This window comes from Stenella coeruleoalba (genome assembly GCF_951394435.1).
Source record: "Stenella coeruleoalba genome assembly, chromosome: 1".
In the NCBI taxonomy this organism is placed as follows: Eukaryota; Metazoa; Chordata; class Mammalia; order Artiodactyla; family Delphinidae; genus Stenella; species Stenella coeruleoalba.
The window spans coordinates 115,776,791-115,848,879 of NC_137169.1; the positions used below are offsets into that span (position 1 = coordinate 115,776,791).

At 40.8% G+C, this 72,089-nt stretch overlaps 2 protein-coding genes and 1 pseudogene across 3 annotated transcripts in view; 2 read left to right on the forward strand and 1 right to left on the reverse strand.

Moving 5' to 3' along the window:
* Positions 1–13,678: 13,678 nt before the first annotated feature.
* CD48 (CD48 molecule) lies at positions 13,679–35,677 on the reverse strand. Its single transcript, XM_079935189.1, has 4 exons — positions 35,537–35,677; positions 19,837–20,130; positions 17,201–17,458; positions 13,679–14,516 (listed from the first exon to the last, which is right to left on the reverse strand). The coding sequence occupies exons 1-4, from the start codon at positions 35,616–35,618 to the stop codon at positions 14,422–14,424; spliced, it is 729 nt and encodes a 242-aa protein (XP_079791315.1). The 5' UTR covers positions 35,619–35,677; the 3' UTR covers positions 13,679–14,421.
* Positions 35,678–63,053: 27,376 nt separating this feature from the next.
* On the forward strand, positions 63,054–67,578 carry LOC307174730 (small ribosomal subunit protein eS1-like; annotated as a pseudogene). The gene is made up of 2 exons: positions 63,054–63,124; positions 66,768–67,578. The product of its transcript is annotated as a small ribosomal subunit protein eS1-like (transcript).
* Positions 67,579–69,123: 1,545 nt separating this feature from the next.
* The window catches only part of SLAMF7 (SLAM family member 7), a 15,488-nt gene continuing 12,522 nt past the window's right edge, over positions 69,124–72,089 (forward strand). The window contains exon 1 of the mRNA XM_079940792.1: positions 69,124–69,276. Coding sequence (XP_079796918.1) covers positions 69,222–69,276 — 55 coding nt within the window. The 5' untranslated portion in view covers positions 69,124–69,221. The remainder of the gene's footprint in view (positions 69,277–72,089) is intronic.

A 72,089-nucleotide genomic window follows, 5' to 3' on the forward strand; every position in this document is an offset into this window, starting at 1 on the left:
CACACCTGTGCCCCCTGCACTGGAAGTGTGGAGTCCCAACCTCTGGACCACCAGGGAAGTCCCAGAAAAATGAGACTTTTCTTATTGATCTGACCCTGACTTTTGTGAAATTAAAGTCCCAGAATTATTGTGCTAAGGAACATTTGATTCTTTGAGAACGGGTTTATTTTTCAAGAGCCACCGCCCAAGATAGCTCTCTATTTTCCACCTAGAAATGTGGCAATAGCTTATTTTAGATACTTTTAAATTCAGACCTCTCCAGCAGCCAGGTTAGTTTTTTCTTCCAGAGCATCGCTGCTTCATGCTCCTTTCCTCTTTCTTAAAGGCTCCTCCACACACCCGTCCCTGACCTATCTAATGTCTGCTCATTTTTCAGCCTCTGATTCCAAGGGGAAGCTCTCTCTGACCCTCAAAACCAGATCCAGTCATCCTGGTTTGCATATGCTCAGCTCTCACAAGCTCATCTGTCTAGCAGTTGTCATATCTGACACCTGTCACATTGTCATAATTGAAATTAAATTACCAATTTTCCTTTGTGCTGACTCAACACTTCCAGTGCAGGGGGTGCAGGTATGATCCCTGGTGGGGAACTAAGAGTAGAATGTAATCTGCATGAAGGCAAGAACTGTGTCTGTCTTTCTACATGCTATATCTAGAATGGTGTTTGAATCATAGCAGCTGCTCAATAAATACATATAACCACTTTTTAAAATAGTCTGAACTTGGTTGTTTGGACACTAACATCAAAGAATGTGCTTTTCCCCCCATTTACATCAGGACTATGTCAAACTGCCTTCTGTCACTTAAGGATGTTTTGGGAAAATCCCTCAGTTTCATTTTCATCACTTCTAGTAACTTAACAGTACAGTTCAATGTAAAACTCCCCTTTAACCTCTTCCTGTCACTGCAGCTCAGGCTTGCCTCATGGTCCAAAAAGTCTATAATAGGGAGGGGGATATGGTTTAAACTCCCCCACACCCCTCCTATTTTACCTCGCCCATTTCCAGCTTCTCAAGTGGTTTTAGGTCAGGGAGGAAAGGGTCAAACTCTTTCTTAGTTACTTGGCTTCTGTTGGTTATCTCTGTTTCTCCGGATAATACTAATCCACTGTAGATGCCTTCTCTGACAGATACCTGAATATTGGCTCTTTGGTGGAGCATGGGTTTGAAAGTCTTGGCAGTGGTGGGGGTGAGGAGTTCTCCACAGAAGAGTGCTGATGTGGGAGATGTTCTCTGGCTTCGCCTCTTCCTGCCCTCCCCCGACTCAACTCCCACTGATGATGTACCATACAACCTCCTGCTTCTGAGACCTGCCTTCCTGGTGGCCAAGACAACTGAAACCTGGTACTGTCTGCAGAGTCCACTGTGGAAGCTCATACATGTCAAGGAGTAAGTGTACAGGCTGCTTCTTCATCTAGCTCCAATGTCGTGTTTCTACCTCAGGGAAGATCAATGGACCTACTGCCCAACTAGAGAGTAAGATGTTAATCTACACTTCCTTTGCACATCTTAAATCTCTCATGTAGTACTTTCAGGGCCCCCTTCATCTGGCATTGTGGAAAGGGGACCACACTCCTGAGGAGGGGAGGAGAAAGTCACAGGTCTCTCCAAACTCCAACCATCTTGATCCTGATGATTTTCTCTTCTCTCCCTAGTCTTCTGCTTATATAGAAGGGGGATGAAGAGTGCTGGGGTGATTGCTGGGGTAGCAAAGTCAGTTCAGTCACCCATGACTAAACCTAGACATTGTGCTATCCATGATTTATTTGCAGCTCTATTTAGAATGTGAGGTCTCTTTCTTGTAGCTCTAAATGAGAGGCATTTGGAAAAGTCCTGCCAGGAACTCCATTACAAATATCTGTTGATCCAGCCTCCAAGGAGGGCAGAGGGGCAGGGGATTGAGCTGTTACCGATGGACAAGAATTTAATCAGTAGTGCCTAATGGAAGCTCCATAAAAACCCTAAATGAAGGGGTTCCAAGAACTTCTGGGTTGGGGAACCCGTCCACAATTTGGGAGAGTGGTGGACCCTAAACTCCACGGTGACAGAAGCTCCTGGACTCTGGACCCTCCCAGACCTCGCCCTCCACCTCTTTCTCTGGCTGTTCATCCCTTTATCATAAATGGAAAGACCTTCAAGATGGCGGAAGAGTAAGGCGTGGAGATCACCTTCATCCCCACAAATACATCAGAAATACACCTGCATGTGGAGCAACTCCTGCAAAACACCTACTGAACACTGGCAGAAGACCTCAGACCTCCCAAAAGGCAAGAAACTCCCCACGTTCCTGGGTAGGGGAAAAGAAAAAAGAAAAAACAGGGACAAAAGAATAGGGATGGGACCTGCGCCTCTGGGAGGGAGCTGTGAAGGAGAAAAGGTTTCCACACACTAGGAAGGCCCTTCACTGGCGGAGACGGGGGTGGGGATGGCAGGGGTGAAGCTTCGGAGCCACAGAGGAGAGCGCAGCAACAAGGGTGCAGAGAGCAAAGCGGAGAGATTCCCGCACAGAGGATCGGTGCCGACCAGCACTTACCAGCCCGAGAGGCTTGTCTGCTCACCCGCCAGGGCGGGCGGGGGCTGGGAGCTGAGGCTCTGGCTTCGGAGGTCGGATTCCAGGGAGAGGACTGGGGTTGGCGGCGTGAACACAGCCTGAAGGGGGCTAGTGCTCCACAGCTAGCCAGGAGGGAGTTCGGGAATAGGTCTTGACCTACCGAAGAGGCAAGAGACCATTGTTTCAGGGTGCGCGAGGGGAGGGGATTCATTGTTTCAGGGTGCACCGCTTAAACGAGCTCTAGAGACGGGCGCAAGCCACGGCTATCAGTGCGGGCATAAAACGCTAACGCTGCTGCTGCAGCCACCAAGAAGCCTGTGTGTAAGCAGAAGTCACTATCCACACCTCCCCTCCTGGGACCCTGTGCAGCCCACCATTGCCAGGGTCCCATGATCCAGGGACATCTTCCCCGGGAGAACACACGGCACACGTCAGGCTGTTGCAACATCACGCTGGCCTCTGCCACCACAGGCTCGCCCCACACTACGTACCCCTCCCTCCCCCCGGCCTGAATGAGCCAGAGTCCCCTAAACACCTGCTACTTTAACCCCGTCCTGTCTGGGCGGGAATAGACGTCCTCAGGTGACCTACACTCAGAGGTGGGGCCAAATCCAAAGCTGAACCCCAGGAGCTGTGCAAAGAAGAGAAATGGAAATTACTCCCAGCAGCCCCAGGAGCAGCGGATTAAACCTCCACAGGAACTTGATGTACCCTGAATCTGTGGAATACCTGAATAGACAACAGATCATCCCAAAATTGAGGTGGTGACTTTGGAAGAAGCAATATATATATTTTTCTTTTTTCTCCTTTTGTGACCGTGTATGTGTAGGCTTCTTTGTGTGATTTTGTCTGTATAGTTTTCCTTTTACCATTTGTCCTAGGGTTCTGTCTGTCAGTTTTTTTGTTATTGTTTGTGTTTTGTTTTTGTTTTTTGGATAGTTTTTAGCACTTGTTATCATTGGTGGATTTGTTTTTTTGGTTTGGTTGCTCTCCTCTTTCGTTCCTTTTTTATTTCTTTTTTTATTACTTTTTAATTTTTTATATTTTTAATAATTATTTTTTATTTTAATAAATTTTAAATTTTATTTTCTTTCTTTCTTTCTTTTTCTCCCTTATCTGCTGAGCCATGTGGCTGACAGGATCTTGGTGCTCTGGGCAGGTAAGTCCTGTGCCTCTGAGGTGGGAGAGCTGAGTTCAGGACTTCGATCCACCAGAGATCTGGCTCCACATAACATCAAACGGTGAAAGCTCTCCCAGAGATCTCCATCCCTATGCTGAGACCCAGTTCCACTCAACGACAAGCAAACTACAGTGCTGGACACCTTATGCCAAACAACTAGCAAGACAGGACCACAACCCCACCCATTAGCGGAGAAGCTGCCTAAAATCATAATAAGGTCACAGACACCCCAAAACACACCACCAGACGTGATTGTGCCCACCAGAAAGACAAGATCCAGCCTCATCCACCAGAACACAGGCACTAGTACCCTCCACCAGTAAGCCTACATAACCCACTGAACCAACCTTAGCCACTTGGGGCAGACACCAAAAACAATGGGAACTACGAACCTGCAGCCTACGAAAAGGGGACCCCAAACATAATAAGTTAAGCAAAATGAGAAGACAGAGAAACACACAGCAGAAGAAAGAGCAAGGTAAAAACCCACCACACCAAATAAATGAAGAAGAAAGAGGCAGTCTACCTGAAAAAGAATTCAGAGTAATGATAGTAAAGATGATCCAAAATCTTGGAAATAGAATGAAGAAAATACAAGAAACATTTAACAAGGACCTAGGAGAACTAAAGAGCAAACAAACAATGATAAACAACAAAATAAATGAAATTGAAAAAATTCTCTAGAAGGAATAAATAGCAGAATAATTGAGGCAGAAGAATGGATAAGTGATCTGGAAGATAAAATAGTGGAAATAACCACTGCAGAGCAGAATAAAGAATGAAAAGAATTGAGGACAGTCTCAGAGACTTCTGGGACAAAATTAAACGCACCTACATTTAAATTATAGGGGTCCCAGAATAAGAAGAAAAAAAGAAATGGACTGAGAAAATATTTGAAGAGATTATAGTTGAAAACTTCCCTAATATGGGAAAAGAAATAGTTAATCAAGTCCAGGAAGCACACAGAGTCCCATACGGGATAAATCCAAGGAGAAACACGCCAAGACACAAATTAATCAAACTATCAAAAATTAAATACAGAGAAAAAATATTAAAAGCAGCAAGGGAAAAACAACAAATAACATACAAGGGAATACCCATAAGGTTAAGAGCTGATCTTTCAGCAGAAACTCTGCAAGCCAGAAGGGAATGGCAGGACATATTTAAAGTGATGAAAGGGAAATAACTGCAACCAAGATTACTCTACCCAGCAAGGATCTCATTCAGATTCCATGGAGAAATTAAAACCTTTACAGACAAGCAAAAGCTAAGAGAATTCAGCACCACTAAACCAGCTTTCCAAACAATTGCTAAAGGAACTTCTCTAGGCAGGAAACACAAGAGAAGGAAAAGACCGAAAATAACAAACCCAAAACAATTAAGAAAATGGTAATAGGAACATACATATTGATAATTACCTTAAATGTAAATGGACCAAATGCTCCAACCAAAAGACATAGACTGGCTGAATGGTACAAAAACAAGACCCAGGGACTTTCCTTGTGGTGCAGTGGTTAAGAATCCACCTGCCAATGCAGAGGACAGGGGTTAGAGCCCTGGTCTGGGAAGATCCCACATGCTGCGGAGCAGCTAAACCCATGTGCCACAACTACTGAGCCTGCATGCTGCAACTACTGGAGCCTGTGCACCTAGAGCCCATGCTCCGCAACAAGAGAAGCCACCAAAATGAGAAGCCCGTGCACTGCAACGAAGAGTAGCTGCTCCTCACCGCAACTAGAGAAAGCCCATGTGCAGCAATGAAGAACGAACACAGCCAAAATAAATAATTTTATTTTAAAAAAATGTTTAAAAATAAAAAACAAGACCCATATTTATGCTGTCTACAAGAGACCCACTTCAGACCTAGGGATACATACACACTGAAAGTGAGGCGATGGAAAAGATATTCCATGTAAATGGAAATCAAAAGAAAGCTGGAGTAGCAATTCTCACTTCAGAAAATGTATACTTTAAAATAAAGACTATTACAAGAGACAAAAAAGGACACTACATAATGATCAAGGGATCAATCCAAGAAGAAGATATAATTGTAAATATTTATGCAACCAACATAGGAGCACCTCAATACATAAGGCAAATGCTAACAGCCATAAAAGGGGAAATTGACAGTACCACAATCATAGTAGGGGACATTAACACCCCACTTTCACCAATGGACAGATCATCCAAAATGAAAATAAATAAGGAAACACAAGCTTTAAATGATACATTAAACAAGGTGGACTTAATTGATATTTATAGGACATTCCATCCAAAAACAACAGAATATACTTTCTTCTCAAATGCTCATGGAACATTCTCCAGGATAGATCATATCTCTTGGGTAACAAATCAAGCCTTGGTAAATTTAAGAAAATTGAAATCATATCAAGTATCTTTTCCAACCACAATGCTAGGAAACTAGATATCAATTACAGGAAAAAAATCTGTAAAAAATACAAACACATGGAGGCTAAACAATAGACTACTTAATAACCAAGAGATCACTGAAGAAATCAAAAAATACCTAGAAACAAATGACAATGAAAACACGATGACCTAAAACTATGGGATGCAGCAAAAGTAGTTCTAAGAGGGAAGATTATAGCAGTACAATCCTACCTCAAGAAACAAGAAATATCTCAAATAAACAACCTAACGTTACACCTAAAGCAATTAGATAAAGAAGTATAAAAAAACCCCCAAAGTTAGCAGAAGGAAGAAAATCATAAAGATCTGATAAGAAATAAATGAAAAAGAAATGAATGAAACAATAACAAAGATCAATAAAACTGAAAGCTGGTTCTTTGAGAAGATAAACAAAATTCATAAACCATTAGCTAGACTCTCATCAAGAATAAAAAGGGAGAAGATTCAAATCAATAGAACTAGAAATGAAAAAGGAGAAGTAACAAATGACACTGCAGAAATACAAAGGATCATGAGAGATTCCTACAAGCAACTCTATACCAAAAAAATGGACAACCTGGAAGAAATGGACAAATTCTTAGAAATGCACAAACTGCCAAGACTGAACCAGGAAGAAATAGAAAATATGAACAGACCAATCACAAGCACTGAAATTGAGACTGTGATTAAAAATCTTCCAACAGGGCTTCCCTGGTGGCGCAGTGGTTGAGAGTCCACCTGTCAATGCAGGGGACGCGGGTTCGTGCCCCGGTCCGGGAAGATCTCACATGCCGCAGAGCGGCTGGGCCCTTGAGCCATGGCCGCTGAGCCTGTGCGTCCGGAGCCTGTGCTCCACAACGGGAAAGGCCACAACAGTGAGAGGCCTGTTTACCGCAAAAAAAAAATCTTCCAACAAACAGAAGCCCAGGACCAGACGTCCTCACAGGCGAATTCTATCAAACATTTAGAGAAGAGCTAACACCTATCCTTCTCAAATTCTTCCAAAATATAACAGAGGGAGGAACACTCCCAAACTCATTCTACGAGGCCACCAGCACCCTGATACCAAAACCAGACAAGGATGTCACAAAGAAAGAAAACTACAGGCCAATATCACTGATGAACATAGATGCAAAAATCCACAAGAAAATACTAGCAAACAGAATCCAACAGCACATTAAAAGGATCATACACCATGATCAAGTGGGGTTTATCCCAGGAATGTAAGGATCCTTCAATATAGGCAAATTAATCAATGTGATACACCACATTAACAAATTGATCACAAGATGATCATATGATCATCTCAATAGATGCAGAAAAAGCTTTCGACAAAATACAACACCCACTTATGATAAAAACCCTCCAGAAAGCAGGCACAGAGGGAACTTTCCTCAACATAATAAAGGCCATGTATGACAAACCCACAGCCAACATCGTTCTCAATGGTGAAAAACTAAAACCATTTCCACTAAGATCAGGAACAGGACAAGGTTGCCCACTCTCATCACTATTATTCAACATAGTTTTGGAAGTTTTAACCACAGCAATCAGAGAAGAAAAAGAAATAAAAGGAATCCAATTGTAAAGCAATTATACTCCAATAAAGGTGTTTAAAAAACAAACAAACAAACAAATATTTGTTGAGGGAATGAGCCAATGGGTTTGTTGTGCTGTCTGCTCCATAGGGAGCCTCTGCCCAAGCTGGGCTCCCAGGCACAGAGGTTACTGTCCTGGGAGGCATTCATTCAGGAGATCACTTTTCTCATTTCACTTAGGAAGGAAAGAAACCATCCAAGGTAGTGCCTATCAGGAACTGTGCAGACCCTCATTGGCAGATGGTACATCAGGGGCAGAAATGTCTGGGTAAAAAGCAGGAGAAGTGAAAGAAATAATCAGTACTGTGAGGTGGAACAGAGGAATGAAAAATTAAGAGATGGGAAGATAGTGGAATAGAAAATGAGGGTGAGAGAAATTTGGAAAGAGAGAAGAAGGAGGAGAGAGGAGAGAAGACTAAGAGGTGGGCGTGATCGGGAGGGGACTGGGCAAAGGAACTGTGCTATAGCTTGCCCAGCTGGAGCATGGGGGGATGGGTAGTGCAGCTGGTGAAACAGGGAAAGGTCCTGTGGTTACCACTTTCCAGCTGGTACAGGTGTCTCTGGGCTAAATCTGTCCCCTCCCCCACCATGCAATCTTCTGAGAAGGTTGGGGGAGTGCGGGAGAATAGCAGGAGGTTGGGAGGAGAGGAAACCACACCTCTCCAGGTGCAGGGGCTGACACTTTAACAAATGTGCTTAAATATAACCCAAAGGCACTGGAGGAGGTTGATCCTGTTATTCCTGGACAAGAAGTAAGGATAAAGGATGGAACATTTCTACGACTGCTTTGCTCTCAGCAAGAGTTGTGTAAATACACATGGTCAAAGAAGCCATCTAAAACCCAATGAAGAATTTTGGAAAGACTTCTGCCAACACCCAACATTGTTTCCTTAAGAAGAGTGTTCAGGAAAAGAGCTTGACACAGAGCCAGGCACATAGAAAACCTCCATCAGTGTTAGTTCTTATTAAGCAGCTCCCAACACAGAGCCTCAGTATGCAGCATGGCCAGGCACTTGCTAAATATGGGCAGGGAATGAATGAACGCATTGGTCCAAGGGTCCAGGTTTAATTTGTCTTGTCCCACCTCCAGGGCCAATCCAAGCTGTTTGTGCAGTCAGATATGAAAGCTGCATTCTCTCAGTTCACAGGAGCTCCTGGCCTTGCAAAGCTTCCATGTGTCACCTTGTGCTGCCTGTTGGAACAAGCTGGTCCCTGGTGGCTTATCCGATGCACCAGAGAACCATGGGGACCTGGGAGTGACCAATGGAAAATTTAACTTGAGAGGGGAAGGAGTGTGGTATACAGGAGCAGAGTAGGGCAGGCAGTGGAGGAGCGAACCAAGTCCCATGGACAGGCCTAGAATCATGAAGCTAAGTTCAGAACAAGGAAGCTTAGAGACCTTTTCTTGTACCTTGAGGCTCAGAAAGCGGTCCATGGACAGCAGCGTTAGCATCCTGTGGGGGTCCTTCTAGAAATGCAGAGTCTTGGTCTCCACCCCAGACCTACTGATTCAGAGCTTGCATTTTAACAAGATCTCAAGGTGATTTGCTACTGTTAAAGTGAAGGTTAGAGAAGCACTGGACTAATCCAAGACTTTTTTTTTTTAACATCTTTATTGGAGTATAATTGCTTTACAATGGTGTGTTAGTTTCTGCTTCATAACAAAGTGAATCAGTTATACATATACATATGCTCCCATATCTCTTCCCTCTTGCGTCTCCCTCGCTCCCTCCCTCCCTATCCCACCTCTCTAGGTGGTCACAAAGCACCGAGCTGATCTCCCTGTGCTATGCGGCTGCTTCCCACAAGCTATCTACCTTACGTTTGGTAGTGTATATATGTCCATGCCACTCTCTCACTTTGTCACAGCTTACCCTTCCCCCTCCCCATATCTTCAAGTCCATGCTTTAGTAGGTCTGTGTCTTTATTCCCGTCTTACCTCTAGGTACTTCATGACTTTTTTTTTTTCCTTAGATTCCATATATATGTGTTAGCATATGGTATTTGTTTTTCTCTTTCTGACTTCCTTTACTCTGTATGACAGACTCTAGGTCCATCCACCTCACTACAAATAACTCTATTCTGTTTCTTTTTATGGCTGAGTAATATTCCATTGTATATATGTGCCACATCTTCTTTATCCATTCATCTGATGATGGACACTTAGGTTGCTTCCATGTCCTGGCTATTGTAAATAGAGCTGCAATGAACATTGTCGTACATGACTCTTTTTGAATTATGGTTTTCTCAGGGTATATGCCCAGTAGTGGGATTGCTGGGTCATATGGTAGTTCTATTTGTAGTTTTTTAAGGAACCTCCATACTGTTCTCCATAGTGGCTGTATCAATTTACATTCCCACCAACAATGCGAGAGTTCCCTTTCCTCCACACCCTCTCCAGCATTTATTGTTTCTAGATTTTTTGATGATGGCCATTCTGACCGGTGTGAGATGATACCTCATTGTAGTTTTGATTTGCATATCTCTAATGATTAATGATGTTGAGGATTCTTTCATGTGTTTGTTGGCAATCTGTATATCTTCTTTGGAGAAATATCTACTTAGGTCTTCTGCCCATTTTTGGATTGGGTTGTTTGTGTTTTTGACATTGAGCTGCATGAGCTGCTTGTAAATTTTGGAGATTAATCTTTTGTCAGTTGCTTCATTTGCAAATATTTTCTCCCATTCCAAGACTTTTTAAACTTAAACTTGCTGCCATGGAGCCATCAGAGGGCAGTGCTGCAGAGCTCCCCAGAGCTGACTGAAGGATGACAGGAAACTTGTCTTCAGACTTCAGTTCACATGAGGCTGTTCATGGTAAGAACTTTAGGCCAATGCTGGAATATCTTCTTTGCACAAAGACAAAGGCTTGAGTTCACTGATAATCATCCCACTAACTTTTGAAATATATGAGGGTCTGAGGAACACATGAGAATCAGGTTTGATCCCTGTACTAGAACTCTCAGAGAAGCAATTGTCTTGGCCATAGGGTATGAGGCATCCTCGAGGCAAGCCTGGCTTCATGGGCATGTGACCTAAGCAAGCAAACAGGGCCCTATGCTCAGAAGGGTGCTACACTTGGTTTAGTACTCTGCTGTCACCATCTTGAAATTCTTTTTTTTCCCCTTTTTTGTAATTTAATTTTTATTTTATATTGGGGTATAGTTGATTTAGAGTGTTGTTTTAGTTTCAGGTGTACTGCAAAGTGAATCAGTTATACATATAAGTATATCCATTCTTTTTCAGATTCTTTTCCCGTATAGGTTATTACAGAATATTGAGTAGAGTTCCCTGTGCTATACAGTAGATCACTGTTGATTATCTATTTTATATATAGTCGTGAGTATATGTTACTATATGTAACATAGTGAGTATATGTTATTCCCAAACTCCTAAATTATCTCTCTTCCCCACTTCCCCACCCCCTCCCCGGCAACCACAAGTCTGCTCTTAAAGTCTGTGAGTCTATCTGTTTTGCAAGTAAGTTCATTTGTATCAGTTTTTTTTTTTAGATTCCACATATAAGTAATAACGTATGATATTTGGAGTTGAAATTCTTAATAATTTTATCTTTCAAGTTGTGTTTTAAGTGAAGTCCGTTGAGACAAGGGAGCCACACACATGAGCAGGAGATGCGTGCACTATGCATGTCAGTCACTGTTCCTTGTGGCCTCGTTCATGGTACCGCATGAGTGCAGAATCCAGTGGAGGCACAACGCACAGGAGTTCAGTGAGACTCAAAACAAGTACAAAGGAGTTGTGTTACGGAAGCCACTGGCTTCCATAGAGTGCTGGTAGAATGTGTGTGGACGTATGAGCTATGAAATATGAACTGAGTGATTTCAATGATTCTACATACAAAGTAAATATTCTTGTATTTCTTTCAAAACTGACATTGCACAATATAAACAGTAAAATTCATAGTAATAGTTTAAGATTTTAATTTTCCTTTCCTTAGAACATCTTTAAATAGCAAGTTAAAAAATACCATCCCAAGTAGAGAGAGTCTGTGGAAGAAAGGAAAAAGCTTCATTTTGGTACATTTAATGGCACTCTTTTCCTGCTTTTTGAACAAGCGGTCCTTCATTTTCATTTTGTACGGAGCCGCACATATTTTGTATCTGGCAATGCCTCAAGGGATGGGAGAGGCAGAGAAGAGTTGCTGCTGGTGACCTAAGCTAACTAAGGTGGGATTTGCCGCAAGTTTTTAAGTAACTAGAACCAATAGCAACGTGATGCCTGGAGAGGTGTGCCTGTTCTTTAGCAGCCCAGGAATATGCTGATTTGTGATATAAAGTGACATTTCTTTCCTCTTACTACTTTCCCCAGAAATGCTCTTTTATTCCATTCATGTGTATGTGTGCATGCATGCCCGTGTGTGTGTGTGTGTATGTGTGTGTGTGTGTGTGTGTGTGTGTGTGTTTCTCCCAACAAAACCTCCTCCTCTCCCAAAATAAAGTGAAGGAAGAGGGGAGGACACTGCATACAGAAAAGAGATCTAGACAGCCTGATTGGAGGATGCAAGCTGATCAGAGGTCAGTTTGGGATTGGACTGCAGGCTGGGCTGAGAGAGAAGAGAGAGGGTGTCTTAGGGAGCCCAGGTTATCTTGTTGTAACAGACAAACACAAACTTGCTTGTCACGCATGTCCAATGCAGATCAGACAGCCGGCTTCCAAGCAACGGCTTGAACCGAGGCTCCTTGCATTATGTGGTTCCAATTCTGAGTCCCTCACTTTCTGTTACATCAATTCTACCCACATGCTATTGGCTAAAACCCGGTACAGGGCCCAATTAGATGAAATGGGAGCTGGGAAAAAGAGTTTTTCTATTGGCTGATGTATTAGTCAGGGTTTTCCAGAGAACCAGAACCAGTAGCACACTACACACACACATTTAAAGAGATTTATTATGAGGAATTGGCTCATGCAATTAGGGAAGTTTACAAGTCCCAAGATCTGAGTTAGCAAGCTGGAGACCCAGGAGAGCTGATGGCGTAGTTCCCGTCCAAGTCCGAAGGCAGGAAAAACCAAATGTCCCAGCTTGAAGGCAGTCAGCTAGGAGGCGTTCTCACCTACTTGTGGGAGCCTAAGCCTTTTTGTTCTTTTCAAGCCTTCAACTGATTGGATAAGGCCCACCCACACTGGAGAGGATAATCTGCTTTACTCAGTGTACTGATTCAAATGTTACCCTCACCCAGAAACACCCTCAGAGACACACCCAGAATAAGGTTTGACACATAAAATTATTAACCATCAAAGTCCAGAAAGAAAATGAAAGGGTTTGTTGAACACACAGTATTATCTCTGCTACAGAGGTGATGAGGGGAAGGGGAGGTAAGGCTGATTTGGTGGAAAGAGAAAGTGGTCTGTGGTGGAACAGTTCATTGAAAGGGAAGCACATCTTTTGGTGACCCTCTCAGCTCCAGACCCATGCAGAACCTTAGAGGAGGAGAACATACGGCAAAAAATCCAGGTGTTATGTCGATGGTGGGCCTGGTAGCTCTTACCTTCCTATAATGAAAGTCCCTGGTGACAGCATTTAGTCGATTTGATGGTTTTTTGGATCTCAGGACACAACGAGGACATGAAGAGCTGCCCATACAGCGACAATGGTGAAAAGAGGAGGAGAGGAAACTCAGCTCCCAATAAGATGTTTGGGAAGGACCCTTTTTATGTGGTAAAGCTGCATACTCAATATATATGGAATCTAGAAAAATGGTACTGATGAATGTAGTGGCAGGGCTGAAATAGAGACTCAGACATAGAGAATGGACTTGTGGACACAGGAGAGGAAGGGGAGGCTGGGATGAAGTGAGAGTGTAGCACTGGCAGATATCACTGCCCTGTGTAAAATAGATAGCTAGAGAGAAGCTGCTGCATAGAACAGGGAGATCAGCTCGGTGCTTTGTGACGACCTAGAGGGGTGGGATAGGGAGGGTGGGAGGGACGCTCAAGAGGGAGGGGATATATGTATACGTAGAGCTGATTCACTTTGTTATACAGCAGAAACTAACACAACATGGTAAAGCAATTATACTCCAATAAAGATGTAAAAAAATCAGGGCAAAAAAAAAAAAATAAGCTGCATACTCAGTTCTGGGGGAGTAAGCCTGACCCCACATTCCCAGGAAACCTAATAAGTATGTTCCTCACAGAGGCTAGAACAGGCAAAACACTGAGAAGGAGACCAGAACTTGGTGGGGGAGGAGTTTGAGAGCTGGAACCCCAGGAGGTTTGGCAAGGATGTGGAAGCGAGAGTTAGAGACAGCACAAATTACCTCCCAGCCACGTAGGCACACAGGAGGCAGTGGTCCCAGGTGTTGCCCTTTGTATCTCCATGTTCCAGTTTGTCTAGGCTAATGGAGCAGGCATTGTCCGACAAATTTGGGGCAACTTTAGGAATCCACTTTGGCAATCATATCAAATATTTATTCCAACAAGAAAACATTTCATAATACATTTTGCCCATTTTTTGATGGGAAGAATGCATGTGTATATGTATGTTAAAAAACAACTAGAGGATATAAAATAAAATATTATTGTTGTTTAAAAAAGTTAATTTGAAAATCCTTGTAAACATCTCAATACTTTCACTCATCCTATATAACCAGAACTTCTGTCCTGGTTAATATTTTGGTTACTGACGAGGATCATTTCTTGTATTCTTGAGGTTCCACTCTTGAGTTAGAAGAGTTCATCTCCGATCCATAGGAGACCAAGAACAGTGGTTACCGTGATCACTAGCCAAGTGTCAGTCCGAGCTACTCCAGAGGATGGGGCTGAAAGAACAAGAAAACACAAAACATTTAGGTGTCTTGATTAATGTGTTGAGAAGGGGCAGGGGTACTGGACATTGGCATGAGAGCTTATAGAGCAGGGGAATTGTTTCCTCCCTCAATCTAGACCCAATGTGCCTGGGACATCCTTTTCCCAGATTGAGCAAAGCTCAAAGTCCCAGATGTAAAGTATAAAGAGTACAGAAATCCCTTAAATATCACTGGCTTAGCTGAGTCCTGTACTTGAAGGTTACCTTGGCACCTCTGTGGACCTGGGAAAGAATCACTCTCCTACACTGGGCAGCAATTAAGTAGGGCAGAGCTTCAGGTGCAGTTGATAATATGATGCTATGCGTTAACTTTAGGGAAGGAAGTATTAGTTCCCTTCCCTGTTTCTCTACACTACTAACCATCAGTACCAAATAGGAGGAAAAAAGGGGTAGGAAAAAAAAAAAAGAAAGGGAAATAAAGAGATACAGAAGGGGAAGGCAGGATACTGATAAATTAGGGATACTTTTCTAGGATAATTTGGATAGCTAAAAAGTGACAAGATGGGACTTCCCTGGTGGTGCAGTGGTTGAGAGTCTGCCTGCCAATGCAGGGGACATGGGTTCGTGCCCCGGTCCGGGAAGATCCCACATGTCGCGGAGCGGCTGGGCGCGTGAGCCATGGCCACTGAGCCTGCGCGCCCAGAGCCTGTGCTCCGCAATGGGAGAGGCCACAACAGTGAGAGGTCCACATAACACAAAAAAAAAAAAAAAAAAAAAGTGACAAGATGGGCTTAGCCCTTCAAAAAATAGATGTATTATTGCTTTCATCCTCTCTGTGAATGAGCAGCCACTTTCATTCTATAAAGGACAGGGATTGTTTCTCTTCCTTTTTCTGGATCTCAGGATATGGTGGTGATATAAAGGTGGTGTTAGGACCACCCAGCCAACTGGTGGTCTTATGGTCAGACAGCAAAGTGTCATACTGGGTCTATGGTGGCAGAAAAGCAGGGCATATCAGTAAAGACTAGAAGAGACATGACCAGTTAGTTGGGAAGAATACTGAACATACAGTTTCCATAGCTCATGTGTGGGAGCAGAGGTAAAGAAATCAGCACAGGTGGGCAGAGTAGATTGGGTCCGAGAAGACCATGAAAGAGCCATGTCTCCAGGGGCCATGATCCCTGATGATTGGGTATGACAGGAATCTCAGGTAAATGTTGGTACCACAGGTATGAGTTATTCTGGAGGGATTTGTACACCAGGGCTTGGGGATATGATTTCAGGCCTGTGGAGAGCACAGGGCCTGAAATGCTGAAGATGGTGATCCGAATTTATTAAGTGGTTGCCAAATCCCTAGTGTCTCTAGAATTAAAAGGATTGGGCCTAAGTTAACTACCATTCATTGAGGACTTGTTAGATACTGTGCTAGGTAGTTATCTGTATTGCCTCATTTAATCCTTATAACAGTATGAGATAAGAACTATTGTTTTGTCTTATTTAAGAAGGACATGACTTCATACAGAGTGAAGTAAGTCAGAAAGAGAAAAACAAACCCCCTAGGCTAATGCATATATACGGAATCTAGATAAATGGTACTGATGAACCTACTGGCAGGGCAGGAATAGAGATGCAGACGTAGAGAAAGGACTTGAGGACACAGTGGGGGAAGGGGAGGCTGGGATGAAGTGAGATAGTAGCATTGACAGGTATACACTACCAAATGTAAAATAGATAGCTAGTGGGAAGATGATGCGTAGCACAGGGAGATCAGCTCGGTGCTCTGTGACCACCTAGAGGGGTGGGATACGGAGGGTGGGAGGGAGGCTCAAGAAGGAGGGGATATGGGAATACATGTATACATACAGTGATTCACTTTGTTGTACAGTAGAAACTAACACAACATCATAAAGCAATTATACTCCAATAAATATGAAAAAAAAAGAGAAGGACATGATTTGGAGAAGCTAAGTAACTTGTTTAGCTAGTAAGTGACAGTCCCAGGATTAATCCCAGGTGTAACTGACTCCAAAACCTATACTCATAGCTACCCCACTATGGGACCTGTGTAGGCTTGAGAGAGAACGAGGAGTGATGCTCTAATGAGTGGATCCTCCCAGGAGACAGAGAAATCTGAAACACGAAACCCAGAGTTTGCTTTTCCAGCTTCATCAAGGAGCATACACCTGGGGAAGAACAGAAAGTCTCTACCTTAGGATCAGGTTCTCCTGTTCACCACTTGTTCTCACTCATGCTCATCCAGTTGGCCCTTTTTTCCTTCGCTGCCCACCAGAAATGCCTCTGTGTTGCGGCCCAACAGTGTCTGGACTGTTCCCCTACTTGCCCTTTTTCTCCCTGCTCACCCTGAAATCTCAGATTATCCTGCAAGGACACTGGCCTCAGATTCCAGGATGATGCACTGTTAGAGCACGGCAGGAGAAGGGGAAATCAGAGCCCCTGTGCCAACTGCCCTTTGCAGATGAGGACCCTGAGCTCCACAAAGCCGAGGTGAGCTGCTGAGAGGCGGTGAACCCTCTCAGCAAGGCAGTGAAACCTTAGAGAACCCAAGTCTTCCATGCCTTTAGGATTCTCCACTAATTTCTGTGCCAGGAGGCTGAATAAGTTCTCCACGCTTTTCTTCCTTCAAGAGAAAACTAGTTACCCTGTGCCCACCTCAGCTCCCTTGGCAGTATCTCTTACCCAGTACACAGGGTGAAGTGAAGTTGACTGTGTAATTTTGGCTGCTCACAGGATTGCTGACTTGGCAGGTATAAGAACTGGAGTAGTTTTGTGGTGTATGAGTCACTTCAAGCACACTGCTCTGGAACTCTTTTGGAAGGGACTCTGCATACCAGGTGTAGTTTACAGACTGGTCCTGGATCACACAGGACAAGGTCAGGTTACACTTGTTCCCTTCCAGTGTCTTCTTGACTTCTATGACAGGCTTTGGTACAGGGTCTAAAAATGAATATGTTAAGATGAGACAATGGGTTTATGCATTTATGAAGCATTTATGCTGGGAGGGTTTCGCCAACAAAGTACAAAGGGAGCCCCAGAGGGCTGCAGGAGCAGTCATGGAGAAGAGGCCCCTGCAGAGGGAGCCAGTGAGCAGTTTTGACCTCTGGAGGCTTCAGACTGAAAGAGCTACTCCTTGGAGTGAAGCTAAGCTGGATCCAGAAGGGGGAGCCATGCACCCAGAAACAAAAATGGGGTTATGACAATCTGTGGGCCAGAAAGAACAACAGAGGTTTAGCATAGATATCAGCGGGGTTGGACTTGATATCCCAACTGTCTGAGCTGCTCAGGGCCCCTTCTCTAACAATGGTCCACACTTGGCACCTTGGTCTATCAGTCCTTCAAGAGTTCTTGGGCTCAGATTCAGCAAGAGTCCTGGGGTAAGGGGTACCACCCTATACCTTTCCTGGATGCTGGCAGAACTACAGAGAAGAACCTCATGGAATTCCCAGCAAAAGTCAGTAGTGATGAACAGCACTGCGTCAGTTAACTTTGGTATCTCAGTGCCAGCCACAGAGCAGGTATTCTATAAGTATCTGATGAAAGGGATAGGTGGATGGATGGATGGATGGATGGATGAATCAGTTATGCAATAGAAAAGACAAAACACTTGCTTTACAGTGAGACCAGCCTGGGTCCTGGACTTGGTCCTGGTAGAGTGACATTAGGCAAGATAATTGATCCCTTGAACTTCTTTCTTGCATGTAGGATGACTCATGTTAGTAATATACAATGCCATCATCCATGAGAAAGTGCTTTTGCAGGGTGTAAGCGTTACATGCATGTTGGAGGTCACAGCATCTTCACTGATGTCATCCTGCAGCCAGATTTGTTGAGAGGTAATCCCATCATCTGCTCCTTCCTTGACTAGGACTGCTTTACCTGAAATCCTCTGGGGTCTTTTCCTTCTGGTCAAGCGTAAAACACAGAATCAATACAGCTCAGATGTCATAGGATTAAAATGTGGCAGAGAATTGACCCAATCAGTGCTGGCCTCTGGATCATATGTCTGTGAGGGGCAGTGGAGGCTCTGCCACCTGACCTCCTGAACTCTGGATCCATCTCCTCCGTGAAACCCTATCAGATTGCTGGACTCCTCCTGCATACTTTACATGAGCAATCTTCATACTGTCTTCCATCATTTCCTGTGGTCTGGACTCAAGTCTTGCATACCTTCCTCATTTCCCATGGTGAGCAGCACAACCCTGAGCACATTGTGGACGGAGCGAGCTAGGGCAGACTGGCTCCAAGATGCCCCCTTTGAGCTGTCAGAAATTCCTGGGCTGGACTGAAGGATAATTCTTCTGCTAATCGCACCCTCAGGGTCTTATCCCTAGGCAAGTGTGCTAAAGCCAAGCCAGCTTGTGGATTTTAAGATATTCAGAAATTTTGCAAGCTGGTTGTGAAACCATTAGCAGTTTGGAGGTGGCTGTGGTGGGAGTATTTACCACAGAATTTGGTAAATGATACAAATTTGGGATTTCTTTTAAAACCACTGTAAGAGCCTTTGAATCTTTCCTGTTCCCAGTACGTCTTGAACTTTCAGGCCGTATGACATGGAGGAAGTGAGTGAGAAGGGGATTTTAGCCTCTTAGACCATTCTTCCTTCCCTTCAGCCCTTCTTGACTCTTCTAAACTCCTTGCATTGCTTTAAATAGTCCTAGTTTTCTTTTTTTTAAGAAATTCTTTTTTGCTAAAGGTACATCAAATTGGTCTCCATCGCTTGCCATCAACAGAATCTTACCTAATGGGGCAGAGATGGCAAGATCTTTCTCCAAGTTCACACAACTAGTAAGTTACTGACCAGGGTTTTAAACCCAGGTCTGTCTAACTCCAAGTATAATGTTCTAGCCCTTACTTCACTTATACTCGTTAGGCTGGCACTAGGAGTGGAAATTTTTTTCCCACCCATTCAGTAAGGTAAAAACACTCTTGAATGGCTCTTGCCCAATCCTTTATCTCTTCTATCTTTTTCCTTATGTTTGATGAAGTCTTTGTTCAGTTATGTTATTAAGAAGAGCTCAGAACTGATTTGGGTTGATCACAGGAGAGCATGAAGAGAATAGAGAGGAAACCATCCTTACTGTTTTCTTTATCTTCAAATCTTAGACTCCTTAATGTCAGAAGAGGTTTTAAATGTCCCAGAGTAATCTACTTCGAGTCTGGCTGGCCCAGCCTCACTTCCAAGTGGAACTGGCTCCAGGAGAAATGAATTAAGCCTATCCTGAGGTTTTTCCCTCCCCCTCCCAGGGAGAGTCCCCTCCCAGTGGTCTGTCCAGGGCTCTGGAGTGGGGACTTGCCCTTTGGTTCCCCTAACTCACCAAGCACCTCCAGTGGGATCTTCCATTCGTCCTCGTACCCAGAGTCCTTCAGCACCCTCAGGAGGTAAGTGCTGCTGTCCTCCTTCTGGACGTTATAGATGTGCAGTGTGCCACTTTGACAATCAAGCATGACCCTGTCCTTAAATTTAGTATTGAAGTATTTAAGCTGAACGGGATCACATTCTACAATCTTCTGGTCAGTAGTATAAAGCCAGGTGAGTGATTTGTTTTTCGTCGGCAAACTGGAGATTGACAGACTCACGTTGCTGCCGGAGATGGCATATTTTGAATAATCTGTCAATGAGAGGCAGAGTGAGTGAGACCCATTTTAAAAAAGGTAGAGCTGCCCAGTGGCCCAGGCTTTGGCCTGGGCTGGTGGAACAAAGAAGAAGGAAGAGCCTTTTGCTTGGGAGCAGTGAGTATGATCTTTATCAGAGGGCCTGACCCCTGATCAGGAACTCAATGATAGTCAGAGCTTGAGAAGTGGGCATGAGAACAGGAGATGTGCTCATAATCCGTCTAATTCTGCCCTAGAGGATAAAGAAAAAGGACACTGAGCCAGCCCTTGCTCTCTCCCTTACTCTCCTAATAGGACATTTTCAAAGAAAATGATGACGAGTCACGTCTCCTCTCTGTGCTTGTGTTCCTTGTGTTTCAATTTAGTTCTCCAGCAGTAGGTAAGAAGTGAAGGAGAAACAAGGTTAGAAAGGAAAGGGAACCAGAGTTAGTCAGTGGCAAAGTATTATAGGAGAGTGAACGCATTTTATTAATAAAAATATTGTGCTATTTTTCTGGCTTTCGTGATTTTTGTATTTGTCAGCTTTTAAAAAAACTTGTGATACACTGGGCTTTCTTTTCTCATCCTAACTACATTCATTTTTGTTCCTATTTGTATTTACAGTTCTGTTCTCTTTCTCATGAGGGCACTCCAAATTGTATAAGCCTCAGTTCTAAAAACCCTGGTTTCTTGAATGCAAGGAGAAAGAAAAGGTGATAGCCAGAAGACATAAGATGAAGGAAGGTCTGCTAACTCTCTCTGTGGAGGGAGGAAAACTAAGTGTAAATGTATAGGCTGAGAAAGAGCAGTAGAAAAAAGCTAATGGTAGAGGAAAGAAGAAATATGATCTATATCGCTCTTACCTCATATACTGTCACAAAAAACTTCATATTGTTTAACATCGTGTCTATACCTATTTACTTTCCACATGTCTATCGTTCCCGAAAACATTCTTTTCAATAAAGATTCAAAACGCCTGTGTCCCCAGGTCTTTCAAGTTCCTAGTCACTAATCCTTCCAACCATCCATCTATCCATTCAACAACCAGTTATGGAGCATTTAATTTTTGCCTGGCGCGTTCACAAACACACACAGGCATTTATTTCCAGAGTGTTTCTGATTGATCCATTCCGTACTTTATAATCTCTGACAGCCTAGGTCAGTGTTTTTCAACCTTGGCATTATTGACTTTTTGGACCAGAGAATTCCTTGTTGTGAAGGGCTGTCCTTGTGCATTGTATGATATCTAGCAGCCTCCCTGGCCTCTGCCCACTAGATGCCAGTAGCATCATTCCAGTTGTGACCATCAAAAATATCTCCAGACAATGCCAAATGCCCCCTGGGAGGAAAAAATCTTCCTGCCTTCATTCTGGTTAAGAACTGCTGGCCTAGGTCATCCTTGGTAGACTCTCCAACAAGTCTCAGACATATGCTTAGGAAGATAGCACAAGCCACAATTAACCGCTTTATTTCTCAGTAAGAAGTCACAGCCAGCCACCAGGATGGCTTTTTTTGAATCATTACACATAGGTGGTGAAGGAAGGAGGACGGAAAGCTACAATATCCTGTGCATGTCTATATCTTAGAACTCATATCATATTAAAGTGATCCATTTAATATCTATTACTTGCCTTTATCACCAGATCACATGCTTCCTAAGGACAAAAAATGAGTCTTATGAGTTTAACTCATTTTCCATTGTAGTATGATGGTTAAGATCATGGGCTCTGGGGACTTCCCTGGTGGTGCAATGGTTAGGAATCTGCCTGTCAATGCAGGGGTTCGAGCCCTGGTCCAGGAAGATCCCACATGCCGTGGAACAACTAAGCCCATGAGCCGCAACTACGGAGCCTGTGCTCTAGAGCCCATGAGCCACAACTACTGAGCCTGCGTGCCACAACTACTGAAGCCCACGTGCCTAGAGCCCGTGCTCCACAACAAGAGAAGCCACTGAAATGAGAAGCCTGTACACTGCAACAAAGAGTAGCCCCAGCTCGCCACAACTAGAGAAAGCCTGCGTGAAGCAACAAAGACCCAATACAGCCAAAACTAAATAAAGAAAGAAAAGAAAAAAAAAAGATCATGGGTTCTGGAATTAGATTATGCAAATCCTGGCCCACTTATTAGCTGTATAACCTTGAGCATTTTACCTAACATCTCTGCATTTGTTTTAGTATTTATCTTACAGAGTTTGTGAAGGTGAAGTTCATGTGTCAAGTTTACTGAGTTAAAGGATGCCCAGACAGCTGGTAAAACACTATTTCTGGATCATCTATAAGGGTTTTTCTGGAAGAGATTAGCATTTGAATCAGTAGACGGAGTAAGAAGATCACCCTTACCAATGTGTGTGAGCATCATCCAATCTACTGAGGGCCAGAATAGGACAAAAAGGCAGGAAAAAAAGGCAAATTTGCTTTCTACTTTGAGCTGGGATATCCATCTTCTCCTACCCTTGGACATCAGTGCTCCTGGTCCTTGGACCTTAGGACTTGAACTAGGAATTAGACCATTGGCTCCCCTGAAGACTCTCTGTGGAAGGATGAATGAAGATGAGTCCACTGAGAATGAAGAACACAGAACATATAGACTCAAATCATGAGTCTATATATTCTAAGGCCTGTGGATTTGTACTGGAACTACACCTGTAGCTTTCCTGGCCTCCATCTTGCAGGTGGCAGATCATGGGACTTCTCCAAAGAAGTACATAATATGGGTTATACTTCCATAACTGCATGGGCCTCATAATAAATCTCTTTCTATATATTTATATATATCCCATTGGTTCTTTTTACTCTAAAGAACCCTGACCCAGAGTTACACAAATAAATGCTTAGAATACAATTAAATTAATACAAATAATCAATACACATAAAGTACTTAGACTAATACTTGGAAGATTAGTAAGTATTCAATAAATGTCATGTATTGTTTTATTATTATTACCTACATTAATTTTGTATCCATAACATCTAGTACTATGCATTAAGTACTGAGATGTTTAACAACTGCCTGCTGAACTTACTTTATTGTACCAAAACAGTGGTAAAATAAGGACTAGACTAATGATATATTTTTAAGGAATGAATGCCTATGTGTGAATCTGGAACAGTGAAGAATGTTGAAGTAGGGGCCAAAAATCCAAAAACCTGTAGCAGCTCCTGAAGAAGCTTTCACTTGTAGGCTAGGTCTAAAAGTAAAAGACATCAGCATGCACAAAAGAAAAACAGAACCAGGTCTTTGGCTAGGACATGTGATGATAAGAAAGAGGCCCCAGCACCAGGGTAGGACCAGAAAACTTACCTGAAGCTCCCTTGGGGAAGGAGGAATGAAGATGAACACAATGAGGAATGAAGAATGGAGCATATAGACTCAAGTCATGATCCAGACCCAGGTATAATACACATCATTTCTTCTTGTGAGAATGGAGTCTGCTTTATAACACTGAGATCTTGTTTGTCCAGGGTATCCCCAACATGCTCAAAAAAACTTCAAACTACAGTGTAAGGGGGAGGGAGAAACTATAACAGACACATAGTCACTAAGATTGTGAGCTTCTCAAAGGCAAAGACCATGTCTTACTCAATCCCCACAATATTTGGCTCACATTTGTTGTTTAGTATAGAATGAAAGAATGAATGAATGAATGGCAGGGACAAAAATGCATACATAAGTGTTCCCAGTTGTCTCCTCATGACCTCCTACTAGTCACATTTTTCTTACTTTTACTCTCCCTTAGCTTTTTTTTTTTTTTTTTTTTTTTTTTTTCTTACTTCTTAAGATTGGTTTGGACTGAAAAGGCAGAGAGGAAAGGAGAAGAAAAACAGGGGCCACTCAGGTTGGTTTAGGAAATAGGGGTGCTATAGTACTAAGGCTCAAAGGAGTGAGAATCTCTGGGCAGCAGATGAATGGGATGGTTTGAGAAGACTGAAGAGGACAGGAGAGGATATGATAGGAAGTATCACTATAACTTATAAATTGGATTCCCTTTAACATCCTTTGAGAGACTTCAAGTAGAAATTTGAGTTACTATTTAATTACTTATGACCAATGAACTGTGTTTCTTAAGTATCATACTGTGCCCAAACTGGGCCAGTGAAGCAGCCCTGTCTTATGGTTGGGTCCTGAATAAAGGAATAAAAGATGACAATTATGACATAGACAGCAGAGGAGCAATGGAAAAGCTGCCCAGAAACTCTCAAAAGAAACAACATAAAAGAGTGTTGAGGAGACAAGAGAAGATGGGCGGAAGAATAGGATGCGGAGATCACCTTCCTCCCCACACATACATCAGAAATACATCTACACGTGGAACTGCTCCTATAGAACACCCACTGATCGCTGGCAGAAGACCTCAGACGTCCCAAAAGACAAGACACTCCCCACGTACCTGGGTAGGACAAAAGAAAAAACAGAGACAAAAGAATAGGGACGGGACCTGCACCAGTGGGAGGGAGCTGTGAAGGAGGAAATGTTTCCACACACTAGGAGCCCCTTTGCGGGCGGAGACTGCGGGTGGCGGAGACGGGGAGCTTCGGAGCCGCGGAGGAGAGCGCAGCAACAGGGGTGCGGAGGGCAAAGCGGAGAGATTCCCGCATAGAGGATCGGTGCCAACCAGCGCTCACCACCCCGAGAGGCTTGTCTGCTCACCGCCGGGGCGGGCGGGGCTGGGAGCTGAGGCTCGGGCTTCGGTCGGATCCCAGGGAGAGGACTGGGGTTGGCAGCGTGAACACAGCCTGAAGGGGATAGTGCACCACGGCTAGCCGGGAGGGAGTCCGGGGAAAAGTCTGCACCTGCCGAAGAGGCAAGAGACTTTTTCCTGCCTCTTTGTTTCCTGGTGCGCGAGGAGAGGGGATTAAGAGCGCTGCTTAAAGGAGCTCCAGAGACGGGCGCGAGCTGCGGCTAAAAGCGCGGACCCCAGAGACGGGCATGAGACGCTAAGGCTGCTGCTGCCGCCATCAAGACGCCTGTGTGCGAGCACAGGTCACTATCCACACCCCCCTTCCGGGGAGCCTGTGCAGCCCGCCACTGCCAGGGTCCCGGGATCCAGGGACAGCTCCCCCGGGAGAGCGCACAGCACGCCTCAGGCTGCTGCAACGTCACGCTGACCTCTGCCGCCGCAGGCCTGCCCCGCACTCCGTGACCCTCCCTACCTCCCGGCCTGAGTGAGCCAGAGCTTCCGAATCAGCGGCTCCTTTAACCCCGTCCTGTCTGAGCAAAGAACAGACGCCCTCCGGCGACCTACATGCACAGGCGGGGCCAAATCCAAAACTGAGCCCCTGGGAGCTGTGAGAACAAAGAAGAGAAAGGGAAATCTCTCTCAGCAGCCTCAGAAGCAGCGGATTAAAGCTCCACAATCAACTTGATGTACCCTGCATCTGTGGAATACATGAATAGACAACGAATCATCCCAAATTAAGGAGCCGTGTGGATGAAAGGCTCTTGGTGCTGCAGCCAGGAGTTAGTGCTGTGCCTCTGAGGTGGGAGAGGCAACTTCAGGACACTGGTCCACAAGAGGCCTCCCAGCTGCACATAGTATCAAACGGCGAAAATCTCCCAGAGATCTCCATCTCAACGCCAGCACCCAGCTTCACTCAACGACCAGCAAGCTACAGTGCTGGACATCCTATGCCAAACACCTAGCAAGACAGGAACACAACCCCACCCAATAGCAGACAGGCTGCCCCAAATCATAATAAGTCTACAGACACCCCAAAACACACACCAAACGTGGACCTGCCCACCAGAAAGACAAGATCCAGCCTCATCCACCAGAACACAGGCACTAGTACCCTCCATCAGGAAGCCTACACAACCCACTGAACCAACCTTAGCCACTGGGGACAGACACTAAAAACAACAGGAACTACAAACCTTCAGCCTGCAAAAAGGAGACCCCAAACACAGTAAGATAAGCAAAATGAAAAGACAGAAAAACACACAGCAGATGAAGGAGCAAGATAAAAACCCACCAGACCTAACAAATGAAGAGGAAATAGGCAGTCTACCTGAAAAAGAATTCAGAATAATGATAGTAAAGATGATCCAAAATCTTGGAAATAGAATGAAGAAAATACAAGAAAGTTAACAAGGACCTAGAAGAACTAAAGATGAAACAAACAATGATGAACAACACAATAAATGAAATGAAAAATACTCTAGATGGGATCAATAGCAGAATAACTGAGGCAGAAGAACTGATAAGTGACCTGGAAGATAAAATAGTGGAAATAACTACTGCAGAGCAGAATAAAGAAAAAAGAATGAAAGGACCTGAGGACAGTCTCAGAGACCTCTGGGACAACATTAAACGCACCAACATTCGAATTATAGGGGTTCCAGAAGAAGAAGAGAAAAAGAAAGGGACTGAGAAAATATTTGAAGAGATTATAGTTGAAAACTTCCCTAATATGGGAAAGGAAAGAGTTAATCAAGTCCAGGAAGCACAGAGAGTCCCATATGGGATAAATCCAAGAAGAAACATGCCAAGACACATATTAATCAAACTGTCAAAAATTAAATACAAAGAAAGCATATTAAAAGCAGCAAGGGAAAAACAACAAATAACACACAAGGGAATCCCCATAAGGTTAACAGCTGATCTTTCAGCAGAAACTCTGCAAGCCAGAAGGGAGTGGCAGGACATATTGAAAGTGTTGAAGGAGAAAACCTAGCAACCAAGATTACTCTACCCAGCAAGGATCTCATTCAGATTTTATGGAGAAATTAAAACCTTTACAGACAAGCAAAAGCTGAGAGAGTTCAGCACCACCAAACCAGCTTTACAACAAATGCTAAAGGAACTTCTCTAGGCAAGAAACAAAAAAGAAGGAAAAGACCTACAATAACGAACCTAAAACAGTTAAGAAAATGGGAATGGGAACATACATATCCATAATTACCTTAAATGTAAATGGATTAAATCCTCCCACCAAAAGACGCAGACTGGCTGAATGGATACAAGAACAAGACTAATATATAGGCTGTCTACAAGAGACCCACTTCAGACCTAGGGACACATACAGGCTGAACCTGAGGGGATGGAAAAAGATATTCCATGCAAATGGAAACCAAATGAAAGCTGGAGTAGCAATTCTCATATCAGACAAAATAGACTTTCAAATAAAGACTATTAGAAGAGACAAAGAAGGACACTACATAATGATCAAGGGATCAATCCAAGAAGATATAACAATTATAAATATTTATGCACCCAACATAGGAGCACCTCAATACATAAGGCAAATACTAACAGCCATAAAAGGGGAAATCAACAGTAACACATTCATAGTAGGGGACTTTAACATCCCTCTTTCACCAATGGACAGATCATCCAAAATGAAACTAAATAAGGAAACACAAGCTTTAAATGATACATTAAACACGATGGACTTAATTGAATTTTATAGGACATTCCATCCAAAAACAACAGAATACACATTTTTCTCAAGTGCTCATGGAACACTCTCCAGGATAGATCATATCTTGGGTCACAAATCAAGCCTTGGTAAATTTAAGAAAATTGAAATTGTATCAAGTATCTTTTCTGACCACAACGCTTTGAGACTAGATATCAATTACAGGAAAAGATCTGTAAAACATACAAACACACGGAGGCTAAACAATACACTACTTAATAACAAAGTGATCACTGAAGAAATCAAAGAGGAAATCAAAAAATACCTAGAAACAAATGACAATGGAGACACGACGACTCAAAATCTATGGGATGCAGCAAAAGTAGTTCTAAGAGGGAAGTTTATAGCAATACAATCCTACCTTAAGAAACAGGAAACATCTCGAATAAACAACCTAACCTTGCACCTAAAGCAATTAGAGAAAGAAGAACAAAAAAACCCCTAAGTTAGCAGAAGGAAAGAAATCATAAAAATCAGATCAGAAATAAATGAAAAAGAAATGAAGGAAACGATAGCAAAGATCAATAAAACTAAAAGCTGGTTCTTTGAAAGGATAAACAAAATTGATAAACCATTAGCCAGACTCATCAAGAAAAAAAGGGAGAAGACTCAAATCAATAGAATTAGAAATGAAAAAGGAGAAGTAACAACTGACACTGCAGAGATAAAAAAGATCATAAGAGATTACTACAAGCAACTCTATGCCAATAAAATGGACAATCTGGAAGAAATGGACAAATTCTTAGAAATGCACAACCTGCCAAGACTGAATCAGGAAGAAATAGAAAATATGAACAGACCAATCACAAGCACTGAAATTGAAACTCTGATTAAAAATCTTCCAACAAGCAAAAGCCCAGGACCAGATGGCTTCACAGGCGAATTCTATCAAACATTTAGAGAAGAGCTAACACCTATCCTTCTCAAATTCTTCCAAAATATAGCAGAGGGAGGAACACTCCCAAATTCCTTCTACGAGGCCACCATCACCTTGATACCAAAACCAGACAAGGATGTCACAAAGAAAGAAAACTACAGGCCAATATCACTGATGAACATAGATGCAAAAATCCTCAACAAAATACTAGCAAACAGAATCCAACAGCACATTAAAAGGATCATACATCTTGATCAAGTGGGGTTTATTCCAGGAATGCAAGGATTCTTCAATATACGCAAATCAATCAATGTGATACACCATATTAACAAATTGAAGGAGAAAAACCATATGATCATCTCAACAGATGCAGAGAAAGCTTCAACACCCATTTATGATAAAAACCCTGCAGGAAGTAGACATAGAGGGAACTTTCCTCAACATAATAAAGGCCATATATGACAAGCCAACAGCAAACATCATCCTCAATGGTGAAAAACTGAAAGCATTTCCACTAAGATCAGGAACAAGACAAGGTTGCCCACTCTCACCACTTTTATTCAACATAGTTTTGAAAGTTTTAGCCACAGCAATAAGAGAAGAAAAGGAAATAAAAGGAATCCAAATCGGAAAAGATGAAGTAAAGCTGTCACTGTTTGCAGATGACATGATACTATACATAGAGAATCCTAAAGATGCTACTAGAAAACTACTAGAGCTAATCAATGAATTTGGTAAAGTAGCAGGGTACAAAATTAATGCACAGAAATCTCTGGCATTCCTATATACTAATGATGAAAAATCTGAAGTGAAATCAAGAAAACACTCCCATTACCATTGCAACAAAAAGAATAAAATATCTAGGAATAAACCTACCTAAGGAGACAAAAGACCTGTATGCAGAAAATGATAAGAAACTGATGAAAGAAATTAAAGATGATACCAATAGGTGGAGAGATATACCATGTTCTTGGATTGGAAGAATCAACATTGTGAAAATGACTCTACTACCCAAAGCAATCTATAGATTCAATGCAATCCCTATCAAACTACCACTGGCATTTTTCACAGAACTAGAACAAAAAATTTCACAATTTGTATGGAAACACAAAAGACCCCGAATAGCCAAAGCAATCTTGAGAACGAAAAAAGGAGCTGGAGGAATCAGGCTCCCTGACTTCAGACTATACTACAAAGCTACAGTAATCAAGACAGTATGGTACTGGCACAAAAACAGAAAGATAGATCAATGGAACAGGATAGAAAGCCCAAAGATAAACCCACACACATATGGACACCTTATCTTTGATAAAGGTGGCAGGAATGTACAGTGGAGAAAGGACAGCCTCTTCAATAAGTGGTGCTGGGAAAACTGGACAAGTACATGTAAAAGTATGAGATTAGATCATTCCCTAACACCATACACAAAAATAAGCTCAAAATGGATTAAAGACCTAAATGTAAGGCCAGAAACTATCAAACTCTTAGAGGAAAAGAGAGGCAGAACACTCTGTGACATAAATCACAGCAAGATCCTTTCTCACCCACCTCCTAGAGAAATGGAAATAAAAACAAAAATAAACTAATGGGATGTAATGAAACTTCAAAACTTTTGCACAGCAAAGGAAACCATAAACAAGACGAAAAGACACCCCTCAGAATGGGAGAAAATGTTTGTAAATGAAGCAACTGACAAAGGGTTAATCTCCAAAATTTACAAGCTGCTCATGCAGCTCAATAACAAAAAAACAAACAACCCAATCCAAAAATGGGCAGAAGACCTAAATAGACATTTCTCCAAAGAAGATATACAGACTGCCAACAAACACATGAAAGAATGCTCAACATCATTAATCATTAGAGAAATGCAAATCAAAACTACAATGAGATATCATCTCACACCAGTCAGAATGGCCATCATCAAAAAATCTAGAAACAATAAATGCTGGAAAGGGTGTGGAGAATAGGGAACACTCTTGCACTGCTGGTGGGAATGTGAATTGGTTCAGCCACTGTGGAGAACAGTATGGAGGTTCCTTAAAAAACTACAAATAGAACTACCATATGACCCAGCAATCCCACTACTGGGCATATACCCTGAGAAAACCATAATTCAAAAAGAGTCATGTACCAAAATGTTCATTGCAGCTCTATTTACAATAGCCCAGAGATGGAAACAACCTAAGTGCCCATCATCAGATGAATGGATAAAGAAGATGTGGCACATATATACAATGGAATATTACTCAGCCATAAAAAGAAACGAAATTGAGCTATTTGTAATGAGGTGGATAGACCTAGAGTCTGTCATACAGAGTGAAGTAAGTCAGAAAGAAAAAGACAAATACCGTAAGCTAACACATATATATGGAATTTAAGAAAAAAAATGTTATGAAAAACCTAGGGGTAAGACAGGAATAAAGACGCAGACCTACTGGAGAACGGACTTGAGGATATGGGGGGGGAAGGGTGAGCTGTGACAGGGCGAGAGAGAGTCATGGACATATACACACTAACAAACGTAGTAAGGTAGATAGCTAGTGGGAAGCAGCCGCATGGCACAGGGATATTGGCTCGGTGCTTTGTGACCGCCTGGAGGGGTGAGATAGGGAGGGTGGGAGGGAGGAAGATGCAAGAGGGAAGACATATGGGAACATATGTATATGTATAACTGATTCACTTTGTTACAAAGCAGAAACTAACACACCATTGTAAAGCGATTATACCCCAATAAAGATGTTAAAAAAAAAAAAAAGATGTGGCACATATATACAATGGAATATTACTCAGCCATAAAAAGAAACAAAATTAAGTTATTTGTAGTGAAGTGGTTGGAACTAGAGTCTGTCATACAGAGTGAAGTAAGTCAGAAAGAGAAAAACAAATACCATATGCTAACACATATATATGGAATCTAAGAAGAAAAAAAAGTGTCATGAAGAACCTAGGGGTAAGACAGGAATAAAGACACAGACCTACTAGAGAATGGACTTGAGGATATGGGGAGGGGGAAGGGTAAGCTGTGACAAAGTGAGAGAGTGGCATGGACATATATACATGTATAATAGATATATAAACGTAAAATAGATAGCTAGTGGGAAGTAGCCGCATAACACAGGGAGATCAGGTAGGTGGTTTGTGACCACCTAGAGGGGTGGGATAGGGAGGGTGGGGAGGAGGGAGATGCAAGAGGGAAGACATATGGGAACATATGTATATGTATAACTGATTCACTTTGCTATAAAGCAGAAACTAACATACCATTGTAAAGCAATTATACTCCAATAAAGATATTAAAAAAAAAGTGTTGAGTAGAGCATTCATGGTTTCAGTATCAAGAAATCAATAAAAAGCAGCTAAGGGAAACCTTGAAATATAAACCCAGCAGCCTCTCATGGGCTGAGACTAATGCTTTAGAATAGCAATGGAAAAGTGAGTTTGGGGAAAAGAATCTGAAAAAGAATGAATATATGTTTACGTATAAAACTAACACAATATTGTAAATCTACTACACTCCAATATAAAATAAAAATTAATTTAATAAAAGAAAAGTGAGTTTTGCTATGAAATATCTAATGAAAGTGTGGGCTTAAAAAGCAACATGAACCTAAAGATAGAAACAGTAGAAAGAATGCTTGATTAACCATAAAAAAAGGGAAAAAAATATTCTAGTCTTCTGGAAGGATTCTTTAATCCAATCACAAGTTGAAGAAAGATGCATTAATATTACTAATATAGATTGCAAAAATTAATGTACAGCCATTATATAATTTGGGATAACAAGGTGGTGGTTTAGTCTGTTACAGAGGATTGTCTAATAAATTCAGAAAGATAGATTCACTTATAGTTTTCTTATATATAATATATTTATGTATTTTTTCAAATTTTAAAGTAAATTGAAAAAAATCTTGATTTGCCTTCCTAACAATTCCATGTTTTAGAAGTAGAAAACTACCTTAAGAAAAGTACTATTTTGATTTAATTCTATCGAGAAGAAGTAGTTGGTTATGTGTGTGGATGCTTAGGATAAAGTAACTGTGTTTTCCTGTAGTTTATAACAGAAAATGAAGCAGATCTTTCCTGTGCTTACCCATGTTTCTTGTCTGTAGAGAAGAAAAACTAAAATGGGGTGGGGGGAATTCAGATCAAAGGAAGTTGTAATTTCATAGAAAAAGTGTCTACCCAGGAAGGAGAAAGAGGTCCTAAAGGGGAAATTCTGATTACTCTAAAAACAAGTCATGTGATTTCTAGTAAAACTTTGAAGAACTGAAAGAGGTGAGTTTTAAAGATATTGATATAGAGTTACCTGGAGCTCTCTAATGAGATCAACTATTTAACAAACCTGTACAAACCTTTCAAGGAAGTAATTTGTCAATAGATATCAAGACTCCAGATGTGTGTCATGGGGGACAAGATGAACAGAGAGAGTTCCATTTCCTGAGATGGGAAGTCTAATGAGTTTAATCGGCCAGATTGCAATGACTAACTGGAAGGTGAGGAAGTCCCAGTGTTGTGGTGGCTTGTTATGCAGCAGTAGATAGCTGGAACAAAGATGGAGAGTTAGATTTTGGAAATGTGTTTGGAGAGTCTGGAGATGTTTAAAAAGCAGTTAGAAATTCAGGTCTGTGGCTCAGGAGAGAGTGCGGGGCTTTAGAGTTTCCTTATGTTCTTCTCAGCTCTTATCTACCTCAAATTGTATGTGGTCACAATCACAGAGCAATTTCACATTCTTTATTTCTTTTGATCTTAACAATAACCCCTTGAAAAAATGGTGAGCATATTGTTATATCCATAACAGAGTGGAGAAAATTGAGGCTCAGGAAGCTTTCACAATTTATAGAAAGTCCCATGGCATGGAACTCAGAACATAGATCTTCTGATTCCCAGTTCAAGCTGTTTCCACCACACTCTGTTGTACTGAAGGGAGACAGGGAAGATGCCTACTAGTGATGAGGGGGCCCTGAGGTCAGAGAGCTGAGAAACTCAAGTCTGAGGAGGAATTAAGGAGAAGATTTAAAATTACTTCTTAAATTTCTTCACAAGAGCATCCCTTACTGGGGAGGAGAGAATTACTATACCCCTAGGAAGATCTGGACAGATAACCTGAAAGGAAGTTCTTTGATGTCATTCATTCATAGGATTAACAATTATTTATTGAGCCCATGCCATGTTCTAGGCACTGTGCCATGTTCAGCACTGGACAAGGTCCCTGTCCTCACGGGGCTCAAGGAAACAGACAGTCAAGCAGTTCACCAACCATAACTTGGAGTCTGAGGTTTCCAGGAGGAAGTCACATGAAAATGGAATGCTAAGGGAGGAGCTGAAGAGAAGAGAGTGAAGGAAATTTTAGGCAGGAGGAAAGGCATTTGTATAGACCTAGAGGTAAGAGAGACAGAACCTCCTTCAAGGCAAACAGCAAAGTTAAATTTAGATGAAATGTGGTTATGGGGTGAGGGAGTCATAAATTGGGGTTAAAAGGACCATCTGTAGGCATAATCGAGGCATAAAAAGATTTAGACACATTGACCTAAGTCTAGAAAAGTCCTGAAATATTCCAGTTCTCTTGGCATCTCTATCTTTCCCAACAATTGGATGAATAATTCATGCCAGCCCCCACTCCCAAGGTCATATCAGTGCCCTATGAGTAAACTCAGTCCCATGGAGCCCACACAGCCATGAGTACCCTGAATATATCATGTATCTAGGCTTACACAGCCTAAAGGAGCAGAATTTGCCACCCTAATATATGTTTCTTTGGCATATTAATTGTTTTAAGCTGGTTATTTTCTAAAGAAAGAGAAACATTCTGAAAATCATGTAGGAGTTACCCTTTTGTAAGAAACATTTATATTTGTAAGGGAAATTTTCATTTGTAAGAGTGTCTCCCTCTCTGTACCGGAAGAGGACAGAGAGGGAGACCAAGTCTCTAGAGACTCTTATCAACGGAGAAGGCATTAACTTAAGTCTGCCTAACAACCTTACCCTTGTTTACTGTGCTTTTCCTGATAACCTCCCAGAACTGCCACCCCTAACATCCTCTTGTCTTTAGCTGAGGATGGTATTTAAAGTGAGGGCTTCAGCCATTATGGCAAGTTATTCAGGTTTTCTGGGTTTCTCCCATGTATGCAATATTAAACTCTGATTTTCTCTTGTTAATATGTCTCATGTCAATTTAATTCTTAGACCAGTCAGAAGAATCTAGAAGGGTAGAGAAAAATTTCTTCCTCTCCTAAACTTGTCATAAACCAGATCCAATGTATTACCACCCTGAGAGGCCTTGCATGAGTGGCCAACAGGGTTTCCTTCAAGCATTGCTATCTCATCTCCCTAAAAGTTACATACTGTCATAATTCTATGATGTTATATTTGTTTCCCATACGAACATTCACTTTTACTCATTTTTTTCCGTTGTGGTGAGCATTAAAGCCCCTTAAATGAAAAAGACCTGAGTATTTATTAGGAGGAATAGTGAGAAAGACAATAGCTTAGCTCTCAATTCTCAGACAGGTACTGGAGGGCTGGGCAGCTGTAACAGGGAAAGGAAAGTTAGCACAGGAGGGGACCAGAACAAACCCATGGCAGAAGAATGAACCTGAACTCTTAATCAGATGTTTGGGGGTTCCTCTGGTACTGAGTCCTCTGCTCAGACTCTCACTCAGAGACCCTAGGCAAGTTTCCTTTCCCACAGTTTTGATCTCTCTCTGGGACAATGACAACATCATTTACCTTTGCTCATGACACAATTCCCTGCATAGACAAAGGTCTCAAAGAATGCCTCAAGGGGCACAACACACCTGAGCATAAAATGTGGCAGCTATCAGAGTAGCTTCCTGTTATTCACAATGCAAGGAGATTTTACAGAGGACAAACCACAGCACTAAATATGAGGGGCCTACTTTCTCATCTCACCAAGGTCCTAATTTTGTCACATCCCCTTGGGGAAATAGATGGAGTCTGATTCTCCAGGCTAAGGAAGGCTCCCCAACTCACCACAGCCCTGTTACTAGGATGAAAATACCTGCTGCCTGGAGCCCCTACTCCACTTCCAGGTTGAGCCACACCCCATATTCCCTTTTCCGTCTGACAGGGCTTTCAGCGCACAATTAGAGGCAGACAATTTGTGGAAATTACCTTGTATGCTGGTTGCCAAGAACAAATGAGGCAGCAGTAGAAGTTGCAGAGCCAGACGCAGTTCCCACCTTCTGGAGCACATGCTACTCTCCAGAACTTCCCAGGAACTCTAGAGACAGGCCAGAACCAAAGGGCTCTCTTGAATTCGTGTCTTAAGGTTAGAGAAAAATAGCACTGAGCTCTTCTCTTCATTCAGCAACTCGTGGGTGGGGCCTAGGCACCAGAAACAGGAAGTCCCATTGCTTTTTTTTAATTTTTTTTTAATGCGAGCACAACAGGAACGAACCATTTTGTTTGAATGTGTGTTAGTTTTTTTTCTGGTGAGAGGATCCATAGCTTCTACTTGTTTTCAGAGGTGTCAGTGCTCAGAAAAGATTAAAGACCCCTGATAGAGAATATCTGCTTTTGGTTTCCCAGTTAGGAATCACCCTGATTAATCCAGAAGCTAAAATTTGCAGGTACCCACCCAAGGGGATTTCTGACCTGAGCCAACTTTAAATCATGTGAGGAGTAGATCATGTGTGGGTAGGTTGAGAGCACAAAGTGTGGGAACTCAGACCTACATAGTTTGAATACTGGTCTCCCACCCCCAGGCTCTTCCTCCCTTATGACAAATTCACTGTATGAACCTTTACATTGGCCTATCCACTGAACATTAGTAGAAAAGCAAGGTTATTTGAACCAAATGAATGGATTCCACACCCTTGTGGTCTAAGAAATTTCAGGTCCATCCCTCTTGTATCTAAATGAATTATTTCCCCACCCAGGACAATTTGGAGACCCATAAAGTAGCCACAGTCCCTGATACAGCATATTAGTAGCTATTTCCAATTGGGGACATTTCTGATTCTCAACATGGAGATGACAATAAAAACACTGCTCTCCTCAATCTCTGAACTCTTGTCTTGGAAGTAGTTACCCTCCCCAAAGGATCAGCATGGGGAAATGGAGTCAGCTAAATACCAGAAATTGTATATGACACTTGATCATATTGGAGCCCTGTGAGCCCTGTTTATTTTACTACCTGCATTTCCGAACTGAAACTCAGGGTCAGACTTGCCTGAGGTCATGCTTCAGCTCCAGTCAACCCCAGTTTTCACTCAGCTCTTCCCCCAATGTGGACTACAGTAAATACTTGGACTAGAAGATAAGATGAGACAGGAGTAGAATGAGCAAGGTTGAAGTGGAGTTAACTAAGAAAAACTTTAAAGTGAACCATGAAAAAGAAGCTGAGGAGGAGTAGGCGGAGTCAAATGACAGAACAGGGCAAGGGATGGAAGTCGAGGTCATGGGATTTGCTCAGACTGATTCCTCTGAGGATTTTTCAAAAAGGTTGTTGCCCAGTGGGTTTTGTTTTTGTTTTTTCTCTTGATCTTTTTTTATTTTAATTTTTGAATTTTATATTACTTATTTTTTTATACAGCAGGTTCTAATTAGTTATCCATTTTATATATATTAGTGTATACATGTCTATCCCAATCTCCCAATTCATCACACGACCACCACCACCACCCCACCGCTTTCCCCCCTTGGTGTCCATAGGTTTGTTGTCTACATCTCTGTCTCAATTTCTGCCCTGCAAGCCATTTCATCTGTACCATTTTTGTAGGTTCCACATATATGTGTTAATATACAATATTTGTTTTTCTCTTTCTGACTAACTTCACTCTGTATGACAGTCTCTAGATCTAGCCACGTCTCTACAAATGACTGAATTTTGTTCCTTTTTATGGCTGAGTAATATTCCATTGTATATATGTACCACATCTTCTTTATCCATTTGTCCGTCAATGGGCATTTAAGTTGTTTCCATGACCTGGCTATTGTAAATAGTGCTGCTATGAACATAGGGGTGCTTGTGTCTTTCTGAATTATGGTTTTTTCTGGGTATATGCCCAGTACTGGGATTGCTGGGTCATATGGTAATTCTATTTTTATTTTTAGTTTTTTAAGGAACTTCCATACTGTTCTCCCTAGTGGCTGTATCAGTTTACATTCCCACCAACAGTGCAAGAGGGCTAACTTTTCTCTACACCCTCTCCAGTATTTTTAGTTTGTAGATTTTCTGATGATACCCATTCTAAATGGTGTGAGGTGGTACCTCATTATACTTTTGATTTGCATTTCTCTAATAATTAGTGATGTTGAGCAGCTTTTCATGTGCTTCTTGGCCATCTGTATGTCTCCTTTGGAGAACTGTCTACTTATGTCTTCTGCCCATTTTTGGATTGGGTTGTTTGGTTTTTTAATATTGAGCTGCATGAGCTGTTTATATATTTGGGAGATTAATCCTTTGTCAGTTACTTCATTTGCAAATATTTTCTCTCATTCTCAGGGTTGTCTTTTCGTCTTGTTTATGGTTTCCTTTGTTGTGCAAAAGCTTTGAAGTTTCATTACATCCCATTTGTTTATTTTTGTTTTTATTTCCATTTCTCTAGCAGGTGTGTCAAAAAGAATCTTGCTGTGATGTATGTCATAGAGTGTTCTGCCTATGTTTTCCCCTAAGAGTTTGATAGTGTCTGGCCTTACATTTAGGTCTTTAATCCATTTTGAGTTTATCTTTGTGTATGGTGTTAGGGAGTGTTCTAATTTCATTCTTTTACATGTAGTTGTCCAGTTTTCCTAACACCACTTATTGAAGAGACTATATTTTCTCCATTGAATATCCTTGGCTCCTTTGTCATAGATTACTTGACATAAGTACATGGGTTCATCTCTGGGCTTTCTATCCTGTTCCATTGATCTACATTTCTCTTTTTGTGCCACTACCATATTGTCTTGACTACTGTATCTTTGTAATATAGTCTGAAGTCAGAAAGTCTGATTCCTCCAGCTCCGTTTTTTTCCCTCATGACTGCTTTGGCTATTCGGGGTCTTTTGTGTCTCCATACAAATTTTAAGATTTTTTGTTCTAGTTCCATAAAAACTGCCATCGATAATTTGATAGGGATTGCAGTGAACCTGCAGATTGCTTTGGGTAGTAGACTCATTTTCACAATATTGATCCTTCCAATCCAAGAACATGGTATATTTCTCCATCTGCTGGTATGATTTTTAATTTCTTTCATCACTGTCTTATACTTTTCTGCATACAGGTCTTTTGTCTCCTTAAGTAGGTTTATTCCTAGATATTTTATTCTTTTTGTTGCAATGGTAAATGGGAGTGTTTCCTTAATTTCTCTTTCTGATCTTTCATTGTTAGTGTAGAGGAATGCAAGAGATTTCTGTGCATTAATTTTGTATCCTGCTAATTTACCAAATTCATTGATTATCTCTAGTAATTTTCTGGTGGCATCTTTAGGATTCTCTATGTATAGTATCATGACATCTGCAAAGAGTGACAGTTTTATTTCTTCTTTTCCAATTTGCATTCCTTTTATTTCTTTTTCATCTCTGATTGCCATGGCTAAGACTTCCAAAACTATGTTGAATAACAGTGGTGAGAGTGGACACCCTTGTCCTGTTCCTGATCTTAGAGGAAACACTTCCAGTTTTTCACCATTGAGAATGATGTTTGCTGTGGGTTTGTCGTATATGCCCTTTATTATGTTGAGGTAGGTTCCCTCTATGCCCACCTTCTGGAGAGTTTTTATCATAAATCAGTGTTAAATTTTGTCAAAAGCTTTTTCTGCATCTATTGAGATGATCATATGGTTTTGTGGGGTTTTTCTTTACATCTTTATTGAAGTATAATTGCTTTACAATGGTGTGTTAGTTTCTGCTTTATAACAAAGTGAATCAGTTATACATATACATTTGTTCCCATATCTCTTCCCTCTTGCATCTCCTTCCCTCCCACCTTCCCTATCCCACCCCTCTAGGTGGTCACAAAGCACCGAGCTGATCTCCCTGTGTTATGCGGCTGCTTCCCACTAGCTATCTATTTTACGTTTGGTAGTGTATATTTGTCCATGCCACTCTCTCATTTCGTCACAGCTTACCCATCCCCCTCCCCATATCCTCAAGTCCATTCTCCAGTAGGTCTGTGTCTTTATTCCCATCTTATCCCTAGGTCCTTCATGACATTTTTTTCCTTAAATTCCATATATATGTGTTAGCATACAGTATTTGTCTTTCACTTTCTGACTTACTTCACTCTGTATGACAGACTCTAGGTCCATCCACCTCATTACAAATAGCTCACTTTCATTTCTTCTTATGGCTGAGTAATATTCCATTGTATATAAGTGCCAAATCTTCTTTATCTATTCATCCGATGATAGACACTTAGGTTGTTTCCATCTCCTGGCTATTGTAAAAAGTGCTGCAATGAACATTTTTGGTACATGACTCTTTTTGAATTATGGTTTTCTCAGGGTATATGCCCAGTAGTGGGATTGCTGGGTCAGATGGTAGTTCTATGTGTAGTTTTTTAAGAAACATCCATACTGTTCTCCATAGTGGCTATACCAACTCACGTTCCCACCAGCAGTGCAAGAGTGTTCCCTTTTCTCCACACCCTCTCCAGCATTTATTGTTTCTAGAGTTTTTGATGATATGGCCATTCTGACTGGTATGAGATGATATCTCACTGTAGTTTTGATTTGCATTTCTCTAATGATTAATGATGTTGAGCATTCCTTCATGTGTTTGTTGGCAGCCTGTATATCTTCTTCAGAAAAATGTCTATTTAGGTCTTCTGCCCATTTTTGGATTGGGTTGTTTGTTTTCTTGTTATTGAGCTGCATGAGCTGCTTGTAAATTTTGGAGATTAATCCTTTGTCAGTTGCTTCATTTGCAAATATTTTCTCCCATTCTGAGGGGTGTCTTTTCATCTTGTTTATGGTTTCCTTTGCTGTGCAAAAGCTTTGAAGTTTCATTACATCCCATTTGTTTATTTTTGTTTTTATTTCCATTTCTCTAGGAGGTGGGTCAAACAGGATCTTGCTGTGATTTATGTCATAGAGTGTTCTGCCTATGTTTTCCTCTAAGAGTTTGACAGTTTATGGCCTTACACTTAGGTCTTTAATCCATTTTGAACTTATTTTTGTGTATGGTGTTAGGGAGTGATCCAATCTCATACTTTTACATGTACTTGTCCAGTTTTCCCAGCACCACTTATTGAAAAGGTTGTCCTTTCTCCACTGTACATTCTTGCCTCCTTTATCAAAGATAAGGTAACCATATGTGTATGGGTTTACCTCTGGGCTTTCTATCCTGTTCCATTGATCTATATGCCTCTTTTTGTACCAGTACCATACTGTCTTGATTACTGTAGCTTTGTAGAATAGTCTGAAGTCAGGGAGCCTGATTCCTCCAGCTCCATTTTTCGTTTTCAAGATTGCTTTAGCTATTCAGGGTCTTTTGTGTTTCCATACAAATTGTGAAATTTTTTGTTCTATTTCTGTGAAAAATCCCAGTGGTAGTTTGAAAGGGATTGATTAAATCTGTAATTTGCTTTGGGTATTAGAGTCATTTTCACAATGTTGATTCTTCCAATCCAAGAACGGGTATATCTCTCCATCTATTGGTATCATCTTTAATTTCTTTCATCAGTGTCTTATAATTTTCTGCATACAGATCTTTTATTTCCTTAGGTAGGTTTATTCCTAGATATTTTATTCCGTTTGTTGCAATGGTAAATGGGAGTGTTATCTTGATATCACTTTCAGATTTTTCATCATTAGTGTATAGGAATGCCAGAGATTTCTGTGCATTAGTTTCGTTTCCTGCTACTTTACCAAATTCATGGAATAGCTCTAGTAGTTTCCTGGTAGCATCTTTAGGATTCTCTATGTATAGTATCATGTCATCTGCAAACAGTGACAGCTTTACTTCTTTTCCGATTTGGATTCCTTTTATTTCCTTTTCTTCTCTGATTGCTGTGGCTAAAACTTCCAAAACTATGTTGAATAAGAGTGGTGAGAGTGGACAACCTTGTCTTGTTCCTGATCTTAGTGGAAATGCTTTCAGTTTTCCACCATTGACGACGATGTTGGCTGTGGGTTTGTCATACATGGCCTTTATTATGTTGAGGAAAGTTCCCTCTATGCCTACTCTCTAGAGGGTTTTTATCATAAATGGGTGTTGAATTTTGTCAAAAGCTTTCTCTGCATCTATTGAGATGACCATATGGTTTTTCTCCTTCAATTTGTTAATATGGTGTATCACATTGATTGATTTGCGCATATTGAAGAATCCTTGCATTCCTGGAATAAATTCCACTTGATCATGTTGTATGATCCTTTTAACGTGCTGTTGGATTCTGTTTGCTTGTATTTTGTTGAGGATTTTTGCATCTATGCTCATCAGTGATATTAGCCTGTAGTTTTCTTTCTTTGTGACATCCTTGTCTGGTTTTGGTATCACAGTAATGGTGGCCTCGTAGAATGAGTTTGGGAGTGTTCCTCCCACTGCTATACTTTGGAAGAGTTTGAGAAGGATAGGTGTTAGCTCTTCTCTAAATTTTTGATAGAATTCGCCTATGAAGCCATCTGGTCCTGGGCTTTTGTTTGTTGGAAGATTTTTTCTTTTTTTTCTTTTTTTAACGTGGACCTCTCACTCTTGTGGCCTCTCCCGTTTTGGAGCACAGGCTCTGGACGTGCAGGCTCAGCGGCCATGGCTTATGGGCCCAGCCGCTCCACAGCATGTGGAATCCTCCTGGACCGGGGCACGAACAGATGTACCCTGCATCGGCAGGCGGACTCTCAACCACGCGCCACCAGGGAAGACCCTGTTGGAAGATATTTAATCACAGTTTCAATTTCAGTGTTTGTGATTGGTCTGTTCATATTTTCTATTTCTTCCTGATTCACTCTTGGCAGGTTGTGCATTTCTAAGAATTTGTCCTTTTCTTCCAGGTTGTCCATTTCATTGGCATAGAGTTGCTTGTAGTAATATCTCATTATCTTTTGTATTTCTGCAGTGTCAGTTGTTACTTCTCCTTTTCCATTTCTAATTCTATTGATTTGAGTCATTTCCCTTTTTTTCTTGATGAGTCTGACTATTGGTTTATGAATTTTGTTTATCTTCTCAAAGTACCAGCTTTTAGTTGTATTGATCTTTGCTATCATTTCCTTCATTTCTTTTTCATTTATTTCTGATCTGATCTTTATGATTTCTTTCCTTCTGCTAACTTTGGGGTTATTTTGTTCTTCTTTCTCTAATTGATTTAGGTGCAAGTTTAAGTTGTTTATTCGAGATGTTTCCTGTTTCTTAAGGTAGGATTGTACTGCTATAAAATTCCTTGTTAGAACTGCTTTTTCTGCATCCCATAGGTTTTGGGTCATCATGTCTCCATTGTCATTTGTTTCTAGGTATTTTTTTATTTCCTCTTAGATTTCTTCAGTGATCACTTCGTTATTAAGTAGTGTATTGTTTAGCCTCCATGTGTTTGTATATTTTACAGATCTTTTCCTGTAATTGATATCTAGTCTCATAGTGTTGTGGTCGGAAAAGATGCTTGATACAATTTCAATTTTCCTCAATTTACCAAGGCTTGTTTTGTGACCCAAGATATATCTATCCTGGAGAATGTTCCATGAGCACTTGAGAAAAATGTGTATTCTGTTTTTTTTGGATGGACTGTCCTATAAATATCAATTAAGACTATCTTGTTTAATGTATCATTTATAGGTTCTGTTTCCTTATTTATTTTCATTTTGGATGGTCTGTCCATTGGTGAAAGTGGGGTGTTAAAGTCCCCTAATATGAATATGTTACTGTTGATTTCCCCTTTTATGGCTGTTAGTATTTGCCTTATGTATTGAGGTGTTCCTATGTTGGGTGCATAAATATTTACAATTTTTATATCTTCTTCTTGGATCAATCCCTTGATCATTATGTAGTGTCCTTCTTTGTCTCTTCTAATAGTCTTTATTTGAAAGTCTATTTTGTCTGATATGAGAATTGCTACTCCAGCTTTCATTTGGTTTCCATTTGCATGGAATATCTTTTTCCATCCCCTCAGGTTCAGCCTGTATGTGTCCCTAGGTCTGAAGTGGGTCTCTTGTAGACAGAATACATATGGGTCTTGTTTTTGTATCCATTCAGCCAGTCTGTGTCTTTTGGTGGGAGCATTTAATCCATTTACATTTAAGGTAATTATTGATATGTATGTTTCTATTCCCATTTTCTTAATTGTTTTGGGTTTGTTATTGTATGTCTTTTCCTTCTCTTGTGTTTCTTGCCTAGAGAAGTTCCTTTAGCATTTGTTGTAAAGCTGGTTTGGTGGTGCTGAACTCTCTCAGCTTTTGCTTGTCTGTAAAGATTTTAATTTCTCCATAAAATCTGAATGAGATCCTTGCTGGGTAGAGTAATCTTGGTTGTAGGTTTTTCTCCTTCATCACTTTAAATATGTCCTGCCACTCCCTTCTGGCTTGCAGAGTTTCTGATGAAAGATCAGCTGTTAACCTTATGGGGATTCCCTTGTGTGTTATTTGTTGTTTTTCCCTTGCTGCTTTTAATATGCTTTCTTTGTATTTAATTTTTGACAGTTTGATTAATATGTGTCTTGGCATGTTTCTCCTTGGATTTATCCTGTATGGGACTCTCTGTGCTTTCTGGACTTGATTAACTCTTTCCTTTCCCATATTAGGGAAGTTTTCAACTATAATCTCTTCAAATATTTTCTCAGTCCCTTTCTTTTTCTCTTCTTCTTCTGGAACCCCTATAATTCGAATGTTGGTGTGTTTAATGTTGTCCCAGAGATCTCTGAGTCTGTCCTCAGTTCTTTTCACTCTTCTTTCTTTATTCTGCTCTGCAGTAGTTGTTTCCACTATTTTATCTTCCAGGTCACTTATCCGTTCTTCTGCCTCAGTTATTCTGCTGTTGTTCCCTTCTAGAGTATTTTTAATTTCATTTATTGTGTTGTTCATCATTGCTTGTTTCCTGTTTAGTTCTTCTAGGTCCTTGTTAAATGTTTCTTGGATTTTCTCTATTCTATTTCCAAGATTTTGGATCATCCTTATTATCACTATTCTGAATCCTTTTCAGGTAGACTGCCTATTTCCTCTTAATGTGTTAGGTCTGGTGGGTTTTTATCTTGCTCCTTCATCTGCTGTGCGTTTTTCTGTCTTCTCATTTTGCTTATCTTACTGTGTTTGGGTTCTCCTTTTCGCAGGCTGCAGGTTCGTAGTTCCCATTGTTTTTGGTGTCTGTTCCCAGTGGCTAAATTTGGTTCAGTGGGTTGTGTAGGTTTCCTGGTGGAGGGGACTAGTGCCTGTGTTCTAGTGGATGAGGCTGGATCTTGTCTTTCTGGTGGGCAGGTCCACATCTGGTGGTGTGTTTTGGGGTGTCTGTGGACTTATTTTGATTTTAGGCAGCTACTCTACTAATGGGTGGGGTTGTGTTCCTCTCTTGCTAGTTTTTTGGCATAGGTTTCCAGCACTGTAGCTTGCTGGTCATTGAGTGAAGCTGCGTGTTGGTGTTGAGATGGAGATCTCTTTTCACCGTTTGATATTATGTGGAGCTGGGAGGTCTCTTGTGGACCAGTGTCCTGAAGTTGCCTCTCCCACCTCAGAGGCACAGCACTGACTCCTGGCTGCAGCACCAAGAGCCTTTCATCCACATGGCTCAGAATAAAAGGGAGAAGAAGTAGAGAGAAAGAAAGAAAGAAAGAAAGAAAGAAAGAAAGAAAGAAAGAAAGAAAGAAAGAAAGAAAGAAAGAAAGAGGATAAAATAAAGTAAGATAAAATAAAATACAGTTATTAAAATAGAAAATAATTATTAAGAAAAAAAATTTTTAAGTAAAAGAAAACAAACCAAAAAATGAATGGACAGAACCCTAGGACAAATGGTGAAAGCAAAGCTGTACAGACAAAATCTCACACAGAAGCATACACATACACACTCACAGAAAGAGGAAAGGGGAAAAAATAATAAATCTTGCTCTCAAAGTCCTCCTCCTCAATTTGGGATGATTCGTTGTCTATTCAGGTATTCCACCGATTCAGGGTACATCAAGTTGATATTGGAGATTTAATCCGCTGCTCCTGAGGCTGCTGGGAGACATTTCCCTTTCTCTTCTTTGTTCACACAGCTCCCAGGGCTCAGCTTTGGATTTGGCCCCGCCTCTGTGTGTAGGTCGCCTGAGGGCGTCTGTTCTTCGCTCAGAGAGGACGGGGTTAAAGGAGCCGCTGATTCGGGGGCTCTGGCTCAGTCAGGCTGGGGGGAGGGAGGGGTACGGATGCGGGTTGAGCCTGCGGCGGCAGAAGCCAGTGGGACGTTGCAACAGCCGGAGGCGCCCCATGCGTTCTCCCAGGGAAGTTGTCCCTGGCTCCAAGGACCCCGGCAGTGGCAGACTGCACAGGCTCCCTGGAAAGGGAGGTGTGGATAGTGACCTGTGCTGGCACACAGGGTTCTTGGTGGCGGCAGCAGCAGCCTTAACATCTCTTGTCCGTCTCTGTGGTCCACGCTGATAGCCGCGCCTCGCGCCCGTCTCTGGAGCTCCTTTAAGCAGCACTCTTAATCCCCTCTCCTCATGCACCAGGAATCAAAGGGGGAAGAAAAGGTCTCTTGCCTCTTCGGCAGGTCTAGACTTTTCCCCGGACTCCCTCCCGGCTAGCAGTGGTGCGCTAACCCCTTCCGGCTATGTTCACGCCACCAGTCCTCTCCCTGCGATCCGACCGAAGCCAGAGCCTCAGCTGCCAGCCCCCGCCACCCTGGCGGGTGAGCAGACAAGCCTCTCGGGCAGGTGAGTGTTGGTCGGCACCAATCCTCTATGCAGGAATCTCTCCGCTTTGCCCTCCGCACCCCTGTGGCTGTGCTCTCCTCCGCGGCCCCGAAGCTTCTCCCCTCCGCCACCCAAGTCTCCACCTGTGAAGGGGCTTCCTAGTGTGTGGAAACCTTTCCTCCTTCACAGCTCCCTCCCACTGGTGCAGGTCCCATCCGTATTATTTTGTCTCTGTTTTTTCTTTTGCCCTACCCAAGTACGTGGGGAGTTTCTTGCCTTTTGGGAGGTCTGAGGTCTTCTGCCAGCATTCAGTAGGTGTTCCGTAGGAGCTGTTCCACATGTAGATGTATTTCTGATGTATGTGTGGGGAGGAAGGTGATCTCCGCGTCTTACTCTTCCGCCATCTTCCCCCTCTCTCCCGATCATATGGTTTTTATTCTTCAGTTTGTTAATATGGTGTATCACACTGATTGATTTGCGTATATTGAAAAATCCTTGCATCCCTGGGATAAATCCCACTTGATCCTGGTGTATGATCCTTTTAATGTGTTGCTGGATTCTGTTTGCTAGTATTTTGTTGAGGATTTTTGCATCTATATTCATGAGTGATATTGACCTATAATTTTCTTTTTTTTGTAGTATCTTTCTCTGCTTTTGGTATCAGGGTGATTGTGGCCTCATAGAATGAGTTTAGGAGTGTTCCTTCCTCTGCAATTTTTTGGAAGAGTTTGAGAAGTGTTGGTGTTAGCTCTTCTCTAAATGTTTGGTAGAATTCACCTGTGAAGCCATCTGGTCCTGGACTTTTGTTTGTTCGAAGATTTTTAATCACAGTTTCAATTTCATTACTTGTGATTGCTCTGTTCATACTTTCTATTTCTTCCTGGTTCAGTCTTGGAAGGTTATACCTTTCTAAGAATTTCTCCATTTCTTCCAGGTTGTCCATTTTATTGACATAGAGTTGCTTGTAGTAGTCTCGTAGGATGTTTTGTATTTTTGCCGTGTCTGTTGTAACTTCTCCTTTTTCATTTCTAATTTTATTGATTTAAGTCCTCTCTCTCTTTTTCTTGATGAGTCTGGCTAATGGTTTATCAGTTTTGTTTATCTTCTCAAAGAATCAGCTTTTATTTTATTGATCTTTACTATTGTTTTCTTTGTTTCTATTTCATTTGTTTCTGCTCTGATCTTTATGATTTCTTTCCTTTTGCTAACTTTGGGTTTTGTTTGTTCTTCTTTCTCTAGTTCCTTTAGGTGTAAGGTTAGATTGTTTATTTAAGGTGTTTCTTGTTTCTTGAGGTAGGCTTTTATAGCTATAAACTTCCCTCTTAGAACTGTTTTTGCTGCATCCCATAGGTTTTGGATTGTCATATTTTCATTGTCATTTCTCTCTAGGTATTTTTTTATTTCCTCTTTGATTTCTTCAGTCATCTCTTGGTTATTTAGTAACGTATTGTTTAACCTCCATGTGTTTGTGTTTTACGTTTTTTTCCCTGTAATCCACTTCTATTCTCATAGCGTTGTGGTCAGAAAAGATGCTGATATGATTTCAATTTTCTTAAATTTACTGAGGCTTGATTTGTGACCCAAGATGTGATCTATCCTGGAGAATGTTCCATGAGCACTTGAGAAAAAAGTATAATCTGCTGGTTTTGAATGGAATGTCCTATAAATATCAATTAAATATATCTGGTCTATTGTGTCATTTAAAACTTCTGTTTCCTCATTTATTTTTATTTTGGATGATCTGTCCATTGGTGTAAGTGAGGTGTTAAAGTCCCCCACTATTATTTTGTTACTGTTGATTTCCTCTTTTATAGCTGTTAGCAGTTGCCTTATGTATTGAGGTGCTCCTATGTTGGGTGCATATATATTTATAATTGTTATATCTTCTTCTTGGATTGATCCCTTGATCATTATGTAGTGTCCTTCCTTGTCTCTTGTAACATTCTTTATTTTAAAACCTATTTTATCTGCTATGAGTATTGATACTCCAGCTTTCTTTTGATTTCCATTGCATGGAATATCTTTTTTCCATCCCCTCACTTTCAGTCTGTATGTGTCCCTAGGTCTGAAGTGGGTCTCTTGTAGACAGCATATATATAGGTCTTGTTTTTGTGTCCATTTAGCAAGCCTGTGTCTTTTGGTCGGAACATTTAATCCATTCATGTTTAAGGTAATTATTTATATGTATGTTCCTATTACCATTTTCTTAATTGTTATGGGTTTGTTGTAAGTCCTTTTCTCCTGTGTTTCCCACTTAGGGAACTTCCTTTAGCATTTGTTGTAGAGCTGGTTTGGTGGTATTGAATTCTCTTAGCTTTTGCTTGTCTGTAAAGCTTTTGATTTCTCCATCAAATCTGAGTGGGATCCTTGCCAGTAGAGTAATCTTGGTTGTAGGTTCTTCCCTTTCATCACTTTAAATATGTCATGCCACTCTCTTCTGCCTTGTAGAGTTTCTGCTGAGAAATCATCTGTTAACCTTATGGGAGTTCCCTTGTGTGTTATTTGTCGTTTTTCCCTTGCTGCTTTCAATATAATTTTTCTTTGTCTTTATTTTTTCCAATTTGATTACGATGTGTCACGGCGTATTTCACCTTGGGTTTATCCTATATGGGACTCTCTGCACTTTCTGGATTTGGGTGGCCATTTCCTTTCCCATGTTATGGAAGTTTTTGACTATAATCTCTTCAAATATTTTCTCTGGTCCTTTCTCTCTCTCTTCTCCTTCTGGGACCCCTATAATTTGAATGTTGGTGCATTTAGTGTTGTCCCAGAGGTCTCTTAGGCTGTCTTCATTTCTTTCCATTCTTTTTTCTTTATTATTTTCTGCAGCACTGAATTCCACCATTCTGTCTTCCAGGTCACTTATCCATTCTTCTGCCTCAGTTATTCTGCTACTGATTCCTTCTAGTGTAGTTTTCATTTCAGTTATTGTATTGTTCATCTCTGTTTGTTTGTTCTTTAATTCTTCTAGATATTTGTTAAGCATTTCTTGCATCTTCTTGATCTTTGCCTCCATTTTTTTCCCAAGGTCCTGGATCATCTTCACTATCATTATTCTGAAGTCTTTTTCTGGAAGGTTGCCTATCTGCACCTCATTTAGTTATTTTTCTGGGGGGTTTATCTTGTTCCTTCATCTGGTACATAGTCCTCTGCCTTTTCATCTTGTCTATCTTTCTGTGAACGTGGTTTTTATTCCACAGGCTGCAGGATTGTACTTTTTCTTGCTTCTGCTGTCTGTCCTCTGGTGGATGAAGCTATCTAAAAGGATTGAGCAAGTTTTCTGATGGGAGAGACTGGTGGTGGATAGAGCTGACTGTTCCTCTGGTGTGCAGAGCTCAGTAAAACTTTAATCTGCTTGTCTGCTGATGGGTGGGTCTGGGTTCCCTCCTTGTTGGTCACTTGGTGTAAGGGGACCCAACACTGGAGCCTACCCAGGCTCTCTGGTGTGGCTAATGGTGGACTCTGGGAGGTCTCACTCCAAGGAGTACTTCTCAGAACTTCTGCTTCCAGTGTCCTTGGCCTTATGGTGAGACACAGCCATCCCCCGCCTCTGCAGGAGACCCTCCAACACTAACAGGTAGGTCTGGTTCAGTCTCCTATGGGGTCACTGCTCCTTTCCCTGGGTCCAATGCACACACTACTTTGTGTGTGCCCTTCATACTTGGAGTCTTTGTTTCCCCCAGTCCTGTCAAAGTCCTGCAATCAAATCCAACTAGCCTTCAAAGTCTGATTCTCTAGGAATTCCTCCTCTCATTGCTGGACCCCCAGGTTAGGAAGCCTGATGTGGGGCTCAGAACATTCACTCCAGTGGGTGGACTTGTGTGGTATAAGTGTTCTCCAGTTTGTGAGTCACCCACCCAGCAGTTAGGGAATTTGATTTTATTGTGATTGCGCCCCTCCTACCATCTCATTGTGACTTCTCCTTTGTCTTTGGATGTGGGGTATCTTTTTTGGTGAGTTTCAATGTTTTCCTGTTAATGATTGCTCAGCAGTTAGTTGTGATTCTGGTCCTCTTGCAAGAGGGAGTGAGAGCACATCCTTCTACTCCGCCATCTTGAACCAATCTCCCTGTTGCCCAGTGATTTGCTGAAGCATTTGATGTCTTAGCCAGCAGAGAATAGCAAAACCTATTTGCAACACCCTAGGATGAGGGGCTCTACTTTTGCTGGCTGGCCTCTTGCTGGTTCCAGTAGGTGGCAGTACAACACTGCAGGTGTCTGAGTAAGCTCCAGCTTGGACCTCGGTCTCCAGTGAAACTAAAAGATCTGGAGACCCAGGACACTATCCTGAGGTAGGAGGTAAGCTTAATATTTAAGAAGCAAGCAGAAGAAAAGGATCCCGAAGAGGAAAATGAGAAAGATCTATCTGATAGACAGGAGTCTAAGAGAAAACAATGTCTCAAAAAACAATACAAAGAAACAAGGAAAAGAGTTTCAAAACTGTATCCAGATTAGCAAAAATTATGTCCAATGCATTTAGTAATTGTGTGGTCACTGGTAACGTTGATCTTGGTGAGCACTATTTTAGTGGAGGTAAATGCCAGATTCTCCTTTGCTCTTCTTCTTCCTTCTATCTATTGGATATTTCTTGAGCTATATCTGAGGATGTAGAAATAAAAGCTACACTCTTTTCTGCTCTTAAGCAGCTCGCAGTCTCATGGAGGAACCAGCTAGAGAAGCAAAGCATTAAAATGTAGTTCTGAAACTATGGGGTCACTTAGAATGACTGCATAATATAACTCTGTGTTATCAGAGGAGGCTGCTGGGAGAGAAGTTAATAGGTGTGGTTCCTTTGAAGAATGGGGGAAGTATGTTACATAATGAGGATGAACAAGGGTAATATCTGAGAAGCCAGAGAACTTAGCTAGTTCAAGAAACTGAGGATGTTTTAATGTGGTTGAAAGAAAAGGAAAGAAAACCAGGTCCATAGTGCTAAGGTTTTAGTGTCCAAGATTAGGAGTTTGGATTTTATCCTGAAGTCTTTCAAGGAGATGTAAAGAAAGGATTTGGGGCAGGGGAGTGTTATACTTCAATTCACACGTTAGAAACTAAACTGATGAAGAGGAGAATGAGACTAGAAACAAGGAGATATTCCAAGGCTATTGGAAGAATCCAGCTAAGCAATAATGAAGGCCTTAGTTGAAGTGGGGCGGGGAGGGGGGGTGGATAAATGGAAGAAGTCAGATTCAGCAAAACTTGATACCTGGTTTTATATGCTAGTTGAAGGAGAGGGAAAAGGAAGAGTCTGGTTGCTGACTTGGGTGATCAAACCCAAGATAAGAGAAGGGACAAGTTGGGACATGAGAGATGATAAGTTCAGTTTGGGACACGTTAAGATTAAGATGTCTATGACAGAGTTGAATATATGGATGTGGGACTAAAAAGAGTCACTTGAGCTACATACCAGATACATGTATAAGCAGCACACAAATTGTGGTTGAAGTCATACCATGTACTAGAAGGATCTTTCTTGGAAAGAAAATGTAAAGTGAAAAGGGGGCTGAGGAGGAGCATCCCCTGTGGCTTAGTCCATGCCAGCCACTATGTCAAAAATACCATTATCTATATGGCTTAAACAACACACATTTTTTTTCTCACAGTTCAGGAGGCTGGGAAATCCAAGATGAGGGAACCAACGGACTCAGTGTCTAGTTAGAGTCCACTTACTGATTCATAGACGGGCATCTTCACACTGTGTTCTTACATGGTAGAAAAGAGGAGAGAGCTCTCTGACGTCTCTTTTTTAAAAGTATTAATCTAGGGCAGGGCCAAGAGAGTGGAGTTGGAAGACCCTGAGCTCATGGGCATAACAAAATTATAACTATTTACAGAGCAACTATTGATGAGAAAAACTGGGAGACTAGAAGAAAAGATCTCCTACAACTAGAGATATAAAGAAGGAGCCACAATGAGACAGGTAGAAGAGTGAAGATACAGTATAGTCAAGACCCATAACCCAAGGTGGGTGACTCACAAATGGGAGGACTATTATAATTGTAGAGTTTCTTCCCAAGGAACAAGGGGTTTGAGCCCCACATTGGGCTCCCCTTCCCTGGGGTCCTGCACCAGAACTATGAACCCCCAGAATGTTTGACTTTGAAAGCAAATGGGGCTTACTTTCAGGGGTGTGAGAGGGTTGTGGGAAGTAGACATTCCAGTCTTAAAAGGTAACACAAAATTCCCTGTACTCAGGGACCCAGGGAAGAGGCAGTAATTTGAAAGGAGCCTGGATCAGACCCACCTGCTGATATTGGGGAGCCTCATGGAGAAGCTGGAGGAAACTGTAGCTCACCCTGGGGACATAGACACTGGAGGCAGCCATTTTGAGGAACTCGTTCTACCATGTGGGAACTGGTGCTGGCAAGCACCATTTTGGAATTCTCCCTCTAGCTTATTAGTGCAGGGACCTGGCCCCACCCACCAGCCTTTCAGCACCAGTACTGGGATGCCTCAAGCCAAGCAGCAAGCTGGTCGAGAACACAGTCCCAGCCACTAGCAGGGCTTCTGCCTTAAGGCCTCCTGAGCCCACAGCCATCCCAGGACCATACCCTGCCCATCAGGGCACATATACATATACCAGTGCACCACAACTCATATACCAGTGCACCAACACTAGCCCTGGGAACACAAGGACCCTGCAGTCAGAGGCCCTGGGACCTGGCTGTGCCCACCAATGAACTGATACTAGCCCCAGGACCATCCTCATCCACCAGTGGGTAGGCACCAACCCTACGACCTGCTGGCCTTGGCCCTAGCAGGCCAACCCCAGCTTCAAGACACCTTGGACCCCTCACTCAGCTGCCCTAGGATCATCTCCACTCATCATAGGCCAACACTAGTCTTGGGACAATTTAGACCCCACAGCCAGTTGTGTCAGGAGCTGGCTCTGCTCACCAGTAGACTGAAAATAGATATGGAACCCTTGGTCTCACAACCACCCATGCCTGACCTGGCTCTGCCTACCAGTGGCCCAGCACTAGACACAAAACCACCTGAGGTCCTGCAGCTATCAGCCTCATGACTCAGCCCTGACAACCAGTGGCCAGCAGCTTCCACACAAGACAGAACATGGCAACCAACTGGACTGGGGGCCAGCCACATCTACCAGATTGCCCACAGTAGTCAGCCTGCCACAACAGAAGGACCCACACAGCCCAAATAGGGGACAACTCTAGAGCATAGAGCTCTGGTGACCAGAGGGGAATACGCTACTGTGAGACATAGGAGGTCTCCTCCAAAAGGTCACTTCTCCAAGCACAGGAAACATAACCAACCTACAGATACATAGAAATAAAAACAGCAAATTAAGCAAAATGATGTAACAGAGGAATATCTTCCAAATGAAGGAATAAGATAAAACCCCAGAAGAAGAACTAAGTGAAGTGGAGATAGGCAATCTACCCTATAGACAGTTCAAGTTAATGATCATAAATATGTTCAAAGAACTCAGAAGAAGACTGGACAAAAAGAATGAGACGTTAGAAGTTTTTAACAGTTAGAAAATATGAAGAAGACCAGAGATGAAGAATACAATCATTGAAATGAAAAATACACTAGAAGTAGTCAACAGTAGATTAGATGATTCAGAGGAATGGATCAACAAACTGCAAGGCAGAGTAAGGGAAATCAGTGTAAAGGAACAGAAAAAAAGAACAAAAAGAAATGAGGGCAGTTTAAGAGACCTCTGGGACAACGTCAAGCATACTAACATTCACCTTATAGGGGTCTCAGAAGGAGAAGTGAGAGAGCAAGGGGCAGAGAACAAGTTTCATACAAGGGATCTCCCATAAGGCTATCAGCTGACTTTTCAGCAGAAACTCTGTAGGCCAAAATGGAGTGGCCCGATATATTTAAAGTGATGAAAGGGAAAAACCACAACCAAGAACACTCTACCCAGCAAGGCTTTCAATCAGATTTGATGGAGAAATCAAAAATGTTACAGACAAGCAAAAGCTAAAAGAGATCGCACCACACCAGCTTTACAAGAAATGTTAAAGGGACTTCTCTAAGTGAAAAAGAAAGGCTGCAACTAGAAACACGAAAATTATGAAAGGAAAAATCTCATTAGTAAAGGCAAATATACAGTAAATCAGCCATGTATAAAGTTAGGAGGGAGGGCAAAAGACAAAGGTAATAAAATCGTGTATATCTGCAATAAGTAATTAAGGGATACACTAAACAAAATGATGTAAAATATGACATCAAGAACAGTTAGTGTGTTGGGGGGAGTGAAAATGCAGGTTTGTCAAATGCATTTGAATTTAAGAGATCAGCAACTTAAAATAACTATATGTGTGTGTGTGTGTATATACAGATAGATACAGGTAGATAGTTATGTACAATGGGGGGAATATAGTCAATAACTAATATCTTTGTATGATGACATCATAACTAGACTTATCGTGGTGATTATTTTGAAATGTATAGAAACACCAAATTGCTATGTTGTGGCACAGGAACTAACACAGTGTTGTAGGTCAATTACACTTTAAAAACAAACAAACAAATCATAGAAAAAGATTGGATTTGTGGTTACCAGAGGCTGGGGTTGGGGGGAGGGGAATTGGATGAAGGCAGTCAAAAGCTACAAACTACCAGTTATAAGATAAATAAGTACTAGGAATGTAATGTTCAACATGATAAATATAATGACCATTGCTGTATGTTAAATATGAAACTTGCTAAGAGAGTAAATCCTAAGAGTTTTCATCACTAGAAAAAAATGTTTTTCTATTTCTTTAATTTTGTTTCTTTATGAGACGATGGGTGTTCCCTAAACTTGTTGTAATAATCATTCATGATGTACAAAATTCAAATCATTATGGTGTACACCTTAAACTTACACAGTGCTGTATGTCAATTATATCTCAATGAAACTAGAAGGAAAAAAAGACCACTAATCCCATTCATGAGGGCTCCACCCTCCTGAGTTAATCATCTCCCAAAGGCCCCACTTTCTAATGCTATCACACTGGAGATTAAGTTTCAACAGAAGACTTAGGGTGTTGGAAGGGGAGGGGCACACAAACACCCAGTCTATAGCATCCTGGCAATACTAATATTTAAAGAATTGTAAAGGAAGAGACATACACAGAGGAGATTGACAACAACTCACTAGAAAAGTAGGAAGAAAATTAAAGTGTTTTAAAGGAGGTCAGTAGGAAATTAGAGAATTTGAAGAACTGGGATGTTAACAATGTCAAATACTGCAGAAATGAAATACAGGGATGTGTTCATTGCAGCAATTTATAGAATAAGAATAAGAAAATGCTTAAAAAACATGAAAAATGCACATTCATTCTAGGAATCAGAGAAATATAAATTAAACAGATATTGATAGTATTTCCTATGAAATTGGAAAAAAATAACTGATAGATTCCAGTGATGACAAAATTAGAGGAAACAAGGCACATACACTGTTTATGGAAGTATAAATTGGTGCAGAGTTTTTGGAGAAAAAATTGGTGTTACCTGTCAAAATTTTAATTGTTTGATACCCTTGGTACTCTGTTCTATTTGTAACAATCTGTATACACACATACTAGCACAATTGCATAAGGATAAGTGAGACATAAAACAATGTTCATTACAACATAATTCACAATGAAAGAAGTTGGAAATAATTTACAAATACCAATCAATAAGAGGTTAGGTGAATAAATTATGGCATAAACATACTATAGAACAATATGGATCTGTAATACAGAATGAGACAAAACAGATGATATTGATCTAAAAGAAATCTGTTATATATTGTTGAAGAAAAAAATTGTAGACAAATACACATGAGAGACTCCTATTTTTTTAATTTTATTTTATAGAAATATAGTTAATTTACAATGTTGTGTTAATTTCTGCTGTACAGCAAGGTGATTCAGTTATATATATATACTTTTTAATATTTTTTCCATTACGGCTTATCACAGGATATTAAATATAGTTCCCTGTGCTATATAGTAGGACCTTGTTGTTTATCCATTCTAGATATAATAGTTTGCATCTGCTAATCCCAAACTCCACTCCTGTTTTATTTCTACCTCTCTGATTCTATTTCTTGTGTTCATCTTTATTACTGGCAGTTCCCAGAATTGTGTCCTTCATCCTTTCTCTTCTCACATATGGTCCCTGAATGATTTACTCTTTTTCTGTGGCTTCATCTATCCCCTGTCATGTTATTTATGATGGAATTTTTCTAATATCAAGAAGATAAAGTTGATAGCAGTATAAGCAATTGGCATACCAGTCTAAACATGCATTGACTCTAGCTCATTCAGTTAAAACTTCACAAGGGTGGCATATTTCTTGTGCATCTGAGAATGTTCCTTCTTTTCCCTTGTACTAAATGATGACTTGAAGTGGCAATAGAGTTCTTGGGTCATCATCTGCACCTTCCTCAACTCTGTAGATGTTATTCAAGTCTTTTATTACATTTTTGCAGCAGAAAGTAGAATTTTCAGGTCTGGTGGTGCTGGTGGTTCTCCCCTATCCAGCTATCTGACTGGAAATCACCACCATTTACCTCCTGGATGTATAGTTCCCTCACAGGAGAGTGAGTCTCAAGGCAGGCCTCACTCTTCCCTCACTCTTGTGTGGTCTACACAGCTTTATCGCTCTAATAAACAAGCTCAGCCAAAGATGGTTTTCCTCCAAGTCTGAGAGGTAATCTCTAAACCCTTGGAATGTCAAGCCTGATAAGAGTGTCTTTGTTTGCCAGGGGAGCTTGCACCTGCCAGATAGTAACAATGTGATTTAGGTTAGGGGATTTAAGCCACATCAAAAATGTGATTCAACATGGGGACTTTGGGTCATATATATCAACTCAACTTCCTGAAGGGCTGAAAATCGAGATCAGTAATATTGGAGCCTGAATGATGAACCAACACTGACTCTGGACACCAAGACTGGAGTAAGCATCCCTAACTGACAATACTTCATGTATATTGTCATTCATCACTGCCAGGAAGAGTTAACGTTGTTCATGACTCCATGGGAAGAGGACAATTGGAAGACCCATGTTTAAAACCCTCCTGGACTCTTACACAAGCATCCCTTCCTTTGGCTATTTTAATCTGTATCCTTTCCCTATAATAAATCATAACCATGAGTATAGAAGATTTTGGTGAATTTTTTTTTAACAAATGGAGAGAGAGACCCAGAGAGGTCAGCACAGCAAAGAGCTCACACAGTGGCCAAGCGGCAGAACCAGGATTCAAACCCAAGCCCTGCTGTGTGCACTAATCCCCTAGGCCAGCTCTGTTCTTGTTCACAGGGGCCTGTGAGGGTGAGGTTCATTTTGCTGCTCTCCAGAACTGCCTGGAGAGCCTGGTATTTCCACCTGGTTACAAATCTCGAACCTTTCACATGTGAGGTGAATTCTAGTGAGTAATCAAAATAGAGTGTGGTTTTGGGAAGCCCCCTGAACTTGTAATTGGTGTCAGAAGTGAAGCAGTTTTTAGGGACTGCCCCCAACTTCAGTTGGCTAACCTTCACACAGAGACTTTCTAGAGGTTGAGAAAGTGTAGACTGAAGTACCAAGAACTTCTCCCCTTTTGGAGAAAACAGTGGTTTTCTACTTTTCTGTGAATGTTCTGGGAGGCATTAAATTCCATTCATTTATCACACTATTCTCTAGTCACCCTCCACTGCTCCCATTATTTGAGTAGAACGATTTATAACACTGATTGTGCTGTTATATTCTCAGGAGGTAAATTTCTTGCATGTTCCAGTAAACATGCCATCTCCTTTTAAGATAAAATTGACAAACCTTTATCTAGACTAAGAAAAAAAGAGAGAAGACTCAAATAAATAAAAACAGAAATGAAGGAGGAGACATTACAACTCACACCACAGAAATACAAAACATCACAAGAGGCTACTATAAACTACTATATGCCAACAAACTAGATAACCCAGAAGAAATGGTTCAATTCCCAGAAATGTGCAACCTGTCAAGCCTGAATAATGAAGAGATAGAAAATTTGAACAGAACAATGACAAGAAAGGAGATTGAATCAGTAATCAAAAACTTCTCAACAAAGAAAAAGCCAGGACCAGATGGCTTCACTGGTGAACTCTACCAAACATTTAAAAAAGAATTAACACCAGTCCTTCTCAAACTCTTCCAAAAAATTTGAAGAGGAGAGAATATCCCTAAACTCATTTTATTATGCTAGCATTACCCTGATACCAAAGCCAAATAAGGAACTACAGGAAAAGAAAACTACAGGCCAATATCCTTGATGAATATAGATGCAAAGATTCTCAACCAAATACTAGCACACTAAATTCAACAACATATTCAAAGGATTATACATCGTGATCAAGAAGAATTTATCCCTGGGATTTCAACACAGGTAAATAAATAAATGTGATAAGCCATATTAATAGAATGAAAGATAAATGTCATATGATCATCTTAATAGATGCAGAAAAAGCATTTTAAAAGATTCAGCATCTTTTATAATAAAAATTCAGCAAATGGGGTATAAAAAGAATGTACCTCAACATAGTAAAAGCCATATATGACAAAACCATAGTTAACGATATACTCAGTGGTGAAAGGTTGAAAGTTTTCCTTCTAACATTAAGAAAGTGGACACAAATGTGCCCACTCTCACCACTCTCATTCAACGTAGAGCTGAAAGTCCTAGCCAGAGCCATTAAACAAGAAGAAGAAATAAAGACATCCAATTAGAAAGCAAGAAGTAAACTTGTCTAAATAGTCGTAATGACTCCACCAAAAAACTGTTAGAACTAATAAAGGAATTTAGTAAAGTTGCAGGATACAAAATCAACATAAAAAATCAATTGTATTTTTTTAACTAGCCGCAAGATTTTATTGTAGGGATCTATATATATCTTTCTGAGAAATGGTTTGAGCTATTCACTTGATGGTTATGAACACAACAGGATCTGTTTCATTGGTATATTTTTGGTTTGCTTGGCAAGGGAAAATCATGAGTCATTTTTATATATTAACAATGAACTAGCTGAAAAATAAAGAAAACAATCTTATTTGTAATAGCATCAAAAATAGTAAACTATTTAGGAATAAATTTAACCAAGGAGTTGAAAGATTTGTATACTGAAAATCACAAGGCTTTGATGAAAGAAATTGAAGACATAAATAAGTGAAAAAATATCCTGTGTTCATGAACTGGAAGACTTAATATTGTTAAAATATTCATACTACCTAAAGCCATCTATAGATTCAGTACAAACTCTACCAAATTTCCAATGGCATTTTTCATAGAAATAGAAAAATTTATATGGAACCACGAAAGACCAAAAGTAGCCATAGCAATCCTGAGAAAGGAGAACAAACCTGGAGGCATCACATGTTCTGATTTGAAACTTTATTTCAAAGCTATAATAATCAAAATAGTGTGGTACTGGCATAAAGACAGACACATAGACCAATGGAACAGAATTGAGAGTCCAGGAATAAACACATGTATATACAGTCAACTAATATTTGACAAGGGAGCCAAGAATACTCAATGGGAAAAGTATAGTCTTCAATAAATGGTGCTGGGAAAACTGGTTATTTACATACAAACGAGTGAAATTAGATCCCTATCTTATACCAGTCACAAAAACTATCAAAATGGATTAAAGATTTAAGTGTAAGACCCAAAACTGTGATACTCCTAGAAGAAAACATAGCTGAAAAACTCCTTGACACTGGTGTTGGTAATGGTTTTTTGAATATGACATCAATAGCACAAACAACAAAAACAAAAATAAAGAAGTGGGGCTACATCAAACTAAAAAGCTTCTGCACAGCAAAAGAAATAATTGAAAAGGTGACCTACTGAATTGGAGAAAGTATTTGCAAAACATCTGATAAAGGGTTAACATCCAAAATATATAAGAAACTCATGCAACCTGCACCCCAATGTTCATTGCAGCACTATTTACAGTAGCTCAGATATGGAAGCAACCTAAACGTTTATTGACAGGGGAAAGGATAAAGAAGATGTGGTACATATATACAATGGAATATTACTCAGCCCTAAAAAAGAATGAAATCATTCCATTTGCAGCAACATGGATGGACCAAAGATTGTCATACTGAGTAAAGTAGGAAGTAAGAAAGTCACAGAAGAACAAATATCGTATGGTATCACTTATATGTAGAATCTTAAAAAAATGCTACAAACGAACTAATTTACAAAACAAATAGAGTCACAGAAGTAGAAAACAATCTTATGGTTACCAGGAGGGAAGGGGGGAGGGTTAAACAGGGAAATTGGGATTGACATATACACACCACTATATATAAAACAGATAACTAATAAGGACCTACTGTATAGCACAGGGAACTCTACTCAATACTATGTAATGACCTACATGGGTAAAGAATCTAATAAAGAGTAAATATCTGTATACATATAACTGATTCACTTTGCTTTACAGCAGAAAGTAACACAACATTGTAAATCAACTATACTTCAATTTAAAAATATATATGGAACTCATGCAACTCAATAGAAAAAAATATGATTTAAAAATGGGCAGAGCACATGAATAGACATTTTTCCCAAAGAAGACATAAATGACCAACATGTTCATGACTTATTAGTTCCATGAACTTGGATGTCAAAATCTCTTTCCAGATTTGGGAAATTCTCAGCCATTATTTCTTTTTGTTTTTTGTGGTTTTTTAGAACTTTCTTTTTTTTTTTTAACATCTTTATTGGAGTATAATTGCTTTACAATGGTGTGTTAGTTTCTGCTTTATAGCTATACATATACATATATCCCCATTACTCTTCCTTCTTGTGTTTCCCTCCCACCCTCCCTATCCCACCCCTCTAGGTGGACACAGAGCCCCAGGCTGATCTCCCTCTGCTATGCAGCTGCTTCCCACTAGCTATCTATTTTACGTTTGGTAGTGCATATATGTCCATGCCACTCTCTCACTTTGTCACAGCTTACCCTTCCCCCTCCCTGTGTCCTCAAGTCCATTCTCTACATCTGTGTCTTTATTCCTGTCCTGCCCCTAGGTTCTTCGGAAGCTTTTTTTTTTTTTTAGATTCCATATATACATGTTAGCATACGGTATTTATTTTTCTCTTTCTGACTTACTTCACTCTGTATGACAGACTCTAGGTCCATCTACCTCACTACAAATAACTCAGTTTCTTTTCTTTTTATGGCTGAGTAATATTCCATTGCATGTATGTGCCACATCTTCTTTAACCATTCATCTGTCGATGGACACTTAGGTTGCTTCCATGTCCTGGCTACTGTAAATAGAGCTGCAATGAACATTGTGGTACATGATTCTTTGAATTTTGGTTTTCTCAGGGTATATGCCCAGTAGTGGGATTGCTGGGTCATATGGTAGTTCTATTTGTAGTTTTTTAAGGAACCTCCATACTGTTCTCCATAGTGACTGTATCAATTCACATTCCCACCAACACTGCAAGAGTGTTCCCTTTTCTCCACACCCTCTCCAGCATTTATTGTTTCTGGATTTTTTGAAGATGGTCATTCTGATCTGTGTCAGGTGATACCTTATTGTAGTCTTGATCTGCATTTCTCTAATGATTAGTGATGTTGAACATTCTTTCATGTGTTTTTTGGCAATCTGTATATCTTCTTTGGAGAAATGTCTATTTAGGTCTTCTGCCCATTTTTTTGGATTGGGTTGTTTGTTTTTTTGACATTGAGCTGCATGAGCTGCTTGTAAATTTTGGAGATTAATCCTTTGTCACTTGCTTCATTTGCAAACATTTTCTCCCATTCTGAGGGTTGTCTTTTTGTCTTGTTTATGGTTTCCTTTGCCGTGCAAAAGTTTTTAGGTTTCATTAGGTCCCATTTGTTTATTTTTGTTTTTATTTCCATTTCTCTAGGAGGTGAGTCAAAAAGGATCTTGCTCAGCCATTATTTCTTTAAGTAAGCTTTCTGCTCCTTTTTCCTCCTCTTCTCCTTCTGGGTCTCCAAACATATGTAGATTGTTTATTTTAATGTTAGCCCATAATTCACATAGGCTTTCTTTGCTCTTTTTCATTGTTTTTTCTTCTCCGAGAGAATGATTCAAAGGACCTGTCTTCTAGTTCACTAATTCTTCTCTTTGGTTGAGTCTATTGTTGAAGCTCTCTATGGACTCTTTCAGTTTAGTTACTGTATTCTGCAACATAGGATTTCTGTTTTGGGTTTTTCTGTGTTTTTTTTTTTTTATGGTTTCTATTTCTTTGTTGAACTTTTCATTTTGTTCATGCCCTGCTTTCCTAATTTTATTTAGTTGTCTCTCTGTGTTTTCTTAGAGTTCACTGAATTTAAGAAGATTATTCTGAATTCTTTGTCAAACACTTTGTAAATCTCCATTTCTTTAGCATCAGCCTTTGGAGCTTTATTAGTTTCCTTTGATGGTGTCATGTTTCCTTGATTATTCATGATCCTTGTGGCCTTGAATTGGTGTCTGCACATTTGAGGAAGTAGGCACCTCTTCCAGTCTTTAAAGACTAGCTTCAGCAGGCAAAGCCATTTACCAGTCAGCCCATCAGAGATCCAGAGATCCTGAGTGGGCTTACTTCTTGAGTCCTTGTACTGGCAAGTATGGTGCCTCGGTCAGCAGACTGGCAGGCCTGGTGCTTGGGTTCATTTGTGCCTGGGTCCATGGGTTGGGCCCAGAGCCTGTGTTCACTTGGGTGGGTCTGATGCATAAGTCTGTGTTGGGGAGCCTGGGATCTGTGTCCAAATGGGAAGACCTGTCTTCTAGGACCACAGGGGTCAACCAAGGCTACCAAGGCTAGTCAACCAAGGCTAGTCTCATAATTTGCCTGCAGATTCCCTTGGATTTTCTACATCAGCAGTAATGTGATCTAAACCAAGGCTACCAAGGTACCAGTGGGATGAACCTGACATCTGGGTCTAAAGGGACCAGTCAGGTGCTGGAATGGGCCAGGAACCTGGTTTTGTGGGAGCCAGCCTGGAGGCTGTGGACATGGGGATTGGCCTGGACCTAGGGTGATCCTGGAGCCTGAGGCTACAGCTGCTGGTCTGAAGGTTGGGTCTGAGGGAAGTCATCTGGCACTACTAGGAGGGCAGACTAGGAGCCTGGGTCTGTAAGAGATTATCTAAAGTTTAGGTCTGCAGGGGCCAGCCTGGCACTGGGGCAGGCTGGCAGCTTGGGGTGTGGTAGCATGGGCCCAGCTGGAGTCTGGGTTCATAGAAGCATAGATTCATGGGAGCTAGTTGGGAGCTGGGGCCACAATAGTCATGATCTAAGGGAGCTGGCTTGCTCTGGGGTGGTCCAGGAGGCTTGGTTCACTGGAGTCCACCAGGAGCCTGTTGTCACAGAAGCTGCCTGGAGCCACTGGAGTTGTTCAAATTGATGTTTCTAGGAGGGGACAGGCACTAAAAAATCCCACACTACCATCTTGCTCATTTTACTCCTGTCTCTTCTAAGACTGAATTTTTCTATACACTTGCTAATCACAATATCTGTGTGTTCTTTCTGTGAGTTTTTACTAACTGTAACTGCATTCATTTGCCCAATTTAGCTGTGGAGTCAATACTGACTACTTACATGAGATCAGATCTGGCCACAGCTTGTCAGGGGCACATGGTAGCAAGTTCTTCCAGTGTGCTTTCTAGTCTTAGTATCAATTTGATGTGATTTTCATCTTAATGTGCTAACACAGTGTACCTTCTTTACATCAAAATATAGTATTTTATATAAAAATCACCCTTAATTTCCACAAAATGGCTCCCAGAGTGATTTTTAAATCTGTTTATACTAATTTGCACAGCTGCTAAGTAACTGAAATATGTTGAGATTCTACCAATTCCCCCCCTTCTTTTTTTTGAAAAAGATTTACATTACAGTCAGCCTTCCATATCCATGTTTCTAGAACCCACAGATACAGAGGGTGATTGTAAGGGACTTGAGCATCCAGGGTATCTTGGTGTGGAGTGAGCAGTCCTAGACTCAATCTCCCATGGATACCAAGGGACTACTGTATATGATTATAATGTCAGAACTTACAATTTGTGTCATGAGCTCTGTGGAAACAGAGACTAGGTGTAACAGACATCTCCATGTTTGTCAACTTACACACACCTTCCATCTCCCACCTACCTCCCCCATCTCTCTTACCTAAGCCTGGCACATGGCACACATATCTGTGCCAGCAGACAACAGCAAAGAGTCAGGGAATCAGAGATGAGGTATCAGTTAGGAGTGCTGTGACCTACCTGAATGAGTCAGGTGGCTTTTCTGCAGTGGGGAGGGAGCTGGAACATCAACGCAGAGAGCAGAGGGCAAGTGCAGATGCACAGCAGGCATATGGCTCACCAGCATTCCTCACATAAAGACTGGGACTAGGGGACTTCCCTGATGGTCCAGCAGTTAAGACTTTGCCTTCCAATGCAGGTGGTGTGGGTTTGATTCCTGGTCAGGGAGCTAAGATTCCATATGCCTCCCGGCCAAAAAACTAAAACATAAAGACAGAAGCAATATTGTAACAAATTCAATAAAGACTTAAAAAAGAAAAAGACTGGGACTTCATCTGTTTACACTTACAGCCCAAGGTCTGGCTCTTTATAACTGATTAGAAGCTATTTTAAATGAATTATAATTAAAATAATAGCTAATATTTACTGAGGACTTACTAGGAGGTAATCTTGAACTATGTCAAGATTAGTAAACAAGTGTTAACCTGTGAGCCAAGTTAGAATAATATCTTGTATACGATATGGTTGTTTGCTGGAGTCCTGTTCACTCCTTTATTAGCTCTCATAATTTGCCTGCAGATTCCTTTGGATATTCTACATCAGCAGTAATGTGATCTAAAAACATGATAATTTGTGTCTCCTTTTCTAATCCACATACATTTTTATTTTTCTTGTCTCATTGCTTTGGCCAAGACACCAGTTAATTAATAGATAGTAGCAGTAACTGGAGAAATTCCTGCTTTATTCCTGACTTTGATAGTATTGCTTCTAAAGGCTCACTACCTAAATATTATGTTTGCTGTAGTTTTCTACAAATTTTTGCAATTATGAGTGAGTACTGAATTTTACCAAGTTTTTATTAAATCTTCTGAGATTTTACCAATTAACAAGAAGTCATTTTTAAAGATCCCACCATTATTTCCATGAGAGAAAGATAGATAGATAGATAGATAGATAGATAGATAGATAGATAGATAGATAGATTAGAAAGGTTATAAAAACACATGATCAGACTACTCATTCCAGAGAAGATGAAGTGGGCACATTTTTCTCTACTTTTCCAAAAATCCTGGACATTATATATAAAACACAAACACAAGAAGATTCTAAAAGGTGGAGAGAAGAAGTACTGGATAGGGACCTCAAGATCCAAGGAATGACATGGTGGTTAGTTCCCTGGGTTTCCTTTTTGTCATGTATATACCTTGGGCTGTGTGTTAAACAAGTCTGTAACCCAGAAATGCCAATCCCAAGAGAACTCTTCTCTCTCTTGGCAAAGGATGAGAAAAGAGATGGCCTAGCAAGATAGAAGCCTTTAGGCAATAATCACCTTATTCTGGCCAAATGCCATTGGAAAAATGTGGGACCCCACACCATCAGCAAGGCCAAGAGGAAGGCCTAGACCTCCATCTCTCTTAGCAGTAAGGAGGAATCCCTCCTCTTCCCAACTGAGGTGACGTCAGAAGAGGCTGATTGGGAAGACTGAACTTCCATTCCCACCCTGAAGTAATGAGGCACTACTTCCCTCTCTTGCTTGGGGTGTTATTGAGCAAGGACAAGGGAAAATTTGTATTTTCACAACCACCCAGTGGTAATAACATCACCTACCCCACCACCACAGTGTCAAAAATCCCTCATCATACCAAAAACCAGGAAAATATCAACTTGAATGAAGAAAAGGCAATCAATAGGCACCAAAACCAAGATGAGAGATGTTGGAATTATCTGACAAGGATTTTAAAGCAGCCATCATAAAAATACTTCAACAAGTAATTATAAAACCCTGGAAATGAAAAAAAAGACAAAACCACTAGAAAGTCTCAGCAAAAGAACAGAATATATGAAGAAGAAACAAAGGGAAGTTTTAGAAGTGAATAATGCAGTAAATGAAATTTAAAAGTCACTTGATGGGCTTAATAGCAAAACGGAGATTATAAAGGAAAGAATCAGTGTACTTGAAGATAGAAAATGCCCAACCTGAACAACAGAAAGAAAACAGACTGAAAAAAAATTAACAGAGACTCAGAGCTCTATGGGGGCAATAATAGAAGATCTAACATTCTTGTTATCAAAGTCTCAGAATGAGAGGAGAAAAAATAAGAATGCTGGGCTAAAGAAAGAAAAACTATTCAAAAAGTATTGAAATTTCTCCAAACTTGGCAAAAAGCACAAATCTACAGATTCAAGAAACTGAATGAACCCCAAAGAAACTCAAAGAAATACATACCAAGACACATTATAATCAACCAGCTGGAAACTAACAAAAAAGAAAAAAATATCTTCATAACAGAGAGAAACAACACATTAACTACAGGGGAAAACAATTTAAATGACTGCTGATTTCTCATCAGAAACCAATGCAGGCAAGAGGAGTAGCATAACATTTTTCAAGTGCTGAAATAGAAGAACTGTCAATCTAGAATTCTATACCCAGGGTCGGCAAGATCAAGTGCCTTACAAAAGGTGGTAAAAAGGGAGCCAAGAAGAAAGCAGTTGACCCATTTTCTAAGAAAGATTGGTATGATATGAAAGCACCAGCTATGTTCAATGTAAGAAATATTGGGAAAACACTAGTCACGAGAACTCAAGGAACCAAAATCTCATCTGATGGCCTCAAGGGTCATATTTTTGAAGTGAGCCTTGCTGATCTGCAGAATGATGAAGTTGCATTTAGAAAATTCATGCTAATTACTGAGGATGTTCAGGGCAAAAACTGCCCGACTAATTTCCATGGCATGGATCTTACCCATGATAAAATGTGCTCCATGGTCAAAAAATGTCAGACCATGATTGAAGCTCACACTGATGTCAAGACTACCTATGGTTATTTGCTTCGTCTATTCTGTACAGGTTTTACTAAAAAACGCAACAATCAGATTCGGAAGACCTCTTATGCCCAACACCAGCAGGTCCTCCAGATCCGCAAGAAGATGATGAAAATCATGACCCAAGAGGTGTAGACAAATGACTTGAAACAGGGTAAATAAATTCATTCCAGGCAGCATTGGGAAAGACAGAAAAGGTCTTCCAATCTATTTATCCACTCCATGATGCCTTTGTTAGAAAAGTAAAAATGCTGAAGAAGCCCAAGTTTGAATTGGGAAAACTCATGGAGCTACATAGTGAAGGTAGTAGTTCTGGAAAAGCTACTGGGGATGCAGCAGGTGCTAAAGTTGAGTGAACTGATGGATATGAGCCACCAGTCCAATAATCTGTTTAAAAATCAGACTTCCAATGGTGACAAATAAAAGATCTTATTTGTGAAAAAAATAGAATTCTATGCCCAGGAAATGAAGGTGAAATCAAGACATCCTCACTGTAAAGGAAAACTAAAAGTATTTGTCACCATCAGACCTACCCTAAAAGAATGGCTAAAGGAATATCTTGAAACAGAAAGAAAAAAGAAGGAAACTTGGAACATCAGGAATAAAGAAAGAGCAATGGAAAGAGTAAAAATATGGGTTAAATATCATGGACTATCCTTCTCCTCATTTCTTTCTTTTTATTGGCTGCACCAGGTGGCTTGCAGGGTTTTAGTTCCCCCACCAGGGATTTAACCCAGGCCCTGGAAGTGAAAGTACTGAGTCCTAATCACTGGACCGCCAGGGAATTCCCTATCCTTCTCCTCTTGAGTTTTCTAAATTATACTTGACAATTGAAGCAAAAATTATAACATTACCTGATATGGTTCTCAATATGTGGAGAGGATATGGTTAAGATAAGTTATCAAGGAGCGATGGTAAAGGAATCTTGTAAGGGTAATGTTTCTACATGCTAGTTGAACTGGTAAAAAGCCAACATCAGTAAACCATAAGTTACATATGTTTAATGTAATGCCTTGAGCAGCCATTTAAAAATCTATTCAAAGAGATATACTCAAGATACACTATAGTAAATCAAAATGGAATTATTAAAAATATATTCAAATAACCTACAGAATGGCCAGGAAAGTAAAACGGAGGAATAAAAAACAGAAGAAACAAGAAGAAAATAAACAATAAAATGGCAGACTTAAGTCATAATATATCAATAATTACATTGTATAAATCAATGGAACAGAATAGGTAGCCCAGAATATACCCACACAAGTATAATCAACGGCTTTTTGACAGAGGTATAAAAGCAATTCAAAATAGACAACTAGTGAAAACATACTGTATAGCACAGGGAATTTTACTTAATGCACTGTGGTAACCTAAATGGGAAGGAAATCCGAAAAAGAGGGAATATATGTATATGTATAGCTAATTCATTTTGCTGTACAGTAGGAACTAATACAACATTGTAAAGCAACTATACTCCAATAAAAAATAATTTTAAAATAAAAAGCAATTCAATATAGAAAGGACAGTCTTTTCAACAAATGGTGCTGGAACAATTGGACAACCATATATTATGGATATAAGCCTCTTGTGGAATAAATGTATTACAAATATGTTCTCCCACTACGTGGCTTGCCTTTTTACTATTATAATGGTTACTTTTGATTAAAAGAACTTCTTAATTTTGCTGTACTATACTCTAAGCCTTCATTTTCTCATCTGTAAACTAGGCATTATGGTAGTATTTCACTCACAGGGTAGTTATGAGGAATAAATAAAAGAATACAGGTACTCCTGGTACTTAGCAAAGCTCAAAAGATATTATTATTATCCCCAGTGCCACCCTTTTTTCTCTGTATAACCTTCTATTTCCTTCCAGGTTCTCTATTATGAATCTCTGAAAGGTCACATGTGTAACAGAAAATGCTGGCCATATGGAGAAAATTGAGATGACTCATTCTCAATCTCATGACCGCACCTACTTAAAATCCCAGCCGGGGTGACTACACCGGGTGACTACAAGAAGGAAGTGGGTTCATTTTAGTGACTGACATCCAAAGAGCAATATGCTTTCTTCCACAGCATGCTTCACCTTCATCTTTCTCCTCTGCCAGCTCACAGGTGAGTCCAGCAAGATCTTCCTGTTTTCTGGACTGCCTACCCCATCCTGCTTGTAGCTCCAGGCTTCTGGCTCCACTCTGGGCCTCTGGCTCAACTTAGGAGGCTCTGCTCCCTCATCTAATATTGCTTTTTTTTAAATAAAAAAAAAAATCTTTATTGGAGTATAATTGCTTTACAATGGTGTGTTAGTTTCTACTTTATTAACAAAGTGAATCAGTTATACATATACATATGCTCCCATATCTCTTCCCTCTTGCGTCTCCCTCGCTATCACCCTCCCTATCCCACCCTTCTAGATAGTCACAAAGCACTGAGATGATCTCCCTGTGCTATGCGGCTGCTTCCCACTAGCTATCTATTTTATATTTGGTAGTGTATATATGTCCATGCCACTCTCTCACTTTGTCACAGCTTACCCTTCCCCCTCCCCATATCCTCAAGTCCATTCTCTAGTAGGTCTGTGTCTTTATTCTTGTCTTACCCCTAGGTTCTTCATGACACTTTTTTTTCTTCTTAGATTCCATATATATGTGTTAGCATATGGTATTTGTTTTTCTCTTTCTGACTTACTTCACTCTGTATGACAGACTCTAGGTCCATCCACCTCACTACAAATAACTCTATTTTGTTTCTTTTTATGGCTGAGTAATATTCCATTGTATATATGTGCCACGTCTTCTTTATCCATTCATCTGATGATGGACACTTAGGTTGCTTCCATGTCCTGGCTATTGTAAATAGAGCTGCAATGAACATTTTGGTACATGACTCTTTTTGAATTTTGGTTTTCTCAGGGTATATGCCCAGTAATGGGATTGCTGGGTCATATGGTAGCTCTATTTGTAGTTTTTTAAGGAACCTCCATACTGTTCTCCATAGTGGCGGAACCAATTCACATTCCCACCAGCAGTGCAAGAGTATTCCCTTTTCTCCACACCCTCTCCAGCATTTATTGTTTCTAGATTTTTTGATGATGGCCATTCTGACTGGTGTGAGATGATAATTCACTGTAATTTTGATTTGCATTTCTCTAATGATTAATGATGTTGAGCATTGTTTCATGTGTTTGTTGGCAATCTGTATATCTGCTTTGGAGAAATGTCTATTTAGGTCTTCTGCCCATTTTTGGATTGGGTTGTTTGTTTTTTTGTTATTGAGCTGCATGAGCTGCTTGTAAATTTTGGAGATTAATCCTTTGTCAGTTCCTTCATTTGCAAAGATTTTCTCCCATTCTGAGGGTTGTATTTTGATCTTGTTTATGGTTTCCTTTGCTGTGCAAAAACTTTTACGTCCTGTGGTCTCACAGAGGGTAGGAAGAGACTGGAGGGAGAGGAGAAGGAATGACTTTGGGAGTTGACTGCCCTTCTGACTGTCCCAGGGAACAAAGGGCTGAAAGAAGTGGTGTTGGGTATCAGGAAAACCTGTGTCCTTATCTGGATTCTGCCATGAAATAGATGAAGAATGTCATCTTCCTCGGACCTCAGCCTTCCTTCATTTTGAGGGTAATTTTAAGAACAAAATGAGATGGTACAGGTGTATATTTATTTACTTAGAAATATATATTTAAAATATTTTAATTCAAATACATTTATAACATTTATACATATACTTCTATGTTTTATATTTATGTAAATATAAATATGTATTATTTAGAAAAATATTTTAAATTATTATGCATTTAACAATCATACTGATGGCAGAGAACATTTGAATTTTCTCTCTTAACCCAAGTAACCCAATCAGTCTCTACTTAGAAAACCAACTCATAGGTAGGAACTTTATATTTAATGCCATGAAGGACTGAGGACTTTTCTATGCCTGTCACAGGTATTCTAGTCTTTCAAGATGTTACTATCTTCAGGGCTCTCAGGAAGGACCAGGAACCCCATAAGTTAGGAATATCTCTCTGGTCATCAAACTCATGGAGAACCACCATGAGGTCTCCCTCTGAGGATTTGGTGTGGCTGGTTCATTTATGTGTGCCCCAGGCCTGCCAGAAGAGAACTGCCCAAGCCCACGTAGTAAGTCAGGGCTCACTATCCTCTCTTCCCCGCCACCTGGTGTCTTGAACTGTTCAGCATCAACAGACTCTCACCCTCTGTGAGTTCGTTAAAAGTTTGCATTTTTAGGAAGCACCTGGTCCTGGAACTGGAACTGACCCTTACTTTAAAAATCACTCCTTGAACGGAAATGGTGATCAGAAGGGGAACTTGGGGATGGTGAAATGGGGAAGGACATGGCAGGACTTTTCAAAACCCAGGTGCCCACCTGAAACATGATCTGGGGCAGCAGGGTGCAAGTTGCAAGTGTGCACCCTGCTCCAGGAGGCTGTGGCAGCCTGCGTGCTATAACTTCCATGATTGAAAGAATAATCTGAGATTGTCATAGAGCCTCCAGTGGGCAGGACGGTGAAAGCAGTGCTGGCCCTGGAGAAGAACTCCTGGGCTTGACTTAGTAGCTATATTATTGTGGATAAGTTTCTTAGCCTCTGAACCTCGGTCTTTACAAGTATGTAAGAGGAAATGAAACTTAACTTGCAAATTATTGTCATGTTTTAAATAAGATATCAAATGCAAAACAATATAATAATAATCACCATTTATTAAGCTCCTATTACATCCAAGGCATTTTTCATACAATCTCCTCACAAATCTACAAGATAGATATTATTATCCCCAAAACTTAGGCTCTGAGAGGTCAAGTGTCTTAGGCACGATTACACAGCTATTAGGAGGTAGAACAGAAACTGAGTTTCCAAACCTAGTTCTCATTTCATCACACCAAACTAATGGCCTAATATTGTACCCTCAGAA

Bases quoted from the DNA above. Each gene is read 5' to 3' on its own strand.
- CD48 (XM_079935189.1), bottom strand. From the start codon at position 35,618: ATGTGCTCCAGAAGGTGGGAACTGCGTCTGGCTCTGCAACTTCTACTG. The intron at 20,131-35,536 runs GTAATTTCCACA...TCTCATTGACAG, and splicing joins CTTGGCAACCAGCATACAAG to ATTATTCAAAATATGCCATC. The intron at 14,517-17,200 runs GTAAGAGATACT...TTGTTCTTTCAG, and splicing joins CACTTCACCCTGTGTACTGG to CCCCATCCTCTGGAGTAGCT.